Below are 57,310 nucleotides of genomic sequence, written 5' to 3'. Positions count from 1 at the left end.
CACATACCTTGTTCTTGGGGGGTAGAGAGCCTTTTATAACCACCTCATGCACTCACTCCTAAGCTTCTGTCAGGTCGGGTATGATTACTTTCGTGCTTCTGCCAATTCGGGTGTCATCACCTCTGCTGGGGCAGAACTGCCACTGCTCTCTTTGTCGGAGCCGTCTCTGTAATTGGAGATGGCGGTGGCAGGTGGCCGTATGCCCCCCCGAGTGCTCTCTTTACTCTGTAGGGCCCTTCCCAATTTGGTCCAAGTTTGCCCACGCCGGGTTCGAGTGCCAAGATCTTACGGAGAACCAGGTCGCCAACGTGGAAGCTCCGCTTCTTTACTCTGGCGTTGTAGTACCGAGCTACCTTTTGTTGGTAAGTTGCGGTCTGGATGTACGCGAGGTCTCTTACCTCGTCCAGTAGGTCGAGGTTGGTACGTAACTTATCTCCGTTTGTTTGATCGTCGCAGTGTAGGTATTTTGATCTCCGCTAGGATTACCTCTTCAGTGCCGTAGGTGAGGTTATAGGGGGTCTCTCCCATGGCGTTTTTTTCCGTAGTTCGGTGAGCCCACAGAAGACTTGGTAGCTCATCCGCCCACAACCCTTTAGCTCGGTCTAGTCGCGCTTTCAGTTCGCGGATGATGGCTCTGTTCATTAATTCTGTCTTTTCACAAGTCTTTGGAAGGTCGCCCCAGCATTCTGTCTATTCACAACCCATAACATTCTGTCTGTTCATTAATTATGTCTATTCACAACCCATAACATTCTATTTTCATGCCAATTAAGGGCCGAAACAGTTTATTCACAAGTCTTTGGAAGGTCGCCCCAGCATTCTTCAATCTGAAGGGCATGACCTTGTAGCAGTACAGGCCGAACTCGGTTATGAAGCTGGTTTTTTCCTCATCGGACTGGTCCATCCTGATTTGGTTGTTGCCCGAGTAGGCATCCAAGAAGCTTAGCAACTCATGTCCCGAGGTCGCGTCCACTAGGCGGTCAATTCTGGGGAGGGGGAAGCAATCTTTCGGGCAAACTCGGTTCAGGTCGGTGTAGCCGACGCACATGCGCCACTTGCCGTTTGCCTTTTTCACCAGCACTGGGTTGGCTACCCAGCTCGGGTAAATAACTTCCCTTATGAAGTCTGTTGCGAGGTGCTTTTCGACCTCCTCGTCGACCGCCCTCCAGCGCTCTGGGGCTATGTTGCGTTTCTTCTGTCTAATGGGTCTGGCTACAGGGTCAGTATTAAGTTTGTGAGTTATAAGGTTGGGGTCAATACCGGGCATATCGGCCACGAACCATGCAAAAATATCTAAATTTTGAAGCAAAAAACTCACCCGTAGAGGTTCCTTGATGGATGCACCGATCTGTAGTGTTCGAGCCAGGTCCGTAGCCGAAGTTGGGATTGTGACCGTTTCCTCTGTGGGTGAAGCTCGCTCCTCGCCCTACTCCGTAGGCCGCTCCAGTTCGAGGTTGTCGGCCGCCTTGGTTTTTCCCTTCAGGGCGGCAACATAACACTTGCGGAACTCAAGCCGGTCGCCCTGCGCCACCCCCACACCGAAATCTGTGGGGAACTTCATTGCCCAATAGTAGGTGGAGACCACTGCCTGCAGGATATGCGTAATTGGCCGCCCTATTATGGCATTGTATGGGGAGGGGGTCACGACCACCAGGAAATCGTGGTTGAGTCTGACCGCACAAGGCCATGTGCCGACTTCCACAGGTACTGTTATTTTCCCGAGGGGCCTGACTTCCTCTCCGCTGAGGCCCACCAGAGGAGTGTTCACGGGCTTCAGCTCGCTTCTCTGCAACTGTAGCTGGTCAAATGCCAACTTGAAGAGGATGTCTGCCGTGCTGCCTGAATCCACAAGTACGCGCCTAACCTCGAAGTCGCTGATCCTTAGTTTTATGACAAGTGCATCATCGTGGATTTAGTGGACCCCTCGCGCATCATCTTCCGTGAAGAAGATCGGTTCTTCCGTCTTCGGCCTCTTTGGAGGGTTCTGTTCTTCTCGGGCTGCTTCGCGAACTGACGTCCGGGTCCTGCCCGAGCTCAGAGGTAAAGAAGAGACAAGCTTGGAAGAGGTAAAATCCACCCCTCGCATCGGAACTCCTGGCAGTCCCCATGCCCAGAGACTTCAAGCTCCCAAAGAAAAATCATCCCCGCCTCGCAGCTCGCCGGCAGGTCGGGCACCTCGCCTGCCAAGTCAATATCTCGGCACTCCTAGTTTGAGCTCCTGCTGACAGAGAATCGATTCAGCATCCTAGCGGCAGACTACTAATAGCCCGGGCCCATCGAGCTCGACAACACAGAGGCCGGCAGCACCAGCACCAGGCCCACTCAGCAATGAAGGCGCCGGCGAAGTTTCCGAGCTTCCACCCTGAGGAGAGGGCTTAACCGGCTTTGGAGCAGGGTGCCGAGGTGGAAGTAGTGGTTGGTTCAGAGGCAGTTGGGGGAACTGCTGCTGATAGTGATACTGAGATATGTGGTGCAGTACTTGGTGCTGCTGGAGCTGATGTTGCTGGTTCTGGCTGATGTTGCCCGCATGCATTGCATCAGGTCGTCCAACTGGTTCTGGTTGGTCGCCAGGGGGACAGCAGTTGGTTTAGTAAAGGTTGTTTCGACAGGGAGAGGAAAGGGGACGCTCATGGCAGGAAGGTTTACGGGCGCCATTGTTTGTGGCGCATTCAGGCTAGGGATCCCATCCACCAGAAGGGGGATGGTGAACTGTCTGATGCACACCACGGGGACTTGAAGTTGTTCCCCGGTGGTGTTCATCTCCGTGCCACGTTCGACATTGCTGGAAGAAGCCATGAGTGTAGGGTTTTTTGGAAAAAAGAGGTTATGAGAGTTTTAAAGGGAGGCTTTTAGAAGCATTCCCACAGACGGCGCCAATTGATGATGCGCAATCTGGCCGGTCCTAGCTGTCAATGACCTTGCCTCTGACTGGAGCTACAGGGGGCCTGAAACGGAGAAGAAAGTGGGGAATCTCCGAGGAGGAACCCGGTGAGATTGCTCCGAAGCTCAAGTTAGTATTCTCTCAAAGGCAAGATAAAACCAGATGGCACAAAGTTCACATACCTTGTTCTTGGGGGGTAGAGAGCCTTTTATAACCACCTCGCGCACTCACTCCTAAGCTTCTGTCAGGTCGGGTATGATTACTTTCGCGCTTCTGCCAGTTCGGGTGTCATCACCTCTATTGGGGCAGAACCGCCACTGCTCTCTTTGTCGGAGCCGTCTCTGTAACTGGAGATGGTGGTGGCAGGTGGCGGTGGCAGGTGGTCGTTGAAGTGCGGCTGTCAAGCGTCAGATCCCAAGTTAGTCAGGTGCGCCACCGCTGTATACGGATTCCTTCGGTGTCAGGTACGGTGTGGTTTGTTTAGTGCGGCATCCTGGAGGCGAAGTGTTGGAGTGGTGTGCGAGGTGAAGTCTTGAGTTCGGATAGAGGTGTGGCTCAAACTGCCATGGGGCAGGCTAGTTCGGGTTGTTGCCCTTTGTGTTCGTAAGGCTCGGGGCCTAAGGGAGAGCTCGGGCTCCTTACAGGGAGTTCGGGCTCCTTGCATGGAATTCAGACCGCTGGTTCCTCCTTTTGGAGCTCACGCTTTGGCGTGCTGTTGTGCCGAGCTGTTGCCTTTGCCACGTGTTGAATAGTTACGAGATCGGGCCAAATCTTCCTTCATCAACCAAAGTTAAAAACATAACATATTTAGATAAAGTTAAAAAATGCTTATGCTCCTTAAAATAACTTTAAGTTATTTGAAACTTAATGTTGATCTATCAAGTTATGGTTATCAAATGAAAGAGTTCTAAGTGCATGTGCACTATTGTGGGGCCGGTTGAATCTGTCATTTTGGGCAGGGATGATACTACTATAATGGCAAAGACTATAGCCTTAATGCAAAGATTGTGGTTAATGATTTCACTACACTTGCAAGGGTTGGGAGTTGGGGGATTCATAGATTTGTTTGTTGGGTCAATGGTGAAGAAGATGGACAATGGGAGATGAAGCATCACATAAGAGAAGCCAAAACTATTGAATATGTGGAAAGTGAATCCTTTCCTAAAGAATGATATAAATGTAAGAAAATGACATTGAATTTAGCTTTCTGATAATCTCTTCAGTAGTGCTAGAAATTATAATTTGTACTTGATTACTCAAACTGATAATCTGTTTTGTGTTTAATTGCATGATGCAGGGGCAATGGTCTAATGGTTGGAATTCAACTCGGAACTATTATGGAATTCAAGATTGGTGATTTGTGGGATATGGACAATGATGATGTTTTATAGAATGTTGAGAGTAGACCAGAAAGTGTTATAAACATATTCAAAACATAGGAGAGCTTAAACCCAATTTTTTTGGTTTTTGAAGGTGGCTGGCTTTAACAAAGGATTTCTTCTCAACAAGGCTTGTAGTTCCAGGTGTTTATTTTAGATGTTTCAAGCACACCTAAATGATAATATAGATGTTTATTATGTTTTACAAACCTTCAAGCATCTTATGATGTTATAGATGTTTCAAACAAATTTACATGCATCAACTGAATCCTTTATCTTCATGATAAATATATCAACCATTGAGCAAAATATCATGATAAAGATTTTATGAGGTTTGTCATTGAGTCAGATATCTTCAACTGTTATTATAAGGTTTGTCACCTGTGTACAATCTCCATGAAATACCATTGAGTATGCCTTTTGAACAGGGTCCCCGAATGCTTAAGGTACATTTTTAATTACTCTTTAATAATTGGTTAAAGACATTTGACTAATCTCGACTCCGCAGCCATGTCAACGCTGCGCTGCCTCCATGGCCCCCACTTTATCCCACCAGCCACGGAAACTCCATGTCATGCGGAAGACAAGAGAGCAGATAGGGACAATTCCACTGGGGATTGGGTCTCATCCCAAAAACCCCGCCGGTTAATCTCATCCTGACAACCCTAAAAGCCTAATCCAATTGGGACATGAACCTTTGGCTATAAATAGGTATTTCCCACTCAAGGTAAGGGATTCCATCTTCTAGAACTCATACCGTTATACTGCTCGGACCAGCACTGTTCTCTAACTGCTCGGCCTGATTCCTTGCTACTTTCCACTGACTTGAGCGTCGAAGTGTTTACCCAGTGATAACTCCTTGAGCTTCTGATATCTTTCTTGATTGCAGATCTTGAAGCGCGGCTCCATCCTTCCACCTCGGTTTCGCCCAGTTGGCAAAGACTATCTGTATATATATATATAAGGAAGTCTAGAAATTTTCTCCTTTTTTGAATTTTTTATTTTTTTATTTTCATGTCATTTTTTAAACAACCAATGAGATGCACTTTCCCAATAACCTAAATAATCACTTCTTATAAAATTTCTCGTAAGCTACCTCCCCCATTATCACCCACTTTCTCCTAAATTATCTCCAATTTATCTTCTAAGTCTCTAATTAAAAGGATAAAAATGTAATTTGAACAATTACCTTTCTCCTCATTCAAATCCCTCTCATTAAATCTTATATTTAAGGCATTAACTCTTATTAACACTTATTGACTCATATTCTTGACTAAAACACCCTTATTTTTGAATTTGGTCCCTCTCATTGTGAGGTCACAAAATATAATTTAAATATTACATTACTCCTCATTAGTTCCCTCTCATTAAGTCTTATATTTAGGGTATCAACTCTGATTTTTTCATTGAATCCTATATTTATTAACCATATTAAAGAAAAATAAGTATGACAAAGAACAATTTGTTTTTTATTGATGATAGAAATAAAATACAAATTTAAAATCAACTAAAAAATGGAGTTGTTTTTCTATTTGGTGGTGAATCAACAAAATGTGCCAATCCTTGATGTCATAACTAAATAATAATAATAATAATAATAATAATAATAATAATAATAATAATAATAATAATAATAATAATTTAAAAATATATAAATACACAAAAGTATAAAAAATACCAAAAAAATTGTAAAAAATATTGGGCACTTCTCTAATATCATTTATTCATTTAAAAATAAGTGTGACAAATAAGAATATTTTTTATAAACATATAAATATTAAAAAAAATGTAAACATTTTTGGAAACATATTATTTTCTATCACCATTAGGGGTGTAACTTGGGCAGGTCCAACCTATGCCCAACTTGAGTTTTTTTCATAGGGGGCAGAGTTTTTGGGCTAATGGTTGGGCCTAGGCCAAAAAACTCAGGTCTAACCCAACTCAAGGCCAAACCCAACTAACGCAACATGCCCCAGCCCAAGCCTAACCCGAGTTGTGTTGGGTTAAGCTCAAATTGGGCTTGGGTTGATAAATTCAAGCTTAATCATTCTCTTCATAAAAATTTACCACGTGCATGAAATGAAAAAAAAAAAAAGTTTCAAACCGGTGGTGGTAATTGTAGTTACTATTTACACAAGTGGTGAAGCTCCAAATCACATTACATGCATGTTATTTTTACACAAGCAGCGAAGCCATTTGACTATGTTTGGATTTTGGGTTTAACCAAACCACTTAGGTTCAAATGGTCAAACCAGCTTGAACTATCTAATTGGATTATCCACGCTAATCGCATCAAGGGTGGTCAAACCAACTTGAACTATCTAATTCGATTATCTTCATGCTAATCACATCAAGGGTGGTCAAACCATTTAGATATGGATCAGCCTAATCGGACCAGACCGGACTGGTTCATTCAATGGTGGATTGACTAGGACCAGACCATATCAAGTTAGTGCACAGGTTTGGGACGAACAAACTGACCCGAAGTGAATCGACGTAAGTAAATCGGGTCAGATTATCCTCTCCCCCACTTTTTATCTATATCTATCTAAAGAAAGTTTGGATTAAAAAATTTAAGAATTATTTAAATATTCTATCAAAATTATATAATAACTTTAAAATATTTATTAAAAACACAAAAAATAATTTTATATTTTTTACAAAATATATCACGAAATTATGTACTAACAATTTAAATTCATTTTTTCTAGATTATCAATTTAAATGTTATTCACATACTAAAAATTTAACATTAAAAAATAAAATCTTATTTATATATTTCGATAAATAAATATCTTAAATAAAAAAAATATTATAAATATCTAGATAATTTTATAACAAATTATTTAATAACATGTAATAGCTTCAAAATAAAAAATTCAAATAACAAAAATTTTAAATATTTTACATATTATTTGAATATTTAAATAACTAGATTTTGAATAGTTAAAACAATGAAATTATGCAATAAATTTGGAATATTGAAATTAATAATAATTTAATATCTTACAAAATTAATAATGTAATTTTGTATAAATTATAATTTTATGGATTATTAAATTAAATAATTAATTAATATTTTAAATTTTAAATAATTTACATATTATATAAGTAATTAAATAAGTAAATATTTTAAATAACAAAATATTTAACATAACTATATTTTAAATTAGTTAAAATAAAGAAATTATGTAATAAATTTAAGAAAAAATGAAAAGTGGAAAAATAATTATAACATAGTATTGAAATTAATAATAATTTAATATTTTACAAAATTATCAATATAGTTTCAATAATTGTGTATTTTTGCAATAAATTTTCAATAATTATTGGAATTTAAACTATTATTATTTATTAGAGATGAGACTATTGATTTAGTTGAAATTATGAGTGTTCATGAATTGGTTTGGTTCGGTTGTAGGTTGTTTGGCCAACCAAATTGACCTAGTCAGGTTGGGGAGTTGGTCAACTGAAGCCGACGGACCATTTGTGAAAACCGATCCACTCAGGTTGTACAGATTTGGGTTGATTTTTTGGTTTGGTTAGTCAGTTCAAAAGATTTAAACTTAAAAATTATATTTAAATTTTAAAAAATATAGTGCAATTATTAAAATATAAATTAAAAAATTTAAATTAATGATATAAAATATTTTAGACTAAGAAAATGGGAAATTTCCCACTTTCATATGAAAAATTATATTTAAAATATGAAATATTAATATATATATATATATATATATATATATATATATATCAATTGTCTTGTCATTCGATTTTGGTTGGTTTACAAATGGCTAAAGCGAAACTAGTCCAACTTGGTCAAGTTGGGAGGTTTTTTAACCAAAGCCAACCTAAAATATTAGAAAACCAACCAACTCAGGTCGAGTTGATCGGGTTGGTTGGTTTCATTAGTTTGATGAATAAACCTAATTGAAATTAATTATTGTTATTTTTATTATAAAAAATTTATTAAAAGTAGTATATAAAATATGAATAATTATTAATTATTTAAAAGTTGAAAATGTAAAACAATTGTATACTCTTATGTGTTTCTATTAGGGTCATTTACTAGAGCACACCTTATAGTTTTACATATTTACTTAGACCAACCTTATAGTTTTCATTTTACTAAAATATCCCATATATTTTACAACTTATTTACTTAATCAAACTTTCATTAAGGAGTGTTTGTTTTGCCATCAGGCCCATGATTTTTTATTCCACAAATACCCTTAACACTTTTTTGTGTAGAACAAAATTGACCAAATATATCCAATGAGTGATTGTTTTGTACAGAACCAAATTGACCAAATATATCCAATAGAGTGGCTGTTTGTGTCTTATTAGGCGTAGAAATGGTATTTTTAATTTTATTTTCTTTTGATTAAATTTATTTAAATGAACATTAGAGTCAACACTATCATTTTCCACTGTCATCTAATGGAAGATTGATTAAATCATTGCAAATTATAAGTGGTGTTTTAGTAAAGGGAAAATCTATGATGCAAGAAAAATATAGTATCGGAAGATTTTGACCAATCAAAACCCACCCATAAATTTTGATAAATAACACCTTATTGGCTATCATATTTATGATTCCAATTGACTAGTGAGAAGTTTTTCAGATATCATATCTTTCCCATATCATAGTCTAACCCTTTAGTAAAATACAAACTATAGGATAGATTTTACTAAATCCATGAAACTATAGGGGTGTTTTAGTAAATGACACATTTTATTGTTTAACTTTCACTTAACAAATCATGTGCATTGCACGGGTCTCCATTAGTTATTAATTACAAGGGAGTGTTATTAACTTTTAACAACATAAGTGCCCCAACAAATTTTTTATTCACTTCTCTCTCTCTCTCTCTCTCTCTCTCTCTCTCTCTCTTGCTTTTTCTATGTCTCATTTGCTATGCTTATTAGCGAAGTTCTTTTTTTTTATGCTCTTAATAATACAAAAAAGATGGTTTGAAAAGTCATCTTATATAAGAGAATGAAATCTATACTACCATTAGAAGTCTTTTTTTATGGATGAAACCATTTCTAGACTATAACTTTATTTAGGAAAAAAGCATGAAATCTATACTATTATTATAACTATGAATGAGAGTGTGAAACTTTTTGTTTGACTAAAATACCTCAATTTATGAATTTGGTCACTCTCATTAAAAGGATAAAAATGTAATTTGAACAACTACCTTTCTCCTCATTCAAATCCCTCTCATTCAGTCTTATATTTAAGGCATTAACTCTTATTAACACTTATTGACTCATATTCTTGACTAAAACACCCTTACTTTTGAATTTGGTCCCTCTCATTGTGAGGTCACAAAATGTAATTTTAATACTACATTACTCCTCATTAGTTCCCTCTCATTAAGTCTTATATTTAGGGTATCAACTCTGATTTTTTCATGAATCCTATATTTATTAACCATATTAAAGAAAAATAAGTATGACAAAGAACAATTTGTTTTTTATTGATGATAGAAATAAAATACAAATTTAAAATCAACTAAAAAATGGAGTTGTTTTTCTATTTGGCGGTGGATCAACAACATGTGTCAATCCTTGATGTCATAGTTAAATAATAATTATAATAATAATAATAATAATAATAATAATAATTTAAAATATATAAATACACAAAAGTATAAAAAATACCAAACAAATTGTAAAAAACACTGGGCACTTCTCTAATATCATTTATTCATTGTATTAAATAAAAATAAGTGTGACAAATAAGAATAATTTTATAAATATATAAATATTAAAAAAATATAGAAACTTTTAGAAACATATTATTTTCTATCACCATAAGGGGTATAACTTGGGTAGGTCCAACCTATGCCCAACTTGAGTTTTTACATGGGTTAGGCTAGTGTTTTTGGGCTACAAGTTGGGCCTAGGCCAAAAAACTCAGGTCTAACCCAACCCAAGGCCAAGCCCAAGCCTTACCCAATTTGTGTTGGGTTAAGCTCAAATTGGGCTTAACCTTAAGTTGGGCCAGGCCGGAGCCCAACCCGTCCAAGTTACAACCTAATCATTCTCTTCATAAAAATTTACCTCGTGCATGAAATGAAAACAAAAAAAAAGTTTCATCAATTCTATTAATCCAGATTGTTATATATGGTTACAATCTGGGTTACCTTTGGTTTTGTTATTCTAACCAATGTTGCTCAAAATTATATATATCAAAATGATTGTTGGCTTTTTGAATGACAAATAAAGTTGTTGGAGTTTTCCTTCTGGAAGTAAGTACTACTTAGGTCCATAGTTTTTAATCCTTGACACTTTAAATTACGGGGACCACTCCTGTGTTGACCCTAAGTAGTAGGTTACTAAGAGCTCTCCAAATTTTCATGACAGCTCCATTGCACATTTGAGTTGTCTTTGATTTCTTATACATGAAGTACTACTCCCTGGTGGTCATGGACTTGTGGTCCAGGGTTATTTCTAGTTGTGAACACCCTTGCAAGGTCTTGATGTCTTTTTGGGGCACATGTATAAGTTGATTACTCTATTTAATGGTTTAGTTCTTTTGGTATATATTTTACTGATGGCTTCTTTGGTTATTTTAGCTAATAATTTCTTATGTATGTCTTTGCTCTCAAGGTTAAAGGATTGCTTGTCGTTATTCTACAACCTTATATTTTGGAAGAGTACAAATGCAAATATGTAGAGTGCAAAACCTTATATTTTAGGTCCATAGTGTTTCTCTGCTTTTATTCTACAACCAATCAACCATTCTGTCAAAAGAATATAAACCTAGTATCCACCTTAACTAGAAGTGAATTAAGAAAGAGAGAGATGAGAAAAGCATAAACTCTTGCTAAACCTTGTGACAAGAAAAGCATACTCATGCATTGCATGGGTTTTCTGTCAATAGAAAGAGGAAATAGGGGAGGTTAGGGGTCCTCATACCACAAAGATCACATGTACCTCCTCCTACTTTCATTTCTTGTGCATGTGCATATTTATTTTTGAATGAAATCATTAAAAATATAATGAAGCAAAATTAAAACCCTCATGAGTCTTCGTTATATCGAATAAGACCATTCTTCATGGATGGGGTTAGGTTAAGGACTAACCTGAATATAAACCTAGCTTTGACCCAAAATAATGTTAAAACCCAAATTCGCCCACCAGTACGGGTGAACCAATCTTCTTCTTATATAGAAGTATAAAGAAACCACTTCTCATTTCCATAGGTTATCAGGTTTTCTCTATTTTTTATTCATTTAATGTAGATTTGTTTCCTAGATTCTTTTGGTTCAACAATAAAATGTAGTATGAAAGCACTTAACATGAGCCTTTGGTTATTTTTGTCAATTCAACTTTGAAATTGTTTTTTAACTTGGTTATTGATCTCATGCTAAGAACAATATTTGGCTTTATAGAACTACAACGAGGGGTAATTCATCCCCACCCCCAATAACCTTGGTGGCAAATGGGATTTGATCCAAGTCTCTACTACAACTAGCCAAAGAATCTATCATCTAAACTGAAGCTATCAATTGGTTCTCATGATAAGTTGTTGATTTAATGTATATAGAACTATAAATATATAAAAACTTTGGTGAATAACTATTACTTCATTTTTTCCCTTAAAAATACATTTTTAAAAAGCAATTTGTTCATCGCATAGGTCATTACTAGTATAATAGAAAGAGGAAAAAGGGGAAATGAAAGGGTCATCTCACCAGAGAGCTCAAACAGATCTCCTTTTCTTTCATTTCTCACACATGTGGGTTTATATTTTCAAATGAAATTATTAAAAAACATATCAAGTCATAGTAAAACCTTCATGGTTGACTCATTTCCCACTAAACCCATTATTTCCTTTAAAATCTATTCTAACTCAATTTTTACTCTCTTAGTAGTGTAAGAGGGTGGTATAAACAAAATACATAGATCCAGTTGACCCAAAACTAAACTTGGGTCAAACCGGTCCTTTATAGCAATAATAAAGTTCAAGTTCAAGTATTGAGCACTTTAGTGTGAGTAAGAATAATCTTAGATTGGAAATAAACATGTGGCTTAAATGACTAAACAAAGATTGTTCTAGAATAAAATGGTAAAACAAGAAATAGTAACTTAGAAAGTGATTTAATCACATGTTTTAAATACATAAAAAAGGAGAACATTCTAGAACAAGAGGGTAAAATGGGAAAAGGATTACAACCTAAGAAGTTTCTGGATTATGGCCCCCAAACCTATAAACAGCCGTTCTCCATCCAGTTCAAAGGACTTTTGGGCCTCTCTCTCCCTAAACCGCCATTTCTCCTCTCTCTCCCTCTTTGCTCCCATGCAGCCATCCATCACCCTTCATGTCATTGTCAAAATTTCAATCTAGAAAACTATAGTGGCATGATCCCTTGCCGGAGGGTACGTAGGCAACCCCTTTGGGGGTCCAGCCACTTCTTCTTCCTCCTTTCCTTTCCCGTTTTCTGATATGCAACCTAGAGAACCCTCCTAACCTCTCTATAAAGAGCATAAGTTAGACGGATTGAATCAAGGCCAACCTTAAACATAGACCTCAGATTGGAACCAAACTGATGCAAAAACCCAAAAGTGCTAACACAAACCTAACAAGTCTTCCATTCTAACCCCATGCATTGCAAGGGTCTACCCGCTAGTTCTATATGATACGAGAATGAACTGTGACTGCACAACCCCTCCCCCACCCCACAACTGCAATAAAATGTAGACAGTAATAAGAAAGACATGGATTCCTCATTACTGATGCATATATTTTGAATGAGAATGTAAACGAGAATCAATAGGAATTTGATTTCATTCTCAAAGGAGAGGCAGGGAGTGGACATTCTCTCAAATGGGGGAGTGCCATTCCAGTAGGAATGGGAATGGGATTTTGATTCCGCCCAACTAAACAGTTAGAACCGGAATAGCCCATTCCAATTATAATACGATCATTAGTATTTACTAGGTCCACTTGTTAAGATGCCAGTCCTATATATAGCTCAACTTTTTTTCACTTTTGAAAAGCCCCAAGGCAAATACACTTGGGTTGAAGCAATTTTTTAAAAGGTTGAATTAAAACTGTGACATTTAAACTATAATATACAGAAGTTAGTCAAGTATTTTTTTTTCTAAGTTCTTATAGAGGTCCTTTTGTATCTTAAAACTCTGAATAGTCATGGTAATGCGACAACAACCCTTGGCTACTCAGGCAATGGCCGAATGAAACTTGGACCAATGATTCTTTAATAAAAAATACTATATCTAAACCAATTTTTCTAACATATGTAACAGGGGTTCGACAATGATACCAGAAAAAACTTATAACCAATCATCCAGCATCATAAAAATGGCAACCAATCAAACGGTATTTAACAAAATTCATAGGGTGATTTGATTGGTCATAGATTTTTTTGGTATCATGTCTTTCCAGCAGCATTGATTTTTCCCATATAACATACATTTTAAGCCTATATAAGCATATTTGTTTAAATTGAATAGAATCAGGTCAACCGAAATTGATACTTTTGAAGCCCTATCTTTATTATGTCCACTTGAAAATTTACAATGCTGAACTCTACAAAAAATCAGTGGATAGAGAATTTTTCTTTTTTTTTTTCTAACATATTTGTCAGTTTGGTTAGAAGCAAGTTACGAAAGAACTACAAATACACTTTAATATAAAAATCATGCACCATAGGAAAAATAAGGGTTTAGTTTTTAGGGTAAATTACCTTAATATATGTTGTGGTTTTACTAAACTACTTAAATATATCCTATGGTTTTCAAAACAATTTAAATATACTCTATGAGGTGGCCTCACTTAACACAAATAGGCAATCCCTTAGTGGTGCTCTTTGAGCCATTGTACTATATCAAGTGCATTTTATATTTTATTAAAACCCTAATTTTGCCCTCACTTCATTTCTTTTTCTCTAAGGGGTGACGAGAGTTGATATATATATAAAGAGAGAGAGAGAATCTGCATTTGAACCAAAAGCCATGTGTAAAAAGCGCACGGCTTAACAACAAAAGCTAATGGTTAACTCAACACATCATCGTTGTTATCATTGTCTCATCTTGGTTAGTTTAAAAGAGAGCAAGACACAAAGCCTTCATGCTTAGATGAAGTTTTCTTGTCATCTAATGATCTTAATGAAGTAAGTTTACCATATATATCAAAAATGATCTAAATGGGAAATTGTAATATTAACAATTATTTGTTAGACAGTGTCAGACTAATATAATATGGTACTTGTTATTAAATGAAATCAGAATATTGTTATTTTATGTGTGTTATGGTATATTTTTATGATTTACCTCTTAAGCTAGACATTTACGAGACTAATGTTAGATTAGAATGTTCTCAACCATTTTATATATTTAGAGAGTTCATCATGTCAAGGTTTGGTAGAGTAGTTTGTCTCAACTGCATACTAGGGTTAGATCTTAGGTACAATGAATAGGTGTTTAGTGAAAAACAGAATATGTAATATATCCAATTATGAATTAAATATTGGAGACATATGGGAAAAGCTGGAAAGCTACAGTTGACTTCAAATTTGATAATGATATTTTATTGAGCATTTAACTATGCTGCTTTTGATATGTCAAACAATGGAATCCACTTAGGGCCAAATACATAGGGATGTTGGAGAAATTTGGAGTAGCACTTGAGTAGGTGATCATTGTGATAGGATGGGCCACTTTGTCACACAAACAAAACATCATGGCTTGTACTCTCTCTGATAGAAACCTAAAGCTGTCAACAACGGATTTCAACTTGTTCTGAGATTAGTTTACAAAATGTATTTATATATATAAATAATTTATTTTATAAAAGGGTTTGTAAAAATTTATAATCTCGGGATCCATTTAAGTAGAGGGTGTGACATTATATCTTATAGTCAAGGAAGAAGTCTTTCCTTATGGATAGTGTATTAATATTATTGGCTTAGATGTTGAGAATAAGTGTCTGCCTAAGCTAAAACTTGATGGGCACTTTTCTCAAGTTAAACCACTAGGCTTGGGTTCATAGGATGGTTGAAGCACAAGCTCCGCATATATTAAAGTGTTGGGCCACTTTTTAAGTCCAATTAAATGGGGGGTGGTTCACTAGGTCACACTAGTGAATTCCACTCATATGTTTCAATATATGGGTCAAATCCATGTGGTTTAACTTAGGAGATTAGTGGGTCCCACACCATACAAGATTTTGGACAAATGGAGTAATCAATGGTGTGAAATAGAAAGATTACTTAAGAGGTTCTATTTGTTTTCAATAAGACTAGTTTGACTAGTCATCTGCTTAGTTTGACTACAAAGTTAGATAGTTGGATATTATGAGTCGAATTAGGAAAGATATTTATTCTCTTGATCCTAATTTAATTAAGATCATTCCCTAATTAGAAGGCATATAATTCAGTTAGAAATTTGATTGGGAAACTCCTTTAAGGACTTTAGGAATCCAACTCTATATAAGATAGTGTAGGAGAATTAAGAGACACATTCTCATCAAGAATTGTTCTTCCAAATCCTAGTTTGACCAAGGCTGAAATGAAACCTTTTTTCTCTATTCTATCTCTGATTTTTTTCAGCAAAGATGCAAACCTTTTGAGTGATCAACATTTGCATTCAACTAGAAAATTGAAGTGCACATTGATTATCACACTATTGACTATGAACAAATTCTTACAAATTGGGACTACACTATATTTAGCCTAGAGTTTGATTTTGATTGAATTATCGGGCATGTTACACCACTTAGGGAGCAATGCTTGTGGCATCTAGATCAGGTAACATTCTACCCAACCTTTGAAATAACATTGTACCCAATCAATTTAGTTCAGTAAACAATGTGCTTTTGTTCACGATAGATTCACTTACAAATACAGATTGAACTTAGTCGTTACAAGCAATAACTGCTACAAAGATTCATTGAGCAGCCATTACTCCCATTATGACGCCATTGCCGATGATTAAGCTTTCAATGTTGCATTTTAACCTTTGCTAGTTATGTGCGTAACACTCCCCCCCTCTTACAAACAGTCTTGTCCTCAAGATTTGTGCTCAGAAATTGATTATGGAGATCATCCCAACACTATCATCTTTCATCTTCTTGGGTGCCTTGCAATTGAATCAAAACTTCAATTATGGCCCTATGTCCTATATGTATCATTCATATGTCTAGCATAGTTGATAGCCAAATACGCGCCAAGTCCCTGCTGGCAGCGGCAGCTTGGAGCTCAGCAAGACGATTATGGCCCTATGTCCTATCTGTATCATTCATACGTCTAGCATAGTTGATAGCCAAATACGCGCCAAGTCCCTGCTGGCAGCGGCAGCTTGGAGCTCAGCAAGACGATTATTGAGTCTGCAAGACAAACAACGTCAAAGGGGCTTGGGGTGTCCCGAGCAAGGAACTCCGACGGTCAAATGAGTACCGAGTTAATGAGGATAGAGGATTGAACAGGAAATCAAAGCAAGTGAGTATCAAGCTGCATCTGACATTCCTTATTTTAACGACTTATCTCCTTTTTGTTGTTAAAATGTCCCTATAAATATTGAATTTTTAACTGCAAAAAGGAGATAAGTCCTTAAAATAAGAAATGCCAAATGCAGTCTAAGTGTGCCAATAAGTGAGTGTACCACTTGAGGGTGAAGAGTCACCCTTATATAGTCATTGAGGCCTAGTTGTGACGTGTCTGACACATTCGGGGTGTTGGTGCACATTCGTCCATTGCTTCTGAGATATGCCTACATGGCATTGTGGTCATCACTATTTGGTTCCTTACGAAGCGGAGGGAAGCGGGCTTATTGCTAACAGGTGGACATTGTATTTGTGTACCTCTCAGAGCTGATATTGGGCACAAACAAATGAGGAAAGATGTGCCACATAGGTCAGGCGTATATTGAGGCCAAAGAGGTTTCTTAGGTCACGGGTTACCTAGGTCGGACAAGTAGGTTGGGAGTGCAGAGCAGTCAAAGCGGTCATGTGCTCTAGGCCTATAGGCCGATCTACTGAAGTGCTCTTAAGTGAGGTCGGAGTTTGGTCGAGCTTTGTAAGTAGATCTATTGGAGTGCACTCAAATGGGGTCCATCCACGTGTAATGCCGAGGTGTCATGAAAATGAATTCAGATTGCCACATGGCAAAATATGACTTGAGGGATAGATCGACCCTCATCAAGTGTAGTTCTCCTTCATACGTCAATGGGGGGAGAATAGTGCTTGAACTAGCTCGGTTGTTAATTTTCTTTTTCAACCACGAAGCATGGAAAACTGGGTGCAATTTGCATCCATCAGGCAATTGAAGTTTATAAGCAAATAGACCGATCCTTTGGGTCACAGGATAAGGACCATAGTAACGGGCTTATAGTTTTTGTGACTTTCGAGTTGCAATGGAGCTTTGTCTATAAGGATGGAGAGCCTTGAATATATCATATCTTTGACTTGGAACACTCTCTCAGAGTGATGCTTATGAGCCATTTTCTTCATTCGTTCTCAAGCTGACTACAAGTTTTCTATGAGTTGAACTATAACTTCTTCTCATTCCTTAAGAGCATCTTCCAATATCTGGACCTCTGTAGTTTCAAAAACATATGACAGTAAAGTAAATGGTACTTGGTTGTATAAAGCCTCAAAGGAAGTAGTTTTAATGGTAGAGTGGTGTGTAGTGTTATACCACCATTTATCCATGGCCAACCACCTAGTCTATGAATGAGATTTGTTACTGGTAGATCGGTTCATGGGACGGGCCGGCCAGGTTTGGGCCAGGCTTGTATATGTATAAATTGAATACACTCAAGCCCGAGCCCGAGCCCGATCCGACCATCGAGCCTAGCTCTTGAGCTTGAACCCGGCCCTTATATAAAGCCCGAAGCCCAAGCTCAAGCCCGAGCCCGGCCAAAAAATTGAAAACAGAATTTTTTCTTTTTTTATTCAATAAAAAGTGTTTTATTTATATTAAAAACCTTCCAAGCTCAAAAATAATAAACATCTCACTATTACTTAGAAAAAAAGAGAATAATAACAAAGAAAAAATATTCTATATATATTTTTATTAAATAAAATATACTTTTATTATTTAATATATAGTATCAAGTTGGGCTCGGGCCAAGTTTTTTTGAGAAAGCCCGAGCCCAACCCAAAAAAAGTCGGGCCCAATGCTTTAGGTCCGAACCCAAGCCTGCAGGCGTAAAATTATGACTAAACCTAACTTATAACAGGTCGGGCCAGGCCAGCCCATTGGGCTACCTGGCCCAAGAACAGGTTTAGTTACTGGTAAAGCATCTGAGGTATGTCTCAAGGGTCTGATTAAGGGCCTTTATTTGTCCATCACTCTGAGGGTGATAAGACGAACTCACACCAAGAGTCATCCCTTGTAATTTGAATAATTATTGCTAAAATCTACTAATAAATACATGATCTCGATCACTCACAATAATCTTCAGCATTCCATGAAGTTTAAACACCCCCTTAAAGAAAACTTAGGCCATAGATTGAGAACTATAAGGATGTGACGATGCAAAGAAGTTCCCGTATTTAGAAAGATGATCAACAACCACAAAGATGATGGACTTCTTGTCTGAAGGTGGTAATCTATGAAGGGTTAAATGTTTTCTCATAATCTCTCGGATACTCCTAATTAAGGGTTGTAGTAACCTAAGTAGGGCTACATTTTTCAGTCTTGTTTTGTTGACATTTCACACTCCCTTATCTAGCCTTTAATCTCCTTTCAATACCTAGCAAATTGCATACTTTTTTTTTATTCTCTACATTGTATTAAAGTACCTCAAGTGTCATGTGGGAGAGGCATAAATTAAGTTCATCAAATATCCTCTTCCTAGTGGATGCAGTTAGGCTTCCTCCCATGTTGAATTCTATCTTTTACCTTGATGGGTTAGTCATCCTTCTTGGCCTATTCTTTGAATTCATCGACCTAATTGGATAGGGGTGTTGATATGGCAAAGATTTAATTGGCTATTTGAATAGATAGGATGTCTTAAGCCTTGTTTTCTTTCCCCTTTTTTGTAGTAGATTTCAAAATCATAGCCCAAAAGCTTGCTAACACAGGGGCACTAGTTATAGCTCCCTTAAGAGCCAAGAAGGCCTGTGTTCAACTTGTCCACCCCATTGTCACTCAACTTTCTATAGCAAATTGGTGAGGAGTTGCACCAGCTTCCCATAATTCATAATGAACTTCCTATAATATCCTATTAAACCCAAAATTCCCCTTGTGGCCCAAACTGAAATTTTGATAACTTAGCATAAAGTTGGTGAGATGGTAATACTTGTAATGTGATCCTCAAATGTTGTTTGTGGCCTTCCTTGCTTTGGTTGTAGACCAATATATCATCAAAATAGATGATGATGAACTTCAGTAGGTGGGCCTAGAATATGCCATTCATCAATGATTGAAATGTTGATGGAGTGTTTGTGATCCAAAAGGGCATTACCAAGAAATTGTGTAATGTCCCTCATGAATTCGGAATGCGGTTTTGGATATGTCTTCACATCTGACCCCAATTTGATGGTAGCCTGATCATAGATCTAATTTTGAAAAATATTGGATCTGTGTAGTTTGTTCAATAATAGTTCATCAATGACTGGAATAGAAAATTTGTCCTTATTAGTGGTGAGTAGATTTAGTGTTCAATAGTCAACGCACATTCGCTAGGAGCCGTTTGCCTTCATAACCAACAAAATAGGAGATGAATATGGGGCAAGTGCTAGGCCTAATTACTCCTTGATCTAGCATTCCCTTGATTGAATTTTCAATTTTATTTTTTTTAGAAGCAGGGGTACCTGTATGGTTTTACTAGGGTGCCAATGGTATTCGAAAATCCGATTTTAAATTCAATATTTGACATAATCAAATCGAATTTGGAAGATATGACTTTATTCGATTAGATAAATATCCAAATTCGATTGATTATATAATTTTTATATATAATATAAAAATTATTTAAACATTTTTGTATAATACATACATAAATTATATAAATAATGTATATGTTTTTATACTTTATATAAATAAAATATTTAATTTATACATTTATTAATTACCTAAAATAATTATTTGGTCAATTTTGATACGAATATTCGAATATTTGATCAAATTTGAATTTGAACATTGATTTTCAATATCCATTGGATATCCAATCAAATTTGGATATTGAGTTTTCTAATCAAATTTGAATTCAGATATTGCCTAATTCGATTCAAATTCGAACTGCTTACACCCCTAGGTCTCACACTGACTGGCTTGGCCCCTTTTATTAGAAGAATAGCATGGCCTTGGGTCCAGTGTGGTGGTAATCCTTGAGCTTCACCAAAAATGTATTGATATTCATCAAGCAAATACTAGATTAATGGTTCACATCTCATAGTCATTGGTCACTCTTCGAGGCTACATGCTTGTAAGGTGAACATATGCCAAACCCTACTTAACTCCTTGGCCCCTTGATCCCCATTCATGTAACTAGGTTTATGGTGTTTGAGTCCACATAAGGTGTGAACTCCTTTTGTATCCTTGTGCTACATGGAGAGGGTTGAGAAATCCTAATTCCCAAGTAACAAGTCTAAGAGTTCTCAACTAGTGGGCTCCGATAAATGCATCATAACCTTGAAGAGTCAAAAGATGAAAGTCTACAACCAGGTTGTTTCAACATTCTTGCACCTTTCCAGTGCCCTTGAGCCTTTCACCATTGGCCACCATGACCTCAAACCGGGATTCAGAGGTTACTGGAACCTAAGCTTTTTGGAGAATATAGGGATCAATGAAATTATGAGTTGATCCACTATCAATTAAAATGGTCTCCATTTATTGATGTATGTACCCTTGAATTGCACTTAAGCCACTAATGGTGGAGGGAGATCTTAGGAAACATGTCATCAAAGTTGTCTATGTGGCTCTCTTTTAGGGCCTCTTCTTTCAATAGTCCATCCACCCAATATAGGCGTTGTGTCTTGCACCTATGGGATGGAGCAAATTTTTTGTCAGAATGGTAATAGAGGCCCTTTTCATGCTTCTCCTAGCCTCTATTAGTGATAACCTTTTGATTTCAGGGATGATTTTGCTGGGTCCAACAGATCCTGCACTTCATGGACCATTGTTAGGCCTGCACTTCTTCCTCTTGAAGCATGGCTAACTAGAATGCTCATGGTAGAGTGGCGGGCTCAAACTTTCTACCCCAACTTGAATCTCCTCTTTCAACTCACTTATAAAACAGTCCACCAAATAATCTTCTAACAAGAGCCACAAACTCTACAAGAGATACACTGAAATTCCTTTCGCTAATCCAAAGGTGACAAGACTTGGGTAAGTTTAGAAAGCTGAACTGCATGATTAATGTATCCCACTGCTCCAAATTGGGCATCCAAAGCTGAGGTGAAATGTCACAAATTCGGAATGCTAGTTGGTACTCTTTGTACCAACGATACCATTCTATGGCCTCACCTCCGAAGTTTAAACTCATGATTGTAATCAATTGTTCCTTAGGAATACCATGGTAATTGAATTATTGGTGAACCAACAATAGCCATCAACCGATGTTGGATTCATTAAACCTTGGGAAATCCAACCTTAGAGACCTACTATGGTTTTTGTATGATAGGTTATTTACAGGTAACATAGCATTCGCTGATTCCACCATAGTTGTCCTACTGCCTTGCTCCTCTGTTCTACCTTGAGGAACTTAACTGAGCTTATCCAGTATTTGATCAAGCTTGGCATTCATCTCTTCTAATTCCATAATTGAGTTAAATGTTGGACCGTCCATTTCTGATACCAAAATGTTGTAAGTATATTCTCATTATGCGCAAACAATGTACCTTTATTCATGTCTAGTCCACTTATTGATATAGATCAAGCTTAGCCATTACAAAGAACACCTTAATCGACCCACCAAAAGAAAGAAAAATATGGTAAGTTTCTAGTGTATAAACTACCTTACCATTCTTTTAAAAGTCTTGTTCTGGTAACTTCCATATGGATACAAGTTTATATATATCTTATCCCTCTTTGATTTCTAGCGAGGTGTCTAAGTTTCTTTGAGAAGTTTCTTGCTCCTCCTTTGATTGAGTATCAAATCTTCTGCTGGTGGGTGTTTGTTTCAAGGGGAAATGGCTAAAGAGGATTTAGAGGAAATAGAAGTAATCCAAAGTGAGGTAGGGCTCGACCTAGTGCATAGGATGATTATCTGGCTTGTCCATGCAAACAAACGACCAAACCACAACGGAGTCAAACAAGCACTGTTGTAGCTATGGATAGGGAAGAAAGGGGTACTTATAGGTGATTTAATCAGAGAAAACTTCCTAGTTACTTGCTCAGACAAGAAGGGAGCAAGGAAAATACTAGAGAATGGGCCATAGTTTTTCATGAAAAACCTGCTACTCATGAAACCGTGGGAACCAGAGATAAACATTGAAGAGGTGAAACTCAATACCTACCAATTTTGGTTACAAACCCATCAATTTCCAATGGAGGCAACTAGCGAGAAGACTACTAGAAGTATTGCATCGTATGTTGGAGATGTTATGAAGATTGACATGGAAAACCTGGAAGATAACCTTGTCAATGGTTACATGAGAGTCTTAGTTACCATTGATGTGGATAAACCACTGAAAACACAGGAATGGGCGAGCATAAAAGACAACCAAACCAGAAGATGGGTGGAGTTCAGATACGAACGACTCCCCAACTATTGCTATCAATGCGGACGATTAGGGCACCTATTGAGCAGCTATGGAGAAGCATAGGATGACAAATATACTAATGAGGAGGCAGGCCATTCGACCAGAAGATTTGGAGCCTGGCTTCAAGCGATCCACACCGGTGGGGGCTGATTAGAAAAGCTATAGGAAGCAGGCAAACCAAAAGGGTGAGCAACAAAGAAACTGCCATGCACATGGGAATGATGATTTAGATCTCCTAGACAATCAAAGAAGGCCACGTGGAGGGAGAATCAGCTAATGGCTTGTACGAAGAAACCAGGCAATAGTGGATTAGCCAACAAGAATCCCCATAACAAACAAAGAGGGATCGTTATTAAAGAATATTCTGTAGAGGCAAGTATAGAAAAGAACGATGATGGAGGCAACGTGTTGGGGAAAAATCCAAACATGGTTACAATGGCTTTCGCCCTGTCTTCATCAATGGAAAATCCAAAAGAAGCAGAAGGTGGTGGAAAAGATCACCCAAACGGGAAAATAGAAGGAAACTAAATACCGAAGGGAGTTATAAGTGCTTTGAAGAGAAGAAGGGACATGGAGGAGGCATTGGAGCACTTTAACTTTGAAGACACTAGACCAACGAAACATTGAAAGACAACACAAGCAAATGACAAGGCTGGGCCATCTGCAGCCCCTATTAGAAACCAACCCATAGTTTTGGGGAGATTGGCAGAGGCTACATAACAGCCCCGTTGGACGTAATGAATTGGTTAGCTTGGAACTGTCGAGGAGTGGGGCAATCCCGACAGTTCATTACTTGTTAGAACTTGTCCGTTCCTACCACCCAAGTCTCATATACCTCATGAAGACAAAAAGCACTACAGAGGCCATGTAGAGAATTAGTAAGCGGTTGGGGTACCTATCCAGACATTCAGTAGCTGCTAAGGGTTTGTCGGGGGGTTTAACTGTAATGTGGAAAGAATGTATTTCTTTAAACATCATCTCATCTACCTACAACCTAATCACAATGGTGGTGGGATTGCAGTCCAAGGAAAAATTCACAATCTCCGTTATCTATGGGGTTCTACAACAACATAATAGGTATGTTACATGGCAAGATTTGGCAAATTTGGGGGCCCGTGTCACAGGAGCTTGGCTAGTTGTTGGCAACTTCAATTAAATATTAAGTTGGAGAGAGAAGAGAGTGGGACAACATCGTAGTCACTCCCAAATGGTGGGTTTCAAAGCAGCCCTGGAGATGTGTGGATTACAAGATATGGGATCCAAGGGGATGGACTTTACATGGAGTAATAATAGATAGGGGAACCAAAATGTGGTCGAACGACTGGATAGGGCAGTCTACAATCTGAGATGGAGTCATTTATTCCCGGAGGCTAGAATCTTGCACGAAGCAACAATGGAATCGGATCACTGCCCAATCATCCTCTCACTTTAGAAAAGAAAAAGCAGAAGGAAAAACACCTTTTCAGATTTTAGATGATGTGGTTAAACCACCCATAACCAAATTTTTAACTAGGTGTGGAGGAAAGGGGATTGGCCGCTCTCTGCATCAGTTTTTAAACAAAAAACAGAGGAGTTAGCCCAAGAGATGAGGACTGGGATCAAAGGGTTTTTGGAAATATTTTTTAGAAGAAGAAGCAAATTAGATCACAAATTAGTTCGCTTCAAGCCAAGAGATGGAGCTCAAGTAGCAATGAATTAATGTAGAAGAAAAAAGAACTTCAATAAATTCTTCAAAATGAAGAAACTCTTTGGTTTCAAAAGTCTAGGGTTAACTACCTACAATTAGGGGATCGAAACACAAGATATTTCCACTAGGCAACTCTGCAAAGGAGACGGGTGAATAATATTGAGAGATTGAAGGATGGAGAATAAAGATGGATTGAAGAGGAGGGGCTAAATCATGTGATAATGCAACATTTCCAAAATTTATTTAGTAAGTCAAGCACTCAAGACCAAGCCATTGATTTAAGACACTTGGATTTTCCAAATGGGTGCCTACAAAGCCCTCGGCCTAGATGGCATCCAGGTGGGAGTATACCAACACTTCTAAAGTGACATTAATGTTGACATCACCTCCTTGATCAAGCAAATCTACAACTATGAGGTAATCCCATTTGACCTAAATCATACATTCATTTGCCTTGTCCCTAAAGTTAAAAATCCTTGCAAAATAACTGACTATAAACCAATATCTCTCTATAATGTAATATATAAAATTTTCTCCATGGTATTGACAAATCACATGAAGCTCCTTATGCAAGGGTTTATTGATCTAGAGAAAAATTCCATCGTCCCCAATAGAATGATCTTGGAAAGCATCTTCATGGTTCATGAACTATTTCATCACCTGTAGAATTGAAGAAAGTGAAGATTGATGGAAATGGGAATCAAATTGGATCTCAAACAAGCTTATGATCATGTTAGCTAGGATTTCCTATAAGCAATCATGGCAAGAATGGGATTTGACAAGAGGTGGATAAAGAAGATTGTCAAATGCACCCAGTCAATTTCTTACAGTGTCTTGATCAATGGGACCCCAATGGGCATAATCCGACCTACTAGAGGTATTCGTCAAGGAGACCCGTTGTCCCATATATGTTCCTTCTAATCATGCAAAGTTTTTTTTCCTTCTACAAACAAACTATTAAGAACGAAGAGTTTCAGGGGGTGAAGATAGCCAGATCAACACCTTGTATATCTCACCTACTTTTCGCAAACGACTGTATGGTCTTTTCAAAAGTAGATACTGAAAATTGCAGAGGTATGCATCTTCTTCTTCAGAGTTTTTGTGAGTTATCAAGTCAGAAAATTAACTTTCACAAATCAAGTATCTTTTTTAGCTCTTAACACCCCTCATAGAATCTGAAGATTGATTTCTAGATGGCTTCATATATCAATTACGGGCACAAGGAAATATTTAGGCCTTCTAGCAATGATGGATAGAAGTAAGAGAACCATCTTCCTAGAGATATGTGAAAAGGTGGATAAGAAGATTGCTAAATGAAAGCGGAGGCTCCTCTCTTAGGCGGGGAAGGAGGTGCCTAAAAGTTGTGGATTTATCTACACCCATCTATGCAATTTCACATTTCAAAATGTCGATCAACATCTGTAAAATGATAAATCAAATGATAACAAGTTTCTTTTCGGGAAAGAAATAGCAAGAACGAAGAATTCACTAACTAAGATGGCAAAAATTGTGTAACTCAAAAAGTGAAGGAGGAATGGGTTACAGACATATTTGGGCATTTAGTCGGGCTCTTCTCACCAGAAAGGCTTCGAGACTTATTAGAAACCCATATTCCTTATGGAGTAAACTGATCAAGGGGAAATACTTCCCTTATTCTACGTTTTGGGAGGCTACAATAGGTCATAAAGCATCACAGGCCTGGCGAAGCCTGCTGTGGGGGAAAGATGTTCTTAAAAAAGGATGTATATGGCGTATAGGGAATGAGAGTTCAATGAGAATATGGGAGGACAAGTGGATCCCAAATCAAGGCAATAGCCAGACTTATGACCAAAATAGGGAGAATTGCCCTCTTTTACAAGTACAGGACCTGCTAACCCAGCATCCTAGAAGATGGAATATGGAGACAAATCGTCAATGGTTCCACCCCCAAGAAGCCAATGTCATCCAAAGCATTCCTATTAGTTGGGGAATTCAAGAGGATACCATAATCTAGAATTTTCACAATTTAGGAGAATGCATAGTGAAAATGACTTATTATGTTGCAAAAGAATGATGGAAGAGGAATCTCAAACTACGAGCTACATGCCCCCTTGACCCAAATCATATTGGAAAGGTATATGGAGTCTTAACATTTCGTCGAAAATTATAAATTTTCTCTAAAGAGTGAGTCATGGGGCCCTACCGGTAAAATCATAGTTGAAAAAAAGGAAGATTATTTTGAAGGGTTTATGTCCCCACTATAAAAAAAGTGAGGAGACCATAGAGCACATAGCAGTGTGGTTTGGTTCTACACTTAGCACAAAGCTGAGCCAGGAGGACACTCTATCAGGTTGGTTATTGTAGTGGATTAAAATAGAAGATGATGAATCTAAAAAGCAAACTCAACGATTGATGGCAACAATTTGTTGGAACATCTGGACAACTAGGAACTGATTCATATTCTCCGATGAAAATTAGTTGCCATGCCAAATACTTTGCAAGATTAGGAAGGAGCTCTATTGGTGGGATCAAATCTCACAATCTTAACTAGCCATGCAAACAAGTCACAGAACTCCTCAAAAGTGGAATCCCTCTCCCCTTGATTGGTACAAGTTGAATATCGATGCATCCTTCATAGCCTATTCTCTAAAAGTTGGGCTTGGAATAGTCCTAAGATCATCTACAAGTGTTGTAGTAAGATTAAATGGAACCCAATCTTAGTGTTTGTTAGCTCATGTTGCAGAGATCATTGTAGTGAGAATGAGCCTCCAATTAGCTGCCCAAATGTGAATCCAGAAGCTTGTCGTAGAAGTGGATGCAGTAAATGTGATTTGTGAGATCCTTCAGGTATAGTAGAGTTATGCCCCCCTCACCCAAAATTTTGGAGAGATCAGTTTCTACCACTATGCTAGATCAACTAATACAGCAACCCATGAAGTTGCAAAGAAAGCGTTATAGTTACCTCCAGGCTTTCCTATGCTTTGGAACAATTTCAATTTCTTTGTAATCTTTTAGCATGATCTTGATGTAATGAATCAAGTTTGATTATCTATTAGAAAAAGTATTTTTTCATAAAAAATGTTAGCCCTTACAAGCAATTCTTGCTACAAAGATTCGTTGACCAGTCATTACTCCCACTATGACACCATTGCCGATGATTAAGTTTCGAATGTTGCATGTGTAATCTCTGTTGGTTCTAATGTTGTCCAATCCGTGGTGTTTCAAACAAAGGATGCAGTTAGATAAGTCATGCCAACTGGGTAGGGGCGAGGTGTAAGGATGAGAACATGCATCGAGGTCTGCAAGCACAACAAGATACCAAAGACCATAGGAAATTTTCCTCGGGAATGCACTATGACGCTCAAGTCAATAAGGGAGATGGATGATTAGTTAGGACAAACCGAAGAGAATAGACTGGTTTGAACCATGATTAATGCAATGGATGCAAGAATGAGTTGAGAGCTAAAAGTCCTTTACCTTGAAGGGAGATGCTTTTTAATAGTCAAACGTTCATGTTGTAGTCGGATGAGGTCCGCATGGTTGTCAAGATGAGGTCATCCATTGAGGATCTCGGGAGGTCCCACTTTCCTCGACAAGGTGTGCCTCATTATCTATGTAGGACTTTTTTTTCCTCGGGGTGCCTTTTCATGATACAACTGTGATGACGTGTGTTGACGTAGTCCGAAGACATTGACCACGGAATCCAACACATGGCAGCTTCGGCCAGCTGAGGTACCACCCGAACAAGTTCTATGCGTAACAAAGTCTACTAACAAGCTTTTTGGAGGAGCTACATCATCCTCAAGCCTAGTGGCAGGTGGAAAGCTAACCCAACCTCAAGTAGTGGAAATTTGGTGATAGGTCCCTTGCTTTTCTTTTATTTTTTTTTCCTTTGGTAGGTTCCTTTGCTGATTTAGGTGTCTCTATTACCTATTCGAATGGGTCTTTTCGTGCTACAAAGCGTCTTCATATAGACCTCATTCTTTTCTGCTCATAGAAACCTATGATGTTTTGATTGGTCTTCAAACTGCTTGATTTTTGGGTTTCCCCAATATTTGTTTGAACTATGATTGTCTCCCCTTAATCCAGTGTTTGATGAATCGCTTTTTGATTGCTGACAATGAAGCCTGGTTTGTGATTCAGGACATTAGATCTGAAAACTCTGTGTTTTGAGTTTGTTTCATGGAATTTTGTTCCTCATTCAAAAAACTGTGTTGTTCACTACTTCACTGTCTTGCTAGTGTTTCGTATCCAAAAGGTTTTTGGACTCATAGCATGCCTAGTTCTTTGAGTTATTTTCTTCACATCTTATGGCAATGCTTGTAATCAATGTTCTACTATATATGATGAATGATTTTTTCTTGGTTGTAACAAAAAAAAAAAAGATAGACACATTCTAAAATGATTATACAAAGGAGATGTGCATAGAAAGTGTTAGACTATATATTTTTTTTTCTTTTTTTGTATTTGATATCGTTCTTTTGACAATAAAGTTGCATTTGGAAATGATGTAAATGTATATATAAATGCTACAAGTCATGGCACCTTCGGTTCAGGTGCATGCAAAGTGAGACTCTTCTCGTCTGGAAGCTAACAGTGCAAAACATATGAACTTTTTTTTTTTTAATGAAACCAAGAGGGGCTACACAAGACCAGGGAGGGGGGGGGGGGGTAGAAAGTAAAATCTGACAAGTTTACTTTGATCTTTAGGGCATTTTCACATCATTTCCAAACGTATGTAAATTTGGACTAGGGTGCGATAATGCAATGAATCATCATTTATATTATATCCAAACACAACCTAAGTTTTTTTTTTGGGGGTGGGGAGAGTTGGTTAATGATGCAATGGGAATCTTGTTCTTTTGTTAGTGACTAAGTGTAGGAAACAAAATTTTCCCTTGGGCAATTTTTTTGGAAAATTATCGAAGAAAAGTTTTACCTTGGTCGTAAGTGGATAAGTTATTTATCATGGAAAGGTAAAAAATGGCCAAATCAATGCCTATGCCACTCAGAAAAATTAGGGGTCTTCTAGAAAATATCTTCAGTTATCCAAATAACATTTTCTGGAAAAAGAATGGGGTAAAAAATAAACCTGATGATTAATCGAAACGAGGGCGATTTTGTCTTTTTAATCTTAGGGACTGCCCCTTGAGAATTAAGATGTGCCCAAATTGTCCCCCCATTCATAAAAAAGAGAAAAAAAAATCTTTGGTGCCAATCCGTGAATCGCACGGATCACTGCTGGTATATAATGACATCCGTATATTTTTTTTGATAGAAAGGTATGTGAATGGTCTTCTTCCACACAAAGCACGAACTCTCAACTTGCTTTAGGGCGCTCTCTCTCCATCTCTCTTTTTCCGCACCGAGAAGAAGATTTTTCTTGGCTGGAGCAATAAATCCGTATCTTCCAGTCCATCTCTCGGATCGTTGCTTCGATGCCTGCAAATTCTTTCCAACTTTCGCCATTGCAGAACCCTAAGCAGTCCGAAACCGCTCCCTTTCTTTGCAGAGAGGCGGGCGTTTTCGGCTTCTCTGTAACTAGAAAATCCACCAATCTGTTGTTCGTCTCTCAATTCAGAGGGCGCATGACTTATACTGTTTGAAGGCTCTGAAATTTCGTGTCTCCATGGCGCCCAGTCGCAGAAGAGGTTCTAGCAAAGCTTCTGCCGCCGCCGCCGCCGCCGCCGCCTCCCGGCGGCAATGGAAGGTTGGAGATCTGGTTCTTGCCAAGGTGAAGGGGTTTCCTGCCTGGCCTGCAACAGTATGTACTCGATTCTCCCCCTTCCTTCAAAAAAAAAACCCTTTTTTCTGCCCCCCTTGGGTGCTGAAACTATAATTTGGTCGTGTTTGTGTTTTGTTTGTCAAGTAGTCTGACATGATATTAGTGATCATTTTGTGTCGTTTAGTTCCATGATCCAAGGCATGGGAAGGTACTGAACTTGGTATCTTTCTCTCTTCTTAGTTGCATGCCGTCGTACATTTGATCTTTGTTTGAAGGTTAGGATATTAGATGAGAAAAACAATTACTGTGATATGTATTGCATATTGTTAAGATATCTTCAAATATCCATATTTCCCCTGTATGATGGTCTACACTTATCCATTTCAGTGACAGTGCTATCAGTATGGTGAGAAGATGACTAATTGGTTTGGCCTCTCTAGTCGATGCCATGAATAAAAAGGATATGTTTTGAATTTAAGGCATTGATGCAAACGTTTAGTTAATTTAGACCTCAACTATACAAGAAACGAACAGTATCGAACATTTAGATTATAGTCTGTGCAAACATAAACAAATTAGGATGGATAAACTAGGGTATGGAATGACAACCTTTCTTTTCAAAACGGCCTTTGTTTGTGGCAGTTCCATATCAAAGCACCACAGATTGGAAGAAAACTTATAAGAACTAATACTTTGCCTACTTCTGTTTTATGCATTTTTTTTTCTACTTTTATAATTTATATTACCATCAATCAACTGAGTTGATGACTAATTGACAATTTGAAAACACTGATCCATTCATAACCAACAATTCTGTTTTTTTTTTTATGCTAAACACTTTTTTAGATTAGTTTTTCTCATAAAAATCATTCCACCATGCATTTTTAATTATTATTTTAATAGTTATTATGCTCGAGGTTAATGTCTAACAGTACTATGCTTAATAAAATTTCACCATGATCATTATACTCTGGATTTACTAAATGGTGTTTATGGCAGGTAAGTGAACCTGAAAAGTGGGGATACTCAACTGATTGGAGGAAAGTTCTTGTTTACTTCTTCGGAACCAAGCAAATGTGAGTAGTTGATCCCATGCCATTAAGGGGTTATATGTTTACATTTGTATTTCTAATCAATGGATGATGTTATTGTTTTACTTTATGCGCAAAATTTTTTGCAGGCACAATGCCTTCACATCACAAGAGTGATGCACTACAGGCTAGTGACAATTCCTTCAATTGCTTTTATGGAGTCAACGTTATAGACATGTTTACTAAATAATAAATAGTGATTACGTGATACTTGTTACTGGAACAAGGCTTGGCTATCTTAGGGTCTTCCTTTTCTTTATTCATTTTTGGATCTCTAAGCTATGAGTTAAAAGGGGGGGGGGGGAGATTCCCTCCATACAATCAGCACCAGGGCCTACAGCCAAAACATAAAGGAAGCCAAATTAAAAAGTAAGTATAGCCATTTGTACAGATTTTTCCATGTCTTGGCTGATGGAAGAAAGGAGTCATGAAATTGAATTATGAATGGAGTGAATTTATGGACCTGGATGGATTTGGTCGAAATATTGTCTCTTACTAAAAAAATACTTTTGGTCACTCCCTGGATATATCATCCTTAAATTATGGGGCTTCAGTGAGAATCCATTTCCCATTAAGACAAGAACAAACGTGGGGCAACTTTTGAGGAGGAAGAGATAAGGGTAGCCATTTTTAAATGAACATGGAGAAAGCCCTAGGCAAAATAGGTTCACAATGTCCTTTTTTTCAGGATTTTTGGGATTTGATCAAAACAGGGTTGCTTACAGTGTTTAGGATTTTTTTAATGAATGAAGATAATTTTATTAAAACCTGAAAATTAAAGCATTACACGATACCCATGGAGAGGCACGAGCTGTTACCTCTCGTATCAAAGTATTACATCAAGCTAGAACAGAAACAAAACAGAAATAAAATTACAGTGCAGCCCAAAATAAATGTTCCCTTGAAGCCCCTTGCTTAGCTAACCCATTTGCTAACGTATTTGTTGTTCTTCCCACCCAAAGAGAGGTAATAGTCATGCTCCTTGTGAACCACTTAACTTTCATCAATAAGTCTCTGTATCGCCACATAACTGAGCCCGGATCTGTCAACCATCCTACAACAACTTTGGAGTCTCCTTCAATTACCAAATTCTGAACTCCTAATTGGTTTGCAATGTTAATTCCTTGTACAGCCGCTAATATCTCATCTCTTTTAGAGTCTCCTATTCCTGCGGGGCCTGAAAACAAGGCTAAGATGTTACTGTCCTTATTTCTCAGGACCCCTCCTATCCCCGATGGGCCTGGATTTCCTTGACTGCTATCATCAAAATTCAGCTTTTCCCAACCTTTAGATGGAGGCACTCACACTGCAGATATCCTGTCCTTCCTCGTAAGATACAGTGTTTAGGAATTTTATCATAAGGGTAAGATTAACAAGGTGGTAGTGCCATATCTTAATACCGTTAACCCCAACGGAACAGTGTACAAATGGACCAAGCAGTTTCAGACTAATTAGTTAGCTACAAGCCTCTATAAAATTATTGCCAACGTGTTCCTCTTAAGACTTAGGGAGGCCTTAGAAACAGTAACTCACATGCTCAAGGGGCCTTTCTAATGTATATATGGAGGCCGATTTTGGATCAGATCCTGATTGCTAATGAAGTTGTATGTGATTATAGGACTAGTGGTTAAAATGGTTTGATCTGCAAAATGGATATTGGAAAATCTTACAATCATGTAGATTGGGACTTTTTTAAAGGGATTTTATCTAGGATGGGTTTTGTATTTATGGGCAAGTAGGTTCCCCCTTTTTTGGTTTGAACTATGAACTTGAAATTTGTCCAACCTCATTTTTTGGGCCTCCACTTCAACCTGAGGTCGTGACAACTGAAACTGTATCAGAAATTTTTGGATGGAAATGAAGATAGATGAGGAGAAATCGTTTGTGCTGGCTAATTGATGGAGGCAATAAAGCTTTCCGTTAGAGGAGAGCAGAGTAAGGGGGAAGGTTTCTATGAAGATTAGAGAGTTGAAGATCGCTATGGTGGTGCTTGTAGGGGAGTTGTGAAGCATCTGAAAAACCATAAGTCTCATTTGAAGCAAGATTGCATTCAACAGAAGGGGAGAAAGAAGAACTTGTAAATGTGACAAGCAGTGTTGGAAAGTCTAGACTCTAGAGTGGTTGCCCTTGATGGGAATCGATTTGGGGAGTAGTTAGTGGCTGAAATGAAAGAAAAGGTTCAGGACTGGAAGTTGGTTGCAGATGCAATGCTCAAAGGTTTAAACCTGAAAGGAATTATGATAGTTGCACTGTTTGAGAAGTCTGAAGCTCTCATCAATTTGCTGGATGAAGTGTAGTTTGGAACATCAAACATAGAGTTGTTTGTGGTAATGTCTTGATATCAAGATGGTCTCCTTTATCCAACTCAAAGGATCTCTACATGGAAGATGAGGTTATAGTTCGCATTATTGGCCTGCCCTTCCACTTATGGAAACAAGACCTCTTCACTTCCATTTAGGGGTGCAACTTGGGCTGGGTTGGGCTGAGAATTTGTTAAATTTTTAGTGGGCCTAAACTCTAACCCAATCTTGATGTAAAGAAATTTCAAATTGGGTATTTGACTTACAGCCCTACTTCCATGACAACGATCTGCGGCGGACATTAGTTGGAGTTTTATGTTTGACCTTCACATCTTCTCAATGGGATAACCTGGAGGATATTCCCAAGAGGGTTGAGGGTTGTGAGTATCAAGATTTCTTATTTAATTTGGTTGGTGTCCTTCATTGAAGAAATCCTTTAGATGGAGGCTTGTAGAGATGAAGATGAATGGTTATGTGGAGGGAAAGGGATTGGAGCTTTAAAAATGGATGAAGTTTTTCTAAATAACGAGGCTTTGAAGTAGGGTGTAGAAAAAGCTGGAAGTCATAGGGACAATGTTTTGTGTATGTGAAGTGGAGTTGGGTAGACATGTGATTGGTCGTACACTTTGGCAATTGCCAATGTGGTTCAAGTTGTGTCAGGTGTGGAGTAGGATGGTGGTGTAGTGGTGAAAGTGTGGGGTTAACTTGGGTTTAAGGAATAATTTTGAACCAACAATTGTGACTTGGTAGGTGACACTTTAAGTGGTAACGTGAAGGGAATTGGAGTGGGGCTAATTTTTAAACAAAGTAAGTCTTGTTTTGTTGGGCTTAAGGGGACCCAAGTAAGGTTCTTGTGTGGATTGACAAAGTAAATTGGTTGGAGGGTTTTGATGGAAGCTCAGGGCACACATGACTTCTTGAAGAAACAAGTAGGGGGTGGTTGATGGATTGTAAAAATTGTGTGTTGTCTTCTTCAACCCTTCTGGTGTAGAAGGGAATATGGTGTGGAAAATAGAGTTCTCACTCGTCTCTGTAGTGGATCTCGAGTAAAGGTAAGTTGTGTGATTCGCTTGAGAAAAGAAACCCTAGGCAAAATAGACAAAGAGGCTCTATATTGGTGGTTGTACAAGGAGAAGATTGGGTTAGTAATAGTGATATGGGAAGCGATTCAAATAGTGATTCAGACTCGTTTGCTTCGTCTAGTATTGGTAGTGTAACGAAGGGGCAAGGCTAGTGGTGCAGCTTAGGGTTGGTCCAAGTTAGCATTTTACATTGCTTAGGGCTCAAGCCTTTGGGTTGGGCCCATTCAAGTTTGGACAAAATCCCATCCTAATCTCGACCAAGTTGCACCCCTAGTCAAGCATATTTGCAAAACAAAGATTGTCTTAGTACCGTGATTCTTGTTCAAGAAGAATAAATCGAAGAGGGTTCATGTGACATCGGTAGTTCTAATGTGAGAAATTTAGAAGTCAAATGAGCGACAAGATATTTTGAACCGATTGGAGACAAGCAAAAGATACCCCCAACAATTGCCATACCAAGTCTTCAACGAATGCATGGTGTTTGTTGTGTGGATCAAAATTCTTCTTGGAGGCTTTCGTGTGGTGCTTTGAGTGAATACAAGGAAATAATGGTCTTGTAGATACGAGTGAGCCTTCGTTAAGTTCTGGTTGCCAACAAGTCTCTTCTTTCGTAAAGTATGCTTTATTGTTGGAAAGAAGCTAGTCCTCTGTTTCTCATTCACCTCCTCATAATCCAAGTATTTGTGGTGGTTTGGTTTTGGATGCTAATGCTTTCCCTATGATTGTTACAAAGGTTCTTGCATCTCAACTATCAACAGAGCAAGGGGAGGTAGGTGGTTTGGTGGTGGGGGTAACAAGGGACTAGGGAAGGCAGGAAGAAAGTGGAGTGGAAGGAGGGTTTGGTGAATGGAGTTGGCAACTAGTTAAAGGTTGGAAGAGCTAAAACAAAAGGAGGGGGTAGTGGATAGAGACATTTTTGAGAGTGGAACTATAAGGGGTTGTGCTAAGGGTGTGATGAGGATGGTAATGGTTTGGTGGTGGGGGTAACAAGGGACAGGGGAAGGCAGGAAGAAAGTGGAGTGGAAGGAGGGTTTGGTGAATGGATTTGGCAACTAGTTAAAGGTTTGAAGAGCTAAAACAAAAGGAGGGGGTAGTGGATAGAGGCGTTTTTGAGAGTGGAACTATAAGGGGTTGTGACAAGGGTGTGATGAGGACGGTAATGGTGATCAAGTTGATAATTAATAATATAGTTGAGCAGATTGGTTTGAAATTGAAGGCTAAAAGGAAAAGAAGAAGAAGAAACGGTTAAAGGTGTAGAATTTAATCTTAGATATAGAGGGGGTTATAAAATTTAGTGCTAGGAGGGGCAGGAGAAAGTGCCCAAGTAGTGGGTTTGGGTTGGGAGGTCAATCAAAGTATGTCATTAAGTTTGTCAATTGGAATGTTAGAGTCATTAGTAGTGCGAGGGAGAGAAGATTAATTAAGAGATGGAGCTAGCAGATGTAGTTTTGCTACAAGATGGAGCTAGCAGAGTTGGATCGGAGATGCGTAAGAAGTGTGTAGTGTTTGAGAAATGTTAGTTGGGTGGAGGCTCCCTCTTGGGGAGCGTTGTATGGATTAACTTTGTTGTGGAAGACATACGTAGTAGAGGACTCAGAGGAATTTTTTTTGATCAGTAGGCCTTAAGAGGAATTGATAGGTTGATTCTTGGTATCAATCAAGTTGAGAAGTGTGGAGGATGGATTTACCTGATTTGTGACCAATGTTTAGTGTCCAAATATTTCTCTTTTTGGTTGCAGGTGCCCTTCCCCTCCAAATTTGCAAAGCTTGTTTAACTCTACTTCAGTGAGGGGTTTAAAAAAGAGAGGTAACATTTTGTGGAGATGTGTTAGAGCAGCTGTATTCTGGATGGTGTAGGAGGAAAGAAATCAAAGAACTTTCCATGAAAAAGAAAGAAACAAGAAAACCATCATTGAATTAATCTTTGTGAGGGTGGTACATTGGGTCAAGACTATGAAGCTCTTTGAAGGTTGCTCAGCTGGAGATATCATTAGAAATTGGAAAGAAGTGGCTTGGTCTGCTCCCTTGAATACTTTCCCTATTCCAGCTTGGACTCCTCCATGGTTCATTAAATTGAACTTTGATGGCAGCAGTGAAGGAAACCCAGGCCCTTCTGGTATAGGTGGAGTGTTCAGGGATGAAAAAGGTCGAATTATTACCATGTTTTTAGGCCCTATAGGTTGGGGGGATTCTCTGAGAGCTGAAATTTTGGCAGTTTTGGAAGGCATTAAAAGAGCCCAGCAGCTGAATATTAAAAAACTGCTGGTGGAAGGCGACTCTAGGCTGGCTGTTAGTTGGCTGCAGAAGGAAGACTTCAGTCTGTGGAAGTTCTTAAATGAGAAAATGAAAATTAACCAGCTTACTCAGAACATGGAAATTCAGGTTTAGTGGTCCAAGAGGAGTGCTAATTCTATGGCAGATTCTTTGGCCAAACAAGGGGTGGGAAGAACTAATCTCTTTTGGGCATTTGTTTTCTAGTTTTTAGGGTGGGTTAAGTGATTTTACCCCTCCCTGTTGTAACTTTCTCTTTTCTATTCCTCTTATTAAAAGTTTCTGTTATCGATAAAAAAATGTGGGAAGAATTGTATGTAGTTAGAAGGCTTTGGGATGGGATGGACCTTGGTGTTTGGGGGAAGATGATTAGATTCTTGGTCGAGAGTTGTCTAATCCGACTCCATGCGTTACCACTAGCATGAGGAAATTCAATGAGTTTATTGATGATTGTGAATTACTTGAGCCCTCATTTCAGCACTCAAGATTTACTTGGTCCAACCTCCAATAAAATCCTGTAATATCTAGACTTAATAGGTTTTGTTCACCTTACAGTTTGGTTTCCATTAGGAAGTTTTGGTGTCCAGAGCTCTACTGAGGGTGACTTTTGACCACTGGCCAATCAGGTTATGGTGTGAAGATTTTTGAATAGTCCCTCACCTTTTTCATTTGAGAATGTGTGGCAAGTTTATTTGGATTTTGTCAATAAAGTTAATGAATGATGGGAGGAGTTAAACGGAGTCAAATGGAAAGGTGTTAGGTTTCATAAAAAGTTGCAAAGACTTGAACCTTGCATTAAGGTGTGGAATTGAGATCATTTTGGTTGGTTAGAGAAGTTGTAGTGTTCTAAATTGAAATTCTGGATGTAATTTCTTTTAATCTTTAATAATGTTTTCTTTTTTTATTTATAACCAAAAAGATTGAACTTTTGGATGATTTATAGGGCTAGAAAGCGTTAAGTAGGGAGGAATGAGAGTTAAGATGGAAGCTAAAAATGGATTTGGAATAGATTCTGTACAAAGAGGAGGTGTGACTGGTGGAAAAAATGTAGTATAAGTGGAAAGAGATCGGAACAGTAGGTATTTTCATGCTTTACCAAATGGCTGGAGATGAAAGAATTTTGTAATTAAACTGGAGGTGGATGGTGTAGTGATAAGATCTTTCATTTGGCTTTCTTTCATGACTGCTTGGAGTTGATCATAATGGATTTGATGAAGGTTTATCAAGAATTCCATGGAAGGGGCAAAGTAGGGAAGGGCATGATGCTCCCTTCTGAGTTCAGGACAACTAGTCTTGCAACAAATCTTTACAAAATTATTGCCAAGGTGTTATCTGTGATACTTAGGAAGGTTCCTTACCTGGTCACCTCAGTGGAGTAGGGTCTTTTGTTAAAAATCGCCAAATCCTAGATCAAAGCCTCATAGCTAATGAGGCTGTGGAGGATGCTAAGAAAGCAGGGAAGAGAGGTTTTATCTACAAACTAGATCTGGAAAAGGTTTATCATCATGTGGATTGGGGTAGTTTGAGATGTATTATGTTAGAAATGTGATTTGGAAGAAAATGGGTAAATTGGATGGTTAGTTGTCTGAAGACTACTCTTTTTCGGTCCTAATTAATGGAGTCCACAAAGATTTTTTCAAGGCTATAAGAGTGTTAAGGCAAGGTGATCCATTATCACCCATGCTTTTCATTCTGGTTGTGGAACTTTTGGGTAGAGTGATCAAAAGACCTGGTGAGAGAGGGGTTTTCAGAGGGCTGAGAGTGGGAGATAGGTGAGGTGATCTCACATTTGCAATTTGCAGATGGCACAATAATATTGGGAGAGTATAGAGGCTATCCGGATCTTACTGTTATACAAGGCATCTTAGATATTATAGAAAGGGTTATACGATGAAGACTAACCTTTCCAAATATGACCTATTGGGGAGCCATCTAGGTCAGGGTGAGCTAGAAGAATGTGCTGGCATTCTAGGTTGCATTATCAAGAACTGGCCTATCAAATACTTAGATCTTCCCCTATGTGGCTTTCCTCAAGAATCGGCTTTTTGGGAGGAAGCACTGAAGCATTGGAAGGTTTACGAAAAAATGATAGCTTGGAAGAAGAATTACCTTTCTTTGGGGGAAGGCTGACTCATTAAATCTACCTTTTCTAATCTTCTAGTTTACTTCTTTTCCCCGTTCAAGGCACCAATTAAAGTGACAAAGAGAATAGAAAAAATCATTAGGGATTTTCTTTGGGGTCCAGGAAATGACAGGAGCAATCATTTGTTGTACTGCAAGTGTGTAACTTTAAGCAAAGAAAAGGTAAGTTTAGGAATTGGAAGGTTGAACGACAAAAGCATCACTCTTTTGGGAAAATGGTTGTGGAGAATCCCCATTGAGAACAACTCTGTGGCATTTGCTTATCAGAAGTATACATAGGTTGAATCCTAATGGGTGGGATTTGGGTATCTATAGGAATCTCACTCTAGGGAGTCCCTGGAAAGCAATCTTTTCTGTTCTGCCTACTTTCTCTCAACACATCAGATTTGATCCCCAATCTGGGACAAGGTGAAATTTTGGGAAGATTTATGGTGGGGAGAAACCCCTTTCTTCCTTGCTTTCCTCCATTTGTACGCCATTCTTTACTCAAAAATAGAACCATTGCCGACATGGCTGTCCTTGAGAAGTGAACCTTTTGTGGTATTTGGGTTTCAGGTGGGGTTTGAATGATTTGGAATTGAATTACCTTGCTGACTTCTTGAAATTCATTAATCTCATTCCATGCTTTGGGCAAGATGAGAGAATTTGGATTCCTTTTTCTTCTGGTTCCTTTTCTGTCTCTACTTTCTTCAAAACCCTAGATCTAACACCCCCCCTAAAAAAAGGGTAAAGGTCTTTCAGTGGGTTGCTTCTTCCAAATTATTTACATTTGTGATCAACTCCAAAGGAAGAGGAAATCATGTCCTTCGCGTGTATGTCTGGGAAGTGGTGAAAGCTCACTTATCAAAAAAAAGTGGTGAGGTGAAAGCCCAAACTACTTGTCTTATCTTGTGACTAGCTAGGTTTGGAATTACTTATCCTTATTTGGTAAATCTTGGTCTGCTCCTCAAAGCATATTGGACCTGTTTTCTCAGGATGTACTGGATTCTGGTACCAAGAGAATGAAACTGATGTGGCATGGCATTGTATATGGGTAGCAGTTTTATGGACTATTTTGGGAGAAGAAAACACAAGAATCTTTGATAACAAGGTGTTGGAGGTCCTAGGTTTGATTGAACTGATCAAGGTAAGGCAGCCTACTGGATTTTGGCTTGAAGAATTTAAAAATATCAAAATTTATGACCTTTTAAGAGGCTGGCTTACTGTTGCTGATCAACAAAGCAATGAACTGAGTCTATGCACTTGGAATGCTCAGGTTGTTAGCTAACTCAATAAGATGGATTCCAAGATCGGCTAACTCCCTTGCTGACAACTTAGCAAGAGCTGGAGTCAACTGCCAAGGGGTGATTTGGAGTTTTTCCTGGGCCATGGCCCATGGGTCTATATGTAACATGTTACTTCATCTGGATTCTCTCCTGTGTGATCAGCTTTTAGTTGCATTTGTCCCTTCTCTACCATTTATTTGGATATCTAGGGGTCTTTTAGATGTTAATAAAATCTTGCTATTTATAAAAAAGAGCTAATTAGGAAGGGATATCTAAGGTGTTTGTGGATTCAAATCTGTCTATAGATGGCCTTTGGGGAAAATGTCACTTTTGAGGGTCTTGATTGGCCTTAATTGCACGAGGATGGAACTAGATTTTTGGATAGATCCAAAGTCCCAGGTCTTGATGGTTCTGTTATGACTTTTACAGAATTGTTGGGAAGTTTACTTGAGTTTTTTTTGGGGTTTGTTGAGAGACACTTTATCAATCCTGGTTTTGGCACTACCTTTCTAGCCTTGATTACCAAGAAGTCTAATGCTATTCATCCTAGAGATTTTAGGCCTACAAGTTTGGTGATTGATTACAAGATTTTGGCTAATGTTATTCACAGGGTCTTGTTGGGATTTGTTTGGAGTTGGTTGGGAGATGCTTCTACGGTCCTGGTGTTGGTACTATCTTTCTAGCCTTGATTCCCAAGAAGTCTAATGCTATTCACCCTAGAGATTTTAGGCCTACAAGTCTGGTGACTGGTGTTTACAAGATTTTGGCCAAGGTTCTTTCCCTAAGGTTCATGGTTTTTGAACCATCGTTGACTCGGACAGTTGGACCATTTGGTATGGAAGTCGTCCAGTCAATCGGTTCCGTTTCACCCCTAAATCGGAATCTTGCCAAAACCCATTGACTTGGTTAGTGACCTGTTGACCTATTTGATTCGGACAATCGTTTTGGCTGTTTTTTATTTTTTAAAATTGCAACAGGTGTTCTGTTTGGGCTGCTGACCCAAAAACCAGTGGCCAAAGTGAGGTTCTCTTCCATCAAGAACAGGGTAGTCCCAAGGTGGTGTCCTCCAGCTGAAGGCTCACTGAAACTGAATTTCGATGGTAGCAGCATGGGCAATCCAGGGCCTTCTGGAATGGGAGGAGGGTTCTGAGGAATGAGCTTGGAGAGGTTGTTCTGTTGTACTCTGGTCCTTTGGGACTTGGTGACTGTTAGGGCAGAAATGCTAGCTGCTACATGGGGTGCAGTTTGCAAACCAAATGGGGTTACAACAACTAATTACTGAGGGGGATTCAAAGGTGGTAATGCGCTGGCCAAGGAAACCTGATGAGACTGTTTGGTGCTATAAGAACGAAGTTAAGAAGATTAAATGGCTAACAAGGAATATGTCAGTATCTATTCATTGGGTGGGGAGACCAAACGCTTTGGCTGGTGTGTTAGCCAAGCAAGGGGCAAACAGGGAAGAATTGTTTTGGGCTCAGTTGCGATTCCAGTAATCTTTTCTTAACTTCTTTGTATTATGTCAGGAGAGGCTGCAGGTCGCGTTTCTCTAAGGGATCTTGTATGAGACTAATTCTGAATCAGTTTCTGTTTTAATAAAATTGCATTATTATTTATTACTCATCAAAAAAGAGGTTCCGGTCCTAGGTCGGTTTTTAAACCATTTATAAGGTGAATAAAAAGTGTCTTTCCTGCTATCATCGACCAAGTCCAAGGGGCCTTCATACAAGATAGGCATATAAATGACTTACTGTGCTTTATGGAATTGGATTTTTGGTTTGTTTGAATGTAGGTGGAACCTGCTATCCGATGTAAGTTTGTTGTTTAATCCTTATTTTGGGTGGCACACATGGTGAGGGAGAATTATGTGGAAATGTATCGGAGCCCGCTCTTTTGTGGACTATTTGGGAAGAAAGGAATGCCAAAATATTCTTAGAAAAGGAAATAAATTTTCTTGAGGTGCAGGATTGCACATTGACAGGGACAATCCATTGGGTGAAGACATTAGACTTCTTTGCTAATTTTTCCTTTGTTGATCTTTGGAGTAATTGGCTAGCAGTGGCTAATACTTCTTCTAGAAGGATTAGAAGAGCAGTAGAATGGACACCTTCGTCAAGGGAGTCATTAAGCTGAACTTTGACGGGAGTAGTCAGGGTAATCTAGGACCTTCTTCGGGTTTAGGAGGGGTCCTAAGAAATAAGGACCCCTTGACGGAGCAGCAGAGATATTAGCTACTATACAAGGGATTCAAATTGCAAACCAGCTTGGGGTGGAGCATTTATTAATTGAAGGTGACTCACAGGTGGTGGTGGGATGGCTCCTGAACCCAGATTCTTCCATTAGGAGTTATAGAGAGACCTCTTTAAAAAAGTGAATTGGCTGCTAGCAACATGACAGTTGGTGTTCAGTGGGTGAGCAGATTGGCAAATGCTATAGCTGATTCATTAGTCAAACAAGGGGTTTCTCGAGACTGTCTGTTTTGGACTACCTTGTAACTTATTCAAATTGTTTTTAAGAATTTCTTTAGGTTTTTTCCGGAGAGGCCACATCTCGTGCCTCTTCTTGGGTCACTTGTAACTCCTATTTTCTGTGATTAATAAATTTCTTCATTCATAAAAAAAATGTCTTATGTCTTAACAATTTGAAATTCTGTGATTAATAAATTTCTGGAGAGGATTTTTCCATGCTACTGCTACTAGCATGGAAATGAATGGACAGTCTTAACATTCTATTAGAAATTCTTTTAATCCATTTCCTCCAAATAGCCCAGCATATAGAATAAGGAATCATGGATCAAAGTATACTCTCCCTAGAGCCAACCTAAGAAGGAGGCCAAGAGTGAATAACTTATTTTATTCACAAATGCATGCCCAGAAATCTGAAAGGGAGAGGTAAAGAATTTCTGGAAGAAAGAGGTGCAAAAAAGGAAACAATGATGCATTGTCTATTTGGCTGCTTACACTAGCAAAACTACTCTGAAGCTTTATGTGCCCCTATGGTATGATTGTTTGTAAGACTTATGAAGGTACAACACCCATAGGAAATCTTCCATGCAGGAGGAATCTTCTTTCCCAGATACATTCAACATCTATAGACTGTCATACCTGTAGAAAAGAAACCTCTAAGGATCTAACAGAATCTTGTTTTTGGTTCCTCCTTCCAAGTAATCTCATTGCTATGATCTGGGAAGATATGGGTCTCTTCAAGTTTTTTGATTGGTTAAGGTCCTCTTCAATCTTCTTGAAAAGTATAAATTACATAGTCTTTATAGGGGGCCAAAGAAAGATGGTCTTCCAAACAATCAACCCTCATTAATTAGTGAAAATTCAGAAATGTTGTTTTGGGAAAATTCAGAAATTTAGTTAGAGAAACTTCAGAAATGTTGTTTATAATGTGAGGGGAAACTATGTAGAGCTTTGGGCAAAGACAGTTGTAGCATAAACAATTTCTGTTACAGATAAAAGCAAATAATTACTAGGAAGGTATTGTAATGAGAACTTTTAGTATTGAAAGAAGCTTATGCTATTTGAGTTCTTTCACAATTTTCTTGTCACTTCATGAGTTCTATACACCAAAATGAGATGGTGATCTTATTTTTCTTTAATTTTACTGTGATGTTAAAGATGCATAAAAAAAAAGATGTCTAAGGTTTTTAGAATGTGGTAAATTGTCTATCTTACTGAATTCATTTCTGTAAACTTCTCTGTTGTTTCTTTGCTAATTGAGGTTGCTAACTTAAGGCAAGTTTGAAAACAGGTTGATTTGGAAACATTTTTTTTTTTGTAATGGATGTAATTAAGAAGTCTTATAAAATCTACACTTTGTCGTAGGGGTGCTCATCAAAAACTGAAAAACTGAACCAGACAGGTGAAACCAAACTGAAAAATCCGGTTAATTGGACTAGTCAATTTGGTATATTTTAAAAACCAAAGGACGGGTTTGGTTTTTGGTGAACCTAGTAATAAACTGGTGGTTAACCGAACCAATCAGTATATGTATATATGTTTATATGCATATGCTTATATATTACCCTATTCAAAATTCCCGCCCCAACTTTGGTTACCAAAAAAAAAAGGAATTCCTGCCCCAACCCAATCTCCTTTTCCTATCTCCCTTTCGCGTTTCCTGACTTAACTATCATACTTGAGATTCCCAGCCCACTCCAATTTCTTTTCCCAACTCATTTGGCCATTAATGCATTCCCATCCCCTTTCCCATTTCCAGATTAGCTTACTTGAGAATCCTGTCCCAACCCAATCTCCCTTTCCTATTTCCCAATCTATTTGGCCATTAATGCGCACCCATCTCCCTTTCCTATTTGGCTATTTCCCAACCCATTCAGCCATTAATACATTCTCATTTCCCAATGGCCCATGTAAAACCATTTTTTATTTTCCTAATGTCCTTTCTTGTTCCTAGTCACTGATTCTCCATTCTCCCTCAGTCTTCTCCAATCTCCTTTGGTTCTCTCTACTCAAAGGTTCGTCAACTCAGTTGCCACCTTGCTGGATGCCAATGATGAGCTGCCAGACTGTGAGGCTACCACACTCCTAGTAAAACACCAGTGGTCCAACACCATAGTCCATAGAGCAATTTGGTTCTTTTTTCATCTCTCTCAATCTTGCAGGTATATTGCTGTATGTTAAACTGTTCATCTCTCTCTCTCTCTCAATAAAAAATCTGTTCATCTCTCAATCTTAGAGTGGTATATTGCTTTATGTTAAAAGCATAGACATGTAATTGTTAAAAGTTAAAACACAGTGCATTGCTATATGTTAAACCATTCAGTTCACTGTTCATCTCTTTCAATTAGGCTGTATGTTAAACAACCATTCTCCCCTTTTCTGAATTCAAGTTTTGGTTCATTGTTTTCTTTAGTACAGGTTCAGGGATTTTTTTATTTTATTTTTATTTTGAATGAAAATTGCAATATAATAAAAAACTAAGAACCCAAAAACTGGTTAAGTGCTTGCTTTGGTTCAGTTTCAAAAATAATTGTGGTTTGGTTAACCAAGCTGTCAGCACCCCTACTTTGTAGAGTTATGAGCCCTTGTCTATTTTTCCAGTACTTTGTTCCTTTTGTTCCTGAATCAGATTACTCAATGTCATATATCTTAGATATCATTTGATATTGGTTTGACTATACCCTTTTCTAATTTGTTTTTCTTGTTTATCCTTCTTCCTTAAAAGTTGCCTTTGACAGAAAACTCAAAGTTACAAAAGCATGCATTCCACACATGTACTTTCATTTGTTATTCAATTTGGGTGCAATTTTAACTCTTCAACTTTTAATTTGATTTTGTGGTTGAAAGGAATCTATGTTCCCAGTGTATGATGCCAATAGCTTGTTGTCCTTCTATTTTTTGAAGCCAAAAATACTTACTTCGTGGCTGTTCTTTGTGTTTTCTGAACAATCAATAAGAGTCATTGTGTTTTGTAATGTTTCCTTTCTGGAAAGTTTCAATTCTAGAATGAAGAATTTTGAACAACTGTGCAAAGCAATGATATGCTGACACCTCAAAAACAACCAATAAAAAGAATGAATGGTATCACCAAAGCTCTCTAAATCAGATGTTGCAATTCTCCTCTGCAACCATTGCAGCAATTGGTTCTACCCTTCTAGGTTCATAAATATTGTTCTTTCAATGTACAACTGAAAACAACATTTTATTTATGTGCCAAGATAACCCCTTCAAGGGAAAACATACAATGATGGTAAACTGACATGTCATAAAAGCCCAGACAATGACACCTTGTTACAAATTGACCCTTGGGCCCGGTGCCCCCTTTATTCATTAGCACTATTTTTTATGGTAATTTTCTTCTATCAGCAATAGGACTGAAAGATATTTTTTAAACAAGAGTGAAAAGATTGATAGAACTGGGAGGAAAAGAATGAAATTAGGAACTAGGAAGTAAAAATCCACAACATTTTTAATTGTTTCTTGTCATTCTGAGCAGCATCTTTTTATCTTGTAATGTTTATGCATCACATTGCTACCAATGATCCGAGGGCAGAATTGAATTATTATGCAAGAAAGCATCTTCAGAAATTTGGTTGATTGTTTTGTTAGGGTGGTTAGATAATTTTTGTTCATGTGAAGCCACTGAAGGTACTAACTTTTTATCCTATTTTAGGTTAGCAAGGAAAATAAAAAGTAATGATTTTTTACTATGAAAAAATAAATAAAATCCATTTTTTGATAGATAAATAAATAAAAACTATTGAGTTAGCAATTAAACTTCATGACTATTTTGGCTAAAAGATTGGGCTCCTCTTAACAACACTCTCATGGAAATTAAACTATGACAGTTATAGTTTCGGAAATCCCTGGATCGTCAGGAATTAGGGGTTCATCAGAAATCCAAATCGGACTTCATTGCTATCTTCTCAGGACAACAACAGCAGAATTGGAGTAATTGCTTCTAGGCTTATTGCAATGTAAGAGTCCATTTGTGCAGCATTGTGGTTGGGGGGCCGGGGGGGGGGGTTCTCGGACTGTAATAGAATTGCTCAAGGAGGATGTTTGACAGCATATACACACTTTAAGGCAGGCTAAACAGCTGGCAGGAGGATTAGATGTGACCTGAAGTTGGGCTTACAGATCAGTGAGCAATGTTTCTGATTCACTTGCGAGGCAAGGAGTCAACAGGGATGGTTTATTTTGGGGATACATGATGTAATTAGAATTGCACAACAAAGGGTTGGTAGCTGAGGCTAGCCTAATTTATGTAATTATTATTGTACATATTTTTCAATTTTAATAAATGTACTTTTACAGTCACCATTCAATTGAAGAAGTAAATAAACAACAAATAAAACTTAATTGTTATTTCAAATAATTGTTTCAAGTATCAATTAAGATGCATTTCCCTTAATTATTTGAAGGTCTAGCATTTCTTGTAAGCTTGCTCTTCTGAAGCCTGCATTTACAGATTTTGGATGCATTGTCCTGGAATTTCAATGACCCCTTTTAGGCTGTATTGATGTTTTAGAATGATGCAGATCACTTTAGATGCTTGTATTTTGCTGCCTATTGTGAACTAAAGTTAAATGATTAAGGCCTGTTCTGAGAGTCTTTCTTGATGAGGTAAAGACTTTAGCTTTATGCTGATGGGGGTTTTTGTTGTGCAGTGCATTCTGTAATCCTGCTGATGTCGAAGCGTTTACAGAAGAGAAAAAGAAAACACTGCTTGTTAAACGCCAGGGTAAGGGGGCCGACTTTGTTCGTGCAGTAGAGGAGATTATTGATAGCTATGAGAAGGCAAAAAAACAGGACCAGGTTTTTGAGTCCAACTCTGGTGATGAAGGTGCTGTGTCTAACACTGGGAACTCGGAGGGTTCCATGGGTAAATTGTTGTTGAAGGTTCAGAAGCAAAGTCCTGGTATGATTACCAATCCTCTATCAGAAACTTTACATGCTTCTGCAGGAAAAAATGAATTATGCAATCCTGTTGAGGTTCCTGTTGATGAAATGGAAATTACTGATCTTTGTAAGACGGGAAAGGCATCAGGGGAGTTGATTGTGAGTGATTTGTTACTTGATAACCATAGAGAAACACCTTTAGAGGCGAGTAACTCCTTAGGAAAAAGATTAAGAGACACACCTCTGCAAGGATGTATTACACAAAGAAGGGCAATGTCAGTTCGAAGGTCTAGAACTTCATCAAGGGTTGATCCCTGTAAATTGCAAAACCTAATTATGCAACTAAACCATTGCAGGAAAACTTCCGATGACACTGTTTACAATGTATTGCTGGATGAGTCTGTTGGGAACAAAAGGACCAAGCATTCCCTGGGTACCCCTATTGGACATGAAACAAATTCACCTGCACACTCTCCAGCTTTTGCTTCTAATGGCAACAGCGAGGATACTGTCTCTGAAGTAATTGCCACTACCTCTGATTCTGTTAGTTTGAATGAAAGTAGTGCAGTAGAGTCTCATTGCAAAATTGACAATGCTGAAGTTTCTGTGCATTTAAAGAGGGATGTTGAGTTACATGAATGTTTTGATCTTGGGGGTAAGGCAGTTGTCCTTAAGAAGAGAAGGAAACTAACCAGAAAGCGAGCTTCCAAGGATGCGGGGAAATTTACTTCTATGCCAGACAATGAGGAAGCTCCAGAGGATGTAGCTTCTAAATCTGTAACAAATGTACCCAAAAAACTAAATGAAAGTTTTTGTAAGGGAGATGGGGATGGACACTTGCCATTAGTAAAACGAGCTAGAGTTCGAATGGGTGAAGCAGCTATAGAGGACAAGGAACTTAATAAATTCATGCAGAAAGGGGACAAATCCTCGGAAGGGTTATTGGGTAATAACATAGAGCAGGCATCCACATCATTCTGTTATGTTGGAAATCCTCCTGAGGATACTTCAATTGAGGTAAAAGGATGTGGGAATAGCTGCTCATCCCCATCAAAAGGCTGCACCAATTTTATAGAAAATGGAACTCTGTTCTGGAAAGCCACAAAGTTTCAGTTGCGTGGTAGGTCGATTGATGTTGAAGCTGCTTTGCCTCCATCTAAACGCCTTCATCGGGCTTTGGAAGCTATGTCTGCCAATGCAGCTGAAGATGATGAAGCATGCATTGAAGCCACTGGAACTACAAAGATGCTGTCTAACAGGTGCAATGCTTCTTACACGAATACCCCCCATATTCCAATGGTCAGCATAGAAGGGAATGCTGTGGATGTAGAGAATGGTGAAGTAGATAAAGCATTGGAAGTACAGAATACAAAATCTTGTGATAAAGCATTAGAAGTAAGGAATATGAACTCTTGTACTAAGACATGTCTGGAAGGAAATTCTGGATTTCCAACCAGTTTGACCCCACCAAATTCTGGGTCACTGACAGAAAGTTCTTCGGAGATGCACGTTTCTGATCACCTTAACCAAAACCCCATTAGTCCAATAAATGAGGACTACAGAGAAAAGTTTGAGGCCAGGAATGGTGTTGGCTATGATCATGACATTTCGTCTGTTTATTCTATTGCCAAAACTGATATTGATGTCAGAAACTCTCAACCTTGTCTATCTAATTCTATTGAAGGGAAGGTTCATTTCTTATCTGAACAAGCACTATTGCTTCATCCTCCAGGTTCCATAGAAGAAGTCAAAAGTAACATCATAGACATGGGCAACAAGTGCTTGGATGATTATTCAGAAATGAATAATGATGTTCAATGTGCAGTCCAGGGAGTTGACCCTACTTCAAAGGCTAAAGAAGTTGAGAACATCTTGCACCTTAATAGTGATGGCATGATACTGTCTGCCACAGATGAGCATTCTTCTGAAAGGAAAGAGTCTTTGAAGTGTCAATCAGATGAGGCTTGCAACAGTAGGGGCATGTATGCTTTTTAACCCTCTATTTAGAAAGTTTTTATAGATGATATTACATCTTTTGTTCCTTGTTATACTTTTGCTGTTTGTAGAAATTTATCGAATTGGTCCCTCAAGGGGCATATAAAGAATTTTTTCTTTATAAAAAAGTTGTCTGATAGAATCACTCTAAAACTCTATGGCTGTGATAGGTACGATGTTGTGAAAGAATTTAAGCAAACACAAATACAGAGGGATACACAGACATCAACGAAGATTTTGATTGCTGCTTCTCAGGCTAAGGGCCATTTGTCATGTTCAAAATCCTTTTCTGACAACCTTTTGGATAATAGGGTTGCTTCAGATGCTGTGTCAAGTCCATCTCCAACCACTAGGATAGACTCCCATGAGAAAATATCTCCTGATCCCCCAGTTTGCCATGAATCTTCTTTGGATAATAAAAGCAAACTTGTACATAATGGTAGCGGAAATCCTGATATTCTTCCACATCATAAGAAAACCATGAATGTGCTTGATGCTGATGAAGTGAAGTTTGAATCAGCTGTAACTCGTCGAGATAAGTCTCTCAGTAAGTGGATCATCCATGCAGAAGCAAATGCTGCTCGGAGATCTTTTGAGATGATGCTTGGAACATTATCAAGGACAAAAGAGAGTATTGGTCGAGCAACACGCCTAGCAATGGACTGTGCAAAGTATGGCATTGCTTATGAGGTAAGCATATTTTTATTATTTTTGTTTTGATAAATACCATTAATTTGCAATTACTATTAGACCCAAAATATCTACTGTGTATCATATACTCTTAACTAATGCACTGTCAGCCGTAAAAAGATTTTGCAATTATGCCTAGATAGTGGTCCTGTCTGGTGTTCTCAAAAAAACATGAGTTTCGTTTATCTTATGGCAAAATGATTACAAAAAAGTTAGTACCCCAATGTACACAAAGGCTCTCTGCCAAATTGCAATTTATGAACAGGTTCTCATAATAATAAAAGAGTTGTATGATATTCTTTTAAAAGCTTTTCTTCATTTAATAAAATCTTACTTTAGCTCTTCAGAAAGAAAAAACACTACTCCAAAGCTCCCATTGAACTTAACCTATAAATGATTAGGCACATTGCGCTGAATGAACAGATTATCTCCTTTATTCGTTTACACAATATGATAGTACACACTGCAATAATACCCCATCTATCTGTTTTACTTAAGCCAGCCTTTGTAAAGAACTTCTACAGCACCTTGAACTAGGAAAAGTATTTGGTGCAGGGTTTCCTTGAAAATGATCTAGATTTAAAGAATCCTGATCCATTCTACATTCTAATTCTGCCATCACTGTGATTTATGCAGAGTTTCTCCTTGTGGATTTTTATCAAAATTTTTGCCATGGCATCAACTTCCCAATTAGGCATAATTCTTCGCATCCTAGTAATCCAAACTACCTGTCCTTTTTTGAATTCAAAATAATCAGCAACATGGGCATTCCGGGCGATTCATATTGTATAGATTGATGGGTACAGTTCCATGACTGGGTGATTGTCACTCCAAGGGTCCTTCAGACACACCCATAAGTCACACCAAGGGAGTTTTCTTCAAATCCCTTCCATATTGCACATCTGTACAAATCTCTTGCTTAGTTGCATAAGCTTTCTCCATAAACTATCTGGTGATTACTCATTGTGCCAGACATTTTTCTATGTGAAATGTTAACCAGCTTCAACCTTCTTACCCTTTATCTTTTTTTGAGGTTGTGTTGCTATATTTGATGACTAATGTAAGAGTGAGAAGATTGTTGGAAGGGATGATGAAACATCACTAAGAAGGGGCTGGACTAGCCTTACTGTGGAACCCCTAGCAAGATGTTCATGCGGATGCCAATGCTTTTCTAAGAAAAGACAACAATCCTTAGGTCCTCTCATTGTTACAGTCATCTTCTATGATAACCTCCCCAGGTTTTTATGGAGTTTTTTTTTTTTTTTTTTATATGGATGAAGAGCATTTTAGCCTTTCAGGAGTAAGGCCAGCCCTATTCTATGTCTTAGGGTGCAGAATGGTTTAACTTATTGGATAATTTGACTAAAATATATAGGAGGTAGCATGGTGCTTGTTGTTTTCTAATGACATAGTATTAATTGATGAAGCTAAAAAGGATTAAATGCAAAATTGGATTTATGGATAAATATCTTGCAAAGAAGAGACAATAAAACAAGTAGGACTAAAGTATAATGTATGCAATGTTTTTTTTTTGGATCAATTAAGCCCAGAAATGTTGTATTGGGAAGAGTGTTCAGTGGTTAAGAAATGAGATTTAAAAATTGAGAGTGGGAAAAATACTTATGTTTAGTGGGAATAGAAAGGACAGGGCCAAAATTGGAACTTATTCAAAGGAACCTAGGAGTAGCTCCAATAGGTGATAACATGCAAAGAAGACTATATTGATAAAAAAACATGCAAGGAAGACTATCTACAGCACCTGTAAGGACTGATCTGTTACAAGTTGAAGGGCCTAGGTCAGATCAAAAAGGGCGTTGGTTGGAGTGGTAAGGAATGATTTAAGGGCCCCTAATTAAGCAATAGAAATGGCTGGACCTATATAGTTGATATATAAGCAAATATGAAAATGAGATTTTATTAATAAGAAATACAATTCTGCTATTTAAGAGTTAATGGCAAGATACAATAAACAGCATTGCTAAACCTTACCCATTTCCATCTCAAAAAAATCTATACCCATTTTCAAAAATGATTTTACAAACTTCTCCCCAGTCTAGGTTATCCAATGGAGGTGATCCCTTGAAACCCCAGATCTTGCAAGTTAATTCGCAAAATTATTATCAACTCTTGGAGTCCACTTGAAAGAGCAGTTCCGGAAGAGGCCAAAGCTCTAGCTTTTGTTCTCCAATAGGGTTGAGCACTTAAAACTCCAGATCTGGCAGGAATCTGTCAAGTTATTAGCAACTCTGGGCCTCTGGGAGTCCATCTGATTGAGCATATCAGAATAGAAGCCAAAGCTTTGGCTTCTCTAATTAAAAATCTGAAAGTTCAGACGACTTCATTCTGAAGCATCATCCAATTTAAGACCACTCTTTTATCAGTAACTGTAAAATATATTTTGTTAGTACGAGAAATAATGCTTATGTACATGGTGTGCTTTAGATAGGTAGATAGCCTCACTAGTCACTACTAACCACCCCTGCAATTATGTATTACAATCCCCACCAATGGATTACGACTACCAATCCCCAAACATTGATTTCTTGTAGCCTCCTGACCCATCTGCTTGATTAATGGCAGCTTGTGGCACCCAATCGATGTTAATCCTCATCTGCTATTCAATTTATGATCACTTGATAGTAAATTTAGTGTCACTACCATAGGCTTAACCGGAAATTTTTCAAAAAATAGAGAGGAAACTGCAAATGGGGAAACTATGAGGTCTTTGTTGTGCATAAATGTAAGTGTTAGTGGTGCTTCATTGTTTGCTTGTTCATTCTGATGAGTTAGTTTGAAATACATTTCTGGAATTTTCACTGTCCTCATGAAGTGTTCATTCTTTATCAAAGAACTACTACTGAACTGCTCTTGTTTTCATGGAAGTGTATATATATATGTATGTATATATATATATATATATATTAAATTTCTGCTATTGCAATAGAAGTTGCATTGGCAAAACTTGGTCCATGATTTACCATGTCTTCATTCTTTATGAATAATATATTTGATACAGGTGGTGGACATTCTTGTTCGAAATTTGGAAAACGAATCAAGCTTACACAAAAGGGTGGATTTGTTTTTCTTAGTGGATTCTATAACTCAGTGTTCTCGTGGCCAGAAAGGCAAGTGGTTTGTTTTCTTACGGGCCTCTCAGCAATATGTATTATTTAGCAAGAAAGGCTTGACAGATGAGTATATTTTGCATGGGATATGGTGGTGTTGAAATTTAGTTCGTACTTTCCAGGTGATGTTGGAGATATATACCCTTTGGCAGTTCAAGCAATGCTTCCACGCCTATTGTCAGCTGCTGCTCCTCCTGGAAATGCTGCAAGGGAAAACCGTAAGCAATGTCTCAAGGTTAGCAAATTAAACCGATGGTTCTTATTTTATAATTTATTCAGTTGATCTTAGTTTTGACTTTTTTTTTCTCCTCAAAAGGTTTTGAGACTTTGGCTGGAAAGGAAAGCCCTTCCAGAATCCATTATTCGCCACCATATGCAAGAACTTGACTCCCTTACTGATACATCTCTTCCTAGTACTTCCTCTCGGCGCTCATCAAGATCAGAGAGGGCCTTAAATGATCCTGTTAGGGAAATGGATGGTATGCTTGTTGATGAGTATGGAAGGTGTGATAACTTTTCTCTCATTTCTAGATCTGCCAACAGATATTTTTATGTATTATCGCTTACCATGATTTACTTTCTGCTTTCAGCAATGCTAGTTTCAAGATTTCAGGTTTTCACATGCCTCGCATGCTTGAAGATCAAGAGGGAAGTGATGATGAAAAATGTTTTGAGGCTGTTACTCCTGAACATGTACCCGAAGTCCCCAAAGAGCTAGAAACAACCTCAGCATCCATTACTGAAAAGCGTAGGCATATTTTGGAAGATGTTGATGGTGAACTTGAAATGGAAGATGTGGCCCCGTTATGTGAAGCTGAGGCAAACACAATATATAATGTTGCCGGAATTGATACTGCACATACTTCATATTGTCAGTTTGAACCGCAACAGCCACTGACCTTTGCCCCTCCACTCCCTGAAGACATGCCCCCGTCTCCTCCTCCTCTGCCAACTTCTCCACCACCCATTGCTCCCCCTTCCCTTCCCCCTCCTCCACCGGTCATGTCCCATTGTTTTACTGATGTTGTAGATCAAAAAATCTACCTTGACAAACATGTAAGGATCCAGTACCAGCACTTGAAGATTTTGAATTTCATCTTATTGTTGGTCCTGGTCTCTGTAGAAATGAAATGCTTAATTGAAATTAAAAGGAAAAAAAACTTTATAGAAATAAAGTGTATGCATTAGCTTTACAGCTATAACATTTCAATTAATTCACTTTAATGACATGGCCAGTAACACTAACACTTGGTTCATGTTCCCTTTAGTACTATTGCTACTGCTACTATTATGATCACCGCCACCACCACTATTGTTATTATTGTTGCTGTATTTGTATTTTTGGATGGATCAAATCTGTTAGATAAGTCACATGTTAATAATAGTCTTAATTTCTTTTCCTTGTAACATGACTTGACCAGAGTCAACAAGAGAACATGCAGCAGTCTGTGGATCAGCAAACTGGCAGGCCAAATGTCAACTCTGTAACCTTGGATGCAGCGTCTTATTATGCTCCTGAACATAGGGATCTTCCAAAGCAGATGCAGAGATCCAGTAGCTCTGGATCATGTGGCACTCTTCCAGGCTCTCATCCATCAGTGCATTCTGGAAATAATGTTCAGCAGACAGATGGTGTGTCCTTGCCCAGGAAGGCTTACCATCTGCAGCCTCCACCTCCCCTGGTATCAAATCAGTTCTCTTATGTCCATGCAGATAGGTGCATGCCATCTTGGAGAGAAACATCATCCCCATCATTTAGCAAGAGGTTTCAGTTTGGTCATGATAATAGTGAAGGGAAATTATACAATGGTCAAGATAGAATGAAGGTGGCTCCACGTGAGATTGGTGAGCGTGTTAGACTTTCTGCGCCGTTTCGTTCGGGTAAGTGTCCTATGGGCTTGTTGTTAACTTCTTTCGGGCTTAAACATTCTCTTTGGTGTATATCTTATGTCTGTGGTCCTTGTTTTCCTGGTTGAATATCGACATTTTCTTCCTCTCCAAGATTTGTAGGCCCGCGTTAGCAAGCCATTTCATTCAATTATTGTCTGGATTTATTGACAGGTAATTAACACTTTTCTTCCTTTTCCAGGGCTAGTTCATTTTGACAAAGCTGACATGTCATATGCACCTATTTCCTACTATGGACCACCATTAGAACCCATGCGAGCCTCAAGCCATGGATGGGCTTTTCCTCCCAGAGTGTTGAACTACAGGCACTCAATGCCTTCTCTTAGACCTTCAGAAGGTAATTTTTTTTTTTTGAATTATGGTCATTTTCTGTTCTTAGTTTGTGATCGTTCCAAGGGTATTGTTCTGTATTAGATTTGAATAGTCTGAATCTTTCTTTGTGCTAATTATTGAGAGTTACTTGGCTACTATAGCGGAATCCAAATTTGCACCTAGATAAAAGAAGGCTTTCAGCCATTACCCAGTGTTGGTCCCAGCTATCCGTAGTGGATTTAAATGGGCCTAACCTTTTGCCCTTTTTTTACTAAGTGGTTACTCTTAAATTCAAACATATTTTCTCACGCTAGTCAGCCTGGGATTTTACCACCACTGATCAAATTGCCCCTAAAATTTTCTTTCTGGTCTTGCAGTTCCAAACTTCTGGAGACCGAGATGAGTCTCCTCAAGGAGCTTGAAAGCACAGGTATGTGATGGTCTTAAATTCCATTTAATGGTGATCATAAATGGATTTTTGAGATTTTTGTTGTTAATAATTTTTACATTTTATTGATCAAAAAAATATTTTTAACATATTGCACCTTGGTTTATTAGGTATGATCCATTTTTTATCTGGATTCTGCGGCTTGTTCAAACATTTGAGGCATTCTTTCTTGGAGAATCATTGCAAGCGAAAGGTCTAATGAGGATCGGCCCGAAGGATGGCACGCCCAGTGTACCTCATTGTATATACTTTATAATTGTTTCTGCAAAAGCAGAAGGTGGAGCCAGTCCTTGCAGAGAGAGTTCTACTTTAGTCACAGGCTGTCATGTATCTATTGTCCTTTCATTTAAATGAAAATAGTTTTTTATGTTCTTTTTATTTATAGGGAAATTATTGACAATTTTTTTCTCCAATTCATAATCCAGTTTTTGGCAATATGATATTTTGCATTTCTGTTATCTTTTGGAAAGTTGAGAAATCTTGTTCTCTTAGAAAGTTCAGGCACAAATGCATTCGAAGCTAAGGTTCCATACGACTTGATTAAAATTCTAACATTTGTTTTTATTTGCCTCGTTTCAACTGGCGGTATGAAGTGATCCGAGGTAAAATATCTTTTCGATAGATTTTGCATGGTTATTGTATACCGACGACTGTTGGCCGCTTGAAGATAGAGGCTTTCAATAAACTAGGTTTTCTTGTCCAGAAACTTTGAAGATGTTTGACAATTAACCAGAAACTGGGTTTTTACTTGACCATTCTCTTTTTCTTTTTATTCATTGTGAAGAAATGTGGATTTTTTTTTTCTATTTATTTATTCAGTGTGGTCGGTGTGGCTAGCTCACGATGCTCTTTTATAGCCATGTTGGAAGTAGGAAAGAAAAATATTTCTTGTGTACAAATTCTTTATACATCTGTTGGGGAATTTGGAGCTATAGAAATAGACTATATACAAGAAGCGAGACAATAGAGGGATCTGTGTTG

At 38.1% G+C, this 57,310-nt stretch overlaps 1 protein-coding gene across 2 annotated transcripts; it reads left to right on the top strand.

Annotated features, from left to right (window-relative positions):
* The first annotated feature begins 29,887 nt into the window (after positions 1–29,887).
* Positions 29,888–56,787, top strand: LOC104612708 (protein HUA2-LIKE 2-like). Of its 2 annotated transcripts, XM_010280259.3 has the most exons (13): positions 29,915–30,375; positions 31,336–31,412; positions 31,517–31,554; positions 47,620–49,833; positions 50,017–50,536; positions 53,553–53,661; positions 53,784–53,896; positions 53,978–54,165; positions 54,252–54,717; positions 55,083–55,542; positions 55,751–55,906; positions 56,259–56,311; positions 56,440–56,787. In XM_010280259.3, the coding sequence occupies exons 3-12, from the start codon at positions 31,544–31,546 to the stop codon at positions 56,282–56,284; spliced, it is 4,263 nt and encodes a 1,420-aa protein (XP_010278561.1). In that variant the 5' UTR covers positions 29,915–30,375; positions 31,336–31,412; positions 31,517–31,543; the 3' UTR covers positions 56,285–56,311; positions 56,440–56,787. The 2 variants fall into 2 exon arrangements, with proteins under 2 accessions (XP_010278554.1, XP_010278561.1); XM_010280252.3 differs by lacking the exon at positions 31,517–31,554 and having other exon boundaries at positions 29,888–30,375.
* The last annotated feature ends 523 nt before the right edge of the window (positions 56,788–57,310 follow it).

The sequence above is a fragment of the Nelumbo nucifera genome, chromosome 4 (genome assembly GCF_055504915.1).
Source record: "Nelumbo nucifera cultivar China Antique chromosome 4, China Antique-T2T, whole genome shotgun sequence".
NCBI lineage: Eukaryota > Viridiplantae > Streptophyta > Magnoliopsida > Proteales > Nelumbonaceae > Nelumbo > Nelumbo nucifera.
This window is presented reverse-complemented; position numbering and strand designations above follow the sequence as displayed.

What these genes read in the sequence shown, in the direction of transcription:
- LOC104612708 (XM_010280252.3), top strand. Translation starts at nt 30,241, where the DNA reads ATGGCGCCCAGTCGCAGAAGAGGTTCTAGCAAAGCTTCTGCCGCCGCC. An exon ending in AGTATGGCATTGCTTATGAG is followed by an intron (nt 50,537 to 53,552) that starts GTAAGCATATTT and finishes TATTTGATACAG; the next exon opens with GTGGTGGACATTCTTGTTCG. An exon ending in TTCTGCGCCGTTTCGTTCGG is followed by an intron (nt 55,543 to 55,750) that starts GTAAGTGTCCTA and finishes TTCCTTTTCCAG; the next exon opens with GGCTAGTTCATTTTGACAAA.